Here is a 72,089-nt window from a genome sequence, read left to right as displayed (position 1 = left end):
GTGAGTGATATATTCAGTCCCCTCATTTGCATACCAACCAGGGTGTGAATATAACCGTTTTGTGAAATTAAGCGAAACCTGAAATGTCATAACTGTCTTATTTAACATCCGATTTTGATGAAATTTTCAGTTTTATTCTTGTTGGATTTTTCTCTTTTTATTCAAATCAACTTTTTGTTGAGGAGGACTTGCCCTTTAACTCAGGTTTAAGGACAGGATAAAGGTTTTGATAAAGATTTGCAGCTATCAGGAATTACCTAGTGGTGTTACAATTCCTGTGTAAAGTGAAATTATATTATGAAATACAACTGTGGTATATGTAACCCTCCACCACTACAAATTTATCAAAAAAACTTTCCTCGTTTCTAATGCTACATTCACGCCAACGAAATCAGCCAAAAATGATTAGTTATTTCAATTGAATAATTCATTGATTGTATTTATTATTTTCCATTTCCAATCAAACAAACAGAGTTTACAATGGAAGGCAAAAAATAAAATACAGACATTTATAAAGCCCATTGGAAAGCAAAGTTTGTTTGTGCGAGTTCCCTGCAATAAATAACCGTATTAAAATATAACTATTCGGATAGTAATGGACAAGGATCAACAGAATAAAAGAATACGAATGGGGCCAGTCTGTATAATACTCGGCGCTATGTGAAAACTATAAAATATATTATGCCCCTAGTATATAAAATTAGACTTGCTTTAGTTTTGCCAAATTGCACAAAGTAGATATGTTGGAAAAGACAGGACAGAAACGAATATAAAGCAACAACAAAATAGAAAAAAAAGCCATCGGTCGGTACGTGTTTCGTTGTCGTGACCGCAGTACAATTAGGTCGAAAATAATAAAAATCTTATATCCCTAAAAATGATAACAGGGTGTCTTTGTGAAAAAAAAGTAATATACAAAAGGTCGACGAGCTATTTCAGAATAGTGAAAATGGTATCGACAAAGTTGGCCCATCAACTCGCCATTTGCATTTGAATCATGGAATCACTTATTATTGCAAAGGAATGAAAGGCCAACGTTTTGAATCAGCTAAATCATTGAACATGTATTATTAATTTTAAGCGCATTATTCTTCACACATGACTGCAGTCTGTCTGAGTTTCTCAACATGTTTAAGACAACTTCAATATTGTTTTGTTGTTAGAAACTTTTAAAATGTAGAATAAATAAAAATTTAAAATGCTATACTTTTCATGCCTTGATTGCGTGTAAACTAAACCCCAAAGTCATAGGTATATATATTTTTCAACAATACATTTGGTATCAATATTGGTGTTTGATTTTAGAAAATTCAGATAACATAGATGTATGAATCAATTTTGATTAAATACTATATTAAGGGTGTTGGCAAGATAAAATCAAGTTTGATGTCTTTGTATATGGTATTTGCATCAAGATTGCATAAGAGGCTACGCATTAACATAGGCCTTATTATGTTAAAGCCTCTTATATAATATTTCAAATGTATTATTTGATCAACTGATTATGTTTGATGTTTTGACTTATTTGTGAAATGAAAATAAAATGCAGTTGATTAACGCTATTGAAATAAAGATACTCATCATACTCATTGTATTTGTATTGTCAAGATATTTTCCCTTTCTCTAGTGTTTGCTCTATCCAATTAAGCATCTAATTAGAATGATAGCTTGATGTGTAAACTACATGTTTAATTTCTTCCTTCCTTCCTCCCTTCCATCCTTCCTTCCTCCCTCCCTCCTTCCCTTCCTTCCTTCATCATTCCTCTTCTTCTTCTTCTTCTTCTTCTTCTTCTTCTTCCTCTCCTCCTTGTCTTCCTCCTTCTTATTAACATGATTAATGTTGCTGTTGTTGGTATTATCGTTATCATTATTTTTGTTATTATAATATTATTATTATGATTACTATTAGAATTATAATAATAATAATCATTATCATTAGCATTATTATTATCATTATCATTATTATCATCATTATTAATATTATTATAACATCATCATCGTCATTGTTTTTATTATGAATACCACCGTCAACATCATACTTAATTATAGAACATGTGGATTACCTAGAATAATCATGAAAACAAGGATAAATTCCGATTCTATACTATATTGATATTTTTTAAGAAGGCCGACAGGCCTTGACTAATACCTGTTGATGTCCTGTCCTCAGCATATCTTGGTCTCGATTTGTTGTCTTTCTTCTGCTGTGTGTTTTTGATCGAAAGACTAGCTTGGTTCGATGAGGTCAATGAACGTCGACACGAATCACCCATGGCATTATGTTGTGATACCAATCTAGGGTATACTCCATTCTGTAGAACACCTTCACATATACTAAACACTGGAGATAGTCTTGTGGCTATAATTGATGCAAGCATTTTCGGTGTAAATCCTCTAGATTCCTAGGAGTGAGGTTTTCTTCCCACAGATATGCTCACGAGGTCCTTATTTTGTCCTATAATGTAGAGTTTCCAAAATCGCGATAAGAATGGCAACTTAGTACTTTCTATAAGGAACAAATATTATGAGAGCATTTGAATCTAGTTGTCTGATAAAGTGAGAATATCCCTCTGCATGCTCTGATCTGGTTGTAATGTAAGAATGATAGTAGTGACTAAAGATCGTTCGCATGAGGAAACTCAAAAAGTATGGCAACAATATCAAAATACGCTATTTTCTCAGCTCTTTCATTTTGTGCGACCAACCAAGGATTTCCGGGCAGCCGAGGGGGGGGGGGGGGCAGCTTGAACTAAATAAAGAAAATGTCGCTCAATATGACTGAAATGTATGACCCGTAAAGTAATTATTTTTTACATCCCCACCCCGGGGGGGCCACTTCCATTCACGAGTGGATACCATGCGCGACCATGGGGTCTCGAAAAGCACCCTAAACACGTAATTTCCATATTCTGAAAATGCACCCCTTAACAAGTATTGGCGCGTGAAACCCTACCATTAACAAGTATTGGAAACAAAACGATACTCTTGGCAAATATTACCTGAAATGAACCCCTAAACAAGTACAGAAATGTTTTATTGTTACGGGTCCTTCGGTCGTCGGCTTTACCTTATTTGGTTTAGTACGACCCCACTTTCTACACCTCGCGCAAATCGGACTCTAAACCCGAAGTGTACTGTTGGGGCAAAATGGACATCCTTTATAAAAGTAAACATTTTAATTTTGTTTTATCATTCCCGCAAATTCGACCCTAAACACGTAATTTTCCTAGCGAAATACACACCCTTTTTTCATTATTTTTGTGTTTTTGACACCCTTATCACGTTACGTACGTAACGTGCCCTATCGTGAAAAGGACATCCTTTTTACGTGTTTTTTTGGTCGCGCATGGTATCCACTCGTCAATGTAAGTGGCCCCCCCGGGATCCCCACCCATGAGGTGCGCCAATTACTTGGTATGTATGAGGTTGCTAATGATAATTTGCTTATATATATAATGTTATGTATATATATATATATATATATATATATATATATATATATATACAGTCAAACCTGTATTAGTGGCCACCTGTCTATAGTGGCCACCTGCCTATTAATAGTGACCACTAAAAATGATTCACATGAAGGAAGATTGCGTGTGTGAGAACCTGTCTATAGCAGCCACATTTTGTGTTTCCCTTGATTGGTCACTATAGACAGGTTTCACTGTGTATATATATATATATATATAAGGCAAAATACAAGGTGAATAAAACAACCGTAGAGAGAAAAGTTAGATCAAATTAGTATCAAATCAGTGTATATATAGGCCTATATATATATACACTGAGTGCTGATTTTCTAGTTCAAAATTAAACTAGAAAATCAGCACTCGCATAGTGCAGTCACTATACAAGCACTGTAAGTGCTGAATTAGCACTTCATTTTTTACAGTATATATGATATATATATAATACTTTGTTTTGTTTTACTTATGAAAAAAATCACATATTGTACATGCCTCAATTTGTATTGTTTGTATAAGTTTTATTTGCAAATCTCATTGCAATTATTTTTTACCACTTTACTCTATTCTGTTGAAAATGAAACAAAACAAATTGAATTGAGTTTAAAAAAAAAAAGATAAAAAAAAGAATTGGTTGTTTATTGATAATTCATACGGGGGGGGGGGGAGCTTGACGTAATAGACGATAACAGTTTACAGTATTTGTACATGTACCACTCATAACATTATTAATATTATATATAATATTTATACATAACTCCCAGCCAACTATTGTACACGCGTCAAAAATTTGGTTGGTGCCACCAATATGGCAATCTTGGTAATGATGAACTTAAACAACATCGCTCACAAAATCGTGAAAACAGGTTTTCAAAAACATATCGATAAACACATGTCTCCGTATGTTTATGTGCATTCTGGTTATATTGTACCCATTTATCAAATATTACCCGAATAAAACATGACCCTGATCAAATAATTTAAGCAGACAGGGGCATACCACGCTCGACAGGAAGGACCATTTCACAAAACAAAAGAGGTAAAGGGAACCGCCAGTTCCAAAATTAACCGCGAAAAATAAACATGATGACATGCAAAACAATGTTCTCATTGATAAAGGCATGAGTTACAAGTTTTTATTTCTAGTTATCATCCCCATGTTATTGGTTTGACAGAAGTTTAACCAAAAAATTCTCGTTATAGTCTATCTATTTGGCTGAAATTCAGCTAGATGGTTATGAAGTTTTCTACAACCTACAAGAAAATGGACGTGGAGTATGTTTGTATATATCTTGTTCTTTAAAACCCGAGTTATTTACTGGTTTGTCTGTGCATGGTTTTCAGCAGGCTGTGTTTGCTCAAATTCTTTTCTCTGGAAGCACCAAACTTCTAGTCGGTTAAGTTTATCGCAGTCCAAATAGTAATGACCTTGAGAATGAACAACTCTGTTCTACTTTACGTGGGATTGGTTCAAGTGGATTTAAAGATGTTTTGATTTTTGGAGATTTTAATTATCATGAGATTGATTGGAAGTCTGAAACATGTCTCCCTGGTGTAGAACACCCAGCCTTTAAATTTCTTGAAAACACAAGGGATGCTTTCCTTGTACAGCATCAACAACAACCAACTAGACACAGACAAGGCCAGCGCTCTAACATCTTAGACTTGGTTTTTACTTGCAGTGAGGATGACATTTCTGAAATTAAAACAACTGCAGGCATAGGAAAAAGTGATAATTGCACTCTAATTTTTTATATGAAGATTAAGGGATCTATCTCTTCCGTCAGAGACAGCAAGTACCTGTTTAACAAAGCGGACTTTGGAACTATGAGTGATAAGCTACATGATGTACATTGGGAAGCTGAGTTTGCAGACAAGTCTGTTGAGGAATCTTGGCTCTTTTTCAAGCAGAAATTACGTGATGCTGTCGATATATATACCCCAAAGATTGACTCAAAGAGGCGTCAACGAAACAAACCTTGGATGGATGCAAATACCCTTGACCTTGTGCAGGAGAAGCACAGAAAGTATAGGAAACTGCGTGATATGCTAAAGGGTGTTAATCGTACAAGATACAATGGACGGGAAATTGATGCACAGCGCCAATGTTATACGCCTGTTCAAGTAATCAGGTCAGATGGGCATGTAGAAAAGTTGTTCATACTTTTGAGGGACGTATTGCATCTGGATCTAAAGAATGCCATAAAGATTTTTGGTCCTATGTAAAATCCAAGACCACTGTCCGGGAGTCAGTTGCCAACATTGTCAAACCTGATGGGAGTACTACTACTTCAAACAAGGAAAAGACGTTTTGCAGGATGTTTTCACATAAGTTTTTACTCATGAGAATCTGAATGACATGCCAGCTCCCCCTGTGGGTGATTTTATTGCTCCGTTTGATGACATAGAGATATCCTCCAATGATGTATTCAATCTTCTGTGTAAACTACAAACAAGTAAAGCCCCTGGACCAGACCAAATCCATCCACGTGTACTCGAGGAATTAGCTGGTGTACTTTGCTTACCTATTTCCATTCTGTTTCAGAAAAGTGTAGGACAAGGAGTTTTGCCTGAAGATTGGAAGAGTGCTAATGTGACCACAGTATTTAAAAAGGGTAGCAAATCAGAAGGTAAAAACTACAGGCCTGTAAGTCTGACATGTGTTATTTGTAAGTTACTTGAAAGCTTGGTAAGGACACAACTTATTCGTCATCTCCAGGAGAATGACATTCTCTCTGTTCATCAGCATGGTTTTATTGCTGGACGTTCTTGTACTACACAGTTTTTAGAAGTCCTGGATGAGTGGACCCGCATTTTGGATGATAGCGGTAGTGTAGATGTAGTGTTCATGGATTTTATGAAAGCCTTTGACACTGTTCCCCATCACCGACTTCTTAGTAAACTACAAGCTCTTGGAGTCAAAGGTAAAATGCATGCATGGATTACTGACTTTCTGCTTGGTAGACGTCAAAGGGTCGTTGTCAGTGGTCAACACTCCCACTAGTCAGAAGTTTGCACTGGAATAGCCAGGGCAGTGTTCTCGGCTCAATTTTGTTTTTAATGTATGCATTTATGTAAATGATCTCCCAGATTCAGTGCAGACTTCAGCCAAGCTGTTTGCTGACGATACTAAGTTGTATGTTCGTTCTGATGTTCCAGGGGCCACCAATAAATTGCAAGATGATTTGACTGAGCTTGAGGCATGGGCTGAGATGTGGCGGCAGCTACGTTTTCACCCAGATGAATGTACTGTTTTGAAGACTGGAGTATCATATGACCAAAGGTTCGCAATCGGTTGTTCTACGTGAATGTGAGATTGAGAGAGATTTAGGAGTTCAGGTAGACTCACGTCTTTCTCTCAAGGAGCACATTTCTAAAGTGGTGTCAAAGTCTAATAGACTGCTTGGTATTATAAGAAAAACTTTTGTACATTTGGATAAGACCTATATTAAGCTTTTGTTTAAGGGTATTATTCGCCCAATCTGAGAGTATGGCCAGGCTGCGTGGTCACCGTATAAGCTGGGTGAGCAGAGGCGGTTAGAGAAGTGCCCAACGTATAGCTACTAAATTTATCCAAGGTATTAAGCATCTATCATTCTCTGAACGTTTTCGCCTCCTAAAATTGCAATCACTCAGTCACAGACGTAAAAGAGGTGACATGGTTGACGTGTACAAATATCTGCATGGTTACTATGATACAAGTTCTGAGCTTTTCTGTCTGAGCAATGGTGGTAAAACACGTGGTCATTCCTTAAAGCTAGAGAAAAGATATTCACGTCTTGATGTGCGCAAGTTTTTCTTTGCTAACCGAGTGATAGATGTGTGGAACAGTCTCCTAGAACATGTAGAAGATGTAGTTACTGCTTGTTCAGTGATTGCATTTAAGAATAGACTAGATAAGCATTGGGAGAAGATTGCCTATGATTTTGAGTGATTTTAGATTATCGTGTGTTCTCACGGAATATTTTGCTGTCTACTTCTCCCTGCCACTTCTCCCTGCCAACATAAGTAGCGGATCTAATTTTGTCTGAACATGGATCCTATACTAGATCCATGGTCTGAAGGAGAGTAGCAATAGACATTCTACTTTGAACGATGAACAGACTTAGTCCTACAACATCGTTGGAGTAAACTAAACTAAACTAAACTTATTTCTTAGGAGGATCCATGGGGCACCCCCCCCCCCCGTGGCGCAAAAGAAATAACAAGGGGGGAAAGAAAGAAAGAACAAAGGAGAGGAGAAAAAAGGAAGGTGAAAAAGAAGAGGAGGAAGACGAGTGAATATAATAAGGTGGGAGGAAGACTTGGAAAATGAAAAAAAATCTTTCATGTCACTAAAAAAAAAATCGCTCGCGATTCGCGCTCGGTTTGCCTATTCGATAAGATCAATTTTTCGCTCAATAGGCTGTCATGGAGCTTAAAATATCAAGTTTTTGAAGTTATACAAAACATACATGGGACATTGAGATTTCATTATGTTTTTTATTTACAAATTGATTTTAAGGAAAAGTGCTCTTTAAAATGTTTCGTTTTATGGTCTGAATATAATTTAAAAAATCAGATCGCGCTGCTCGAACGTATTTGATTTGTGGAGTATACTTATCTTTGTGTATTCCATAAATATTCCTTTTTAGGTCTGATTGTCAAAACTTTTAAGCTAGCATTGTGCGCTCGTAATTTCTATTAATGAGATAATGTATAATTCTCCATGAATTTAAAATCCCCTTTCCATGACAGTTTATTTTGTTTTAATTGACTCGGGCTTTGGGCTTGCATTCATAATTGTTTAAAATACATTAACCCATGCATCCTGTCCATGATTGCAAAGGCGCCTAAATATGATTACATAACATGAGCGCGAAGCAATGTTTGTAATCATCAAAAATGTAAGTATTGCGAGCTGAAATTTGTGCTTTACTGGCATGATCGAAAGCTTACGAAAAGGGACCTATCTAAGACTGTTTGAAACTTCAAATGCCCATGAAGACGATACATACTTCAAAATTCAAATAATGCGTTCGTGAAGCGTGAGCTTAAAATTTTGATCCACCGATCTGAAAAGCGTTCAAGCACTATTTCAACGACTATGTAGGAAAAAATGTAAAAAGGATAGGAACGCCCTTGACAAATGATGCGAACGCAGAGCGCGAGCTGATCTGTTATTATTGTTTTTGTTTTTTTACTTATGAACAGAACATTTTAAGGATATTTTGTCATCATATGAAAAGGGTGACAATCTCCCTATTCCTCTACCGAAACGAGAGCTGAAACTAATTGTTGATATTCAGATCTAATGATTTAGACCTATTAGATTTGTTGATACTAATACCTAAAAAATTTTACATTTTAAGCACTTTTGTAATCATGAATGGGATGCATGGGTTATTGTATTTGAGATATGATTATCTTGTCAAGAATAAAGGTAAGAAGTATCTACCCGGCTTCAAAGAAACCGACAAAATCAGCTTTGAGCGGCCGATATCAGCTCAGGGAAATGTGCATCGAAATATTCATTCAGCCCCCCCCCCCACCCCCCCCCCCCCCCTCTTGACAAAAGCTGGATTCGCCCCTGAACTTGACTAGCTAAATATGAATTAAAAAAGGTTCACAAGTTCCAAAATAGGCGAAAGTTTTTTTTTTTATTTAATAATATAATAATACGTTTGCTTATATAGCGCATATCTCTACCCATGTGCGTCTCTATGCGCTTAATAGAAAAATAGACAAAGAAGAGAGAGGATTAAAGCTATTATGTAGACTGTCTCAATCACCGCTTAAAGTATACATCCAAATAAAATTCACGAAAGTGATGATTATAGACAAATTATATATGAATGGACAGGTCTTGTCTTTTTATACACAAATATGTCACTAAAAAGTCTTATTGATGTCGTGGAAATGCAAGAAATGAAATTATTAGAGACCCTTCTCAGCCCCCCAGCCGCCCCCAGACAGACAATCACGCGATCAAAAACAGTCGAGAATAATGACGTCACATGATCGACTCACTCGGCTCTCTGTGCAAGCCAGCAGTACACTGATAGCTGATTCACCTTCCTGGTCTCTATTTTTCTTCGAATTTACCGTTTTCTTCATGTATTGTGATATCCGAATTCTGTTTTCGACAACTTCAGACTATAAGGGAACCAGAACTGTGTTATTTTGCCCGTTTTTTTTTTATTGAATTGTGAACTGGAAAGATCGCTTTTGTCCACTCGACAGTCTTCGTTGTGTTGCTCTACTAACTATTGAAAAACTCCAAGCTGCACGGTCCCATTCACTTGCTCCCGATGCATGTTGCAGGTTACGCTGTTTGATCCAGTCAAAAGTCAAGGTAAGCATGTTTGGAAACTGTACTTGTTCTGACGATGCATTCAGGTCAGATGACAGATACAGATCTGATATAAGTTTAGAATCATGCATTTTGGCATAACTACTATTAAAATTAAAAAGTCTTTATTTTAGAAATAATGTTTTTGCACAATTCCAGCAGATTTTTTCTTCAGATTTCTAAAACTGGTCAGGACTCAGGCAGGCGATTAAATTATTTAGGAGCACTGGTATGGACCATGGCTGAAAATCTGCTGTTTCAGAGGAATGTTTAAGTTTTATTATACACAGAATTATATCACCATGATGCCGATGTCATAAAGCCAGACAAATATTCAGCAGTGATTACCCTGATTCCTGGCCAAAATCACTCACACGTATTGCGAGGTTAGTATTAGTCAAAGACCTTATAATATATTACTAGACCGAAAGCTGCGTGCGCGTTCAGCACAAAACAAATGAGATTAGGCTCCGCCTACCGCGATCATTTGAAGACAAAAATAAGCCCTCATTGACATTCATGAGCATGAAGATATTCATAATCCGGCCTTTTCATTGGCTAAGAGCGTCATTAATACGCGATTTCCCCGATTCTTTGTCATCGATACTAGTGGTATCGTGTTACAGAATTAATTATTCATTTGACCTCATTACGTCATCTAATTTATTCATTCTGAAACTTTTCTTTCCACACACATAATGGACCTACGAACACTCCGGTGAGTACGTATAAATGGATACAACCACATGAATTCAGTGGACTGTTTACACATTTCACACTGTATTTTGTGATCTTAGGTTATTTCTTTAACAAATTAGAGAGTTTGCTATCATTCTTCTGTTAAAGGAAAGCACAATTTGGTCTTTGAAGTTGAAGTTAGATTGTCATCGTCGCCCAGTGCAGCCTGTATCATGTATGTTGCTTGCAGTGTTGTGGTTATGCCGTTATGCCGCTGTGTTAACCACATGTATGATGTATTTTGTACGGGCTCCTAGCCGGCTGGGAATCGAGATATAATCGGGCTGGTGTGGTTCACCTCCAACAAGGACCAACCCACGATTGATTAAAACAAGAAGAATTAGGCTTTTTTTTTGGACACCGTAACGTTAGATCTAGAGGGAGATCTGCATCTATCTTCAGTAGATCGAGACTCAGTCAGGAATAAACTGTGAAGCGGAGTGTACGTGGATGAAGATACGCCTGCCGTGGCATTGTGTCAATCCTCAGTCCTCACTTTGTCTTTGACTTTGTTTCAGATATCAAATTTATTTTGCATAAGTTCAGGCTTCTGCATTTAGCCCCCACCCATTTTAACTCTTGTTATTTATAAATATAGCTAGACTCGGTCTTAGAAATAACATGCTGCTCTGCATGTTTGTCTTATCATCAATATGACCTAGATCTTCTTAATCCTAGGCCCTACTACTACTTTATATCTAGGCTAGGCTACTTTACTATTATTTATTCATCGATGCTATCAAGAGCTAGGCCTACCTAATTCAAATCTAGTCTAACTTATACTTTCCCAACCCTCGACACTTACCCCCAGGGCTTATGATCTAGGTCTGTAATTTAGGCGTAGATCTAGGTCTGGGCCTAAACGACTCCATTTACATACATGTACGAGTATGACTGTCTGTGGACCAGGACTAGATCTAGATCTACTCTCGGTCAATAATGGCAATGAAGTCTTAGCCAGGAATAAAAGTCAGAGTCAGACATCACAAATTTATAAACCGATATAGGGTCTAGATCTCGGTTTAGAACCGATCGAAGCTTTACTTTCTAGGTCTAGATAGATCGAGAGTCCATCGTTAGTCTAGATGTAACCCAGAGAGCTGCTACGATTTTTAACAAAAATGGCCGATCGAGATGGGGTAGAAGGAGAGAACTTTTCGTTTTTTTGAGGTTCCAGACTGTGCCCAGATGTCAGGAATCTGCCACTCGTTAGACCTTCATCCATATAATCGTGGTAATTGTATACTTTCTGTTTTCACAATTCATTTGGAGAAATATTTAGACCATAAATCACCCTAGTCCGGTGACAATGGTAAAATACACGGTAAGCTTCTGGGCTCCCGCCCGCTGCGCGGGCGGGAGCTCTCTGGGTTAGTCTAGATGTAGACCTAATTTAGATACGGTACATGAACGCTGTCGCACAGCACTGAGTCTCGTTGGACTAGATCTATACTTTCTTACAAATAGATCTAGGCCTATACCTAGTGCATGGGATTATGAAATTATTTTAAAATAAAATGAAATAAGATTCGGAAATAAAAAGATCCAGATATTTTTTTTTTGGGGGGGGGGGCAGACATGTGAAAAAATTTTGAGAAACCTAAAATTCAGAAAGCGAGGGCAAGAAGCGACCAATATTATTACCTAGGGCCGTTTTGTGCATTTTCTAAAGTAAAATTGAAGGATGTCATGCAATTCTCTTTTTGATGAAGGTTTTCACATTTCAGCTCTTAACCAAACCCCTCCCCCTATACATACGGCCATGAAAAAGATCACTTCTTATTATTGTTCTCTCTTTTCTTTCACAAACAGGTTGAGTTTGAAGAACAAGAAAAACAGTAGAGGTCTACCTATATGGTTCAAGATGATGATCATAAGTGCATGCATCATTTTGCAGATTCTCATCCAGGTATAAAACTTAAACTAACCCATACAAAATTACAGATACATTACATGCATTGAATGTTAACAACGTTTACATTAAATAAAAATAATCCGAGCCACAAAGAGGTAAGATCTGTAATGAATATACACTTCTTAAATATACAGGCTCTAGAGTCTAATATAGAACCAATACTAAAATTTATGTACCTTGGGCAAATTTATAAAATAAGGTCATGTCCTTGATCTACTAGTATTTAAATGGCCTTTTTATTTCCTATTTGTTTATAAACAAAACAATATTTATTTTTCATATTTTACAAAATTCATTTTATTCATTCTTTAGTGTGATATTCATATTTCATATTTGTAGATTTACGATTTTTAAAAAATCTTGTTATTTTACATTTTGTCCAATAGAATGATGCAGTTTTACAATTTCCATGGAGGTGATTGATGATGATAAATAATTGGTGAAGTAGGCCTAATAGAACAGCGACTAGACCACAAAGAGAAATACAACCTACAGCAGTTATATGAGTGAGTTAATTAGTGAATATTTTTAATAATGGAGGTTGTTCACATTTTTTGGGCAACAAATAGACCTGCCTTTGAAAAACCCATTTCAATTTAGTTTTTAGATTATCATTATAGTTAGTGTCGTTTTTAATCACAGATCAAATATTCTGTGCAACAAAACATATCAACTGTAATTCTGACTATTTATATAATTTACATATGTTGATTCATATATTCATATTTATGAGAAATCTCTGACATTTTTCATAGAGTACATGTAGTTATAATGGAGAGTGGTATGTAAACTGCATAGAACAGGTCTAAGTGATATGCTTTATAGAAGTACAAGTTTATAATTAGTAGAAGTAAGATTTCCTGTTTTGTGTTGAAGAAACATATATATGTATAGTCTCACTTTTCTTAAAACATTTATATTTTATAAATCACGACAATTTTAATTTAAATTCATTGATTTTTTTCTTTCTCTATTTTTTAAATCTGCAGGACTGGTGTAACAGATGTTTTCATTCAAGAAATCCAACAATTCAACATTGAAGAGTCTGACTTAGGAACCACTTGATGAAGATCGAAAAGGTTGTTTTTTTCCAAGTCCAATTTTTCAACAACAAAAAACTAAATTATTATCACAACCCCAAATTCATGACGTATGAAATTTCTTGTTGATTTTCATTCAAACTGGTTGCAAAAGAGAAACTATTAACATACAAATAGGAGCGGTGGAGTGAAGTTGAAAGTGGGGGGGGGGGGCATAGGGAAAATGCTGTATTACGTGAAATTTTTAAGAAGTTGCAAGCTAAGCATAATTTTGACATTTTTAAAAAGAAAATCTAAAATATTCAGAATGATATATTTCACCCTTTTATTTCCTTTCTCTTTTTTTTTTTTTTGGGGGGGGGGCAAGAGTCCTTCAAGCCCCCCCCCCCCCCTCCATCTGTACGAAACTGCTTATATACCCCCACTCATGAATTATTCAACTTAATGCACAAAGGATTTCCTTCATAAGTATATTATCGAAATGAGAATATTGTTTTCTTGTTTCAAAGGGCAATCGTCATGGTGACCATAAAACGGGTCCTTCTCAGGTAAAAGGGGCAAAGAACAAGTTCTTTAGGAGCACTTTTCTTGGGTAAAAGGGGGCAGTGATTCGAGAAAGGGCACTTACAAGAAGGCGAGGGCGCACTCTTTAACACATGAAACGGGCCCTCAGATGAAAGGGCACAGAACACGTTCCGGGGGGGGGGCATTTTTGGGTTAAAAAATTGCATACAAGGAAGAGCACTTGGTAACACCTAAAACAGGTTCTCGTCAGGTGAAAGGGACACAGAACACGTTCGTGAGGGGGCATTTTTCTTGCATAAAAAGGCACTTTTCAGTGCTTCAAGAAGTAGGGGGAACTGTGCCCCCCCCCTCCCCAGGATCGCTGCCCCAGCATACAAAAAAAAATTATTTTGGTTCAAAGTTATTAACATACGCTTAAGAAAAAGGTAAAGCTTAATCCTCTGATAATGTGATATTTTTTTATGGCTAATTAATAAAATTCACCACTAACCAGAGAATTCCTTAATGTCTTTCATTCGTGTTCATATAGTATTTGTACAGAGCTAAAATTAAAGGAATTTGGAATTGGCAAAATTCAAAATGAGATGAAGATCGAGAGAGGGAAAGAGTGACGAGAAGTGGGTTGAAAAGAGATGAGAAAGAAATGGAGGGGCACATATGAAGAGATAATTAAGAGGGGGGTGGTAAGAGAGCTAGAATGTGGGAAGTAGGAACAAAAGGGGTGGAAGAGAAATAAGACGAGATTTATGGAAACCAGGAGACAGATAACAAGTGGGAAAAGAAGAAGGAAATATATGAAGAGTTTAGTTGCAAAAGGGGTTAGGGCCACTTCCGAGAAAAACCATGTTTTTATTCTCACTTATTGCAATATTCTTATAAGAAACTAAATTGTCATGATGTACTACTCTATCATGTGAACATAAAATTGGGTATAAAAGAAATCTACCTGTCTTCAATATTTTTCTATACACTTAAAAAAATATCATTGTGTACCTAACCCCTTTTGCAAGTAAATTGAAGTGAATCCAATCTCTTTTGATTAAAAAAGTGATTTTTTTTTTGGCCACTTCCATTCACGTTTTCATTTGAATTTCAAATTTTCTTTGGTATCATCAGAGTGACTGAAAATTTAGAGGTTTAGAGACAGAAAACGATAAATATATGAAAAATGGACCTAACCCCTTTTGACAAATGAGTTCTTCAGAAGAGTTTAGTTGCAAAAGGGGTTAGGTCCACTCCAAGAAAATATATATTTTTTAATTCTCCCATATTGCAATATTCTTATGCGAAACTGAATTTTCATGATACCCTACCATGAGAACATAAAATTTGGTATAAAAGAAATCTACTTGTCTTCATATTTTTTAAGATATCATTTTCCAAAAAAAGTCTGTGTGGACCTAACCCCTTTTGCAACTAAGCTGAAATGGACCTAACTCCTTTTGAAAAAAAAAGGTGATTTTTCTTTGCCATATTAGTTCACTTTTTAATTGGAATTTCAACTATGGTATCATCTTATATAGCTACTAAAAATCTTTACATTGAGACATAAAAATCAAGTTTGATGAGAAATGGACCTAACCCCTTTTGAAAATGAGCTCTACATAATTATGTAGGAGAAATGCGGCACAAAAGAATTTTGAGTGGGAAAATGATTAAATGAAAAAAAAACCAGTAAGAAATGCTGGAGAATAAAGGGGACAGGAAACGTATTAAACATGATAAATTGGGGCCCGTTTCATCATGAGTTACAAGTATGGTAACTACGATGGTATAACCAACCAATCATAATCAAGGTTACCACGGTAATCACAATAATAGCAATGTTTAAATAGCTGTAATTCATTATGAAACGGACGCCAGATGAAGAAAGAACGCACGGGGATCCATGAAGATTTTTTTTTTTTTTTTGCTTCTCGAAATTTGTTTCTAACAAGAAATGTACTCTTTAAGTGGTGACAGTTATTTTTTTCAGTAACCATAGTCTCAACCAGTGAAAATTACCATCAAATTGTAATAACCATGTTTTGCCCCGCCCCCCCCCCCCCAAAAAAAAAAAAAAAAAACTTATGGGTCAGTACAACAGCCCCCTTTGATCTTTCCGTGGCCTCTGCCGGCTATAATTTATTAGAGTCGAAATTCTTTACATTTGTTAAAAACTAAGATTGATGTATATTTTAACATGTGACAATTTAGGGGTGGCAAAAGCACTAGAGACCTCTTTATCTATATAATCACGACTTCATCTACTCTTTTCATCTTCCCTTTTAGAATTAGCAAAGGCCTATAAGACGCAATACAAACAATGTTTTGTTTTTAAGTGATATCGCTTGTGATATCGATACTTTATAGAGCGCAACGTATCGTCTCAGATTTGCGCTTGCTTGATTCGCTGAATCCTTCGCGTCACGAGCGCGTAACAAAATGAATACATTAATGAATTTGCCAAGTTGACCTTTGTCATTGCGCTGATGTGCGTATTGTCTAATACACGTACAAAACCACAGTTGACGAGGGAGCATCGTACGAAATTAATATTAATGAGGGCTTATTTTAGCTTCTAATGGATTAAACAAAATGGCGGTAGCTTCGGGGGCTTGGTATTAGTATACTAACCTCGCACCACGAACCGCGTTTGGCAGTGGATTTCTAACTACATGTAGTGGGTCGCGCGTACTGGGATCTCACTTCTTGGGTCCACAACACACGACTTCTATTGCTTGAATTTTCTGAGCGCGGCGGCATGTAATGAACCCTTGGGTGGGCCAAAATTAGAGTCTGGTGTTTCTTTCTGATTAGAGTGTTGCTGCATATATGTATGCGTAATGCCTTCAACAATGAAGATAAATGCAATCTTTGTAATGACACAGAGACTCAGAGAGCACCGTACCTCAAGTGATGTTCGTGTAGTCTCCACTTCACTACTGCTACAGCCTACACTACGCTACACACCTACCCGGGTAGATGTGGCGAACATGTACGGTAGTGTAGCGGTAGTGAAGCGATAGTGAAGTGGAGTGGGGCCTACACAAACATCACTTGAGGTAGAGCACCAGTGTTCTGAGTGGAACTTTTCAGGTGTCTAAACCTACTATCATTTGTTGTTGACCGGGAATTACATGCCACCGCACATCATCAATCATCACGATAATTGAATTCATACTTTGATTTGATTATTTAAACTATTTCTTTTTTTCTCTCTTCTACACACAGATCTGCACACTTGCTGACTCTGGTGACTTCTGGTCTCTGCTTGCTACCTCAATCTGGGAGATTCCATCATGTCCTTTTACTATGATTTGGATATAGCCATTTTTTTCTTCACTCTTTCCAGGACCTACGATTTGCAAGTTGTGGACTGATAATGATACAAAAGAAAAATTTTCTTTATCAATCTTGGAAACAATTTTGAGCACAGTTTTGGAGAGAACTAAGAAATTTGACTTGGACAGGAATACAGCTTGTCAAAAATAATAACACACAATTTAAAACGAAAGAACAATTTTAATGTTACTAGGGCATTTTGCGAGAAATTTTATACTCAATCACACGTCCCAAATCAAGGGTAAGTCCTTTGATTAAACATGTAGTTGAATTGCGATTGCAACTCGACCTTATTACGCTTGAATTTGAATTTAAGACTTACGCTTGATTTGCAATTGAACATAAGTTTCTTGCAGTGCCCCATAATTATGTTTTGTTATCAGATATTTAACGTGCTGATTTTTCTCGAAAGGTATAATATATTTGTCCTTTTAAACGGTATTTGAATATGGGTACGCCTTTTATTTGTTTTCCACAATATTTATTGCATGTATGAACAGAAGTGAAATATTTATTGTGAAGCACTGTGAAATGTTGTGTGCTGTTGTGTGATGGTTCATCATTTTTGTTATAAGACTGAAAGCCTGGTGGATGTGAGGAAGTGGCCTGGATGAAAGAAAAGTGAACATGTGTCCAATTACTGATTTGCATATTCTAAGACAATTTTGTTTCTGGATAAATTTTGCTATGCATTCCCTACATTAAGAGTAAAGGAGAAGTCCACGGAATCAAAAAATCATTTGAATTTAAAGAAAAATAACAAGATATTGCAGGAAATTTCATAAAAACTTTGATTCAAATTTATATAATTACTATTTTAACAGTTCCGTAAATATAACCTATTGTGATCAGATGAAGAGTTTCCTATCGTCAAATCTGCAAAGAATAAAAAACAAAATGCCACAAAAAATAGAAACGAATGTGATGTGAGTGACAACTCTAATTTGCATATCATTGTTTTGTGTATATGACTGTTTTGAGTAAAAACAACAAGGGAAATTACTCTATTCAAATAATTTTTAGTTGATGTGGACTTGACTTTTAACTCTACCCCTCCCACCCCAAATAAGAGTAGAAATACTCTAATCAAGAACTTGAAAATCAAAAGCAGCAATTAAGAAGCAAGATTTGATAAATACAGGTCTGAATAGAATTTCACAAGAAAATAAAAAGAGAAAAAAAGATGGGTAGGGACGGGGAAGGAATAAAAAAAAAATACCCAGAAAAAAAAATTCCGAGTTTCGAAGTCCAGGGTCCTCGCACATGACAAAACAATGGACAACGCATTTGGCCACAGACCATTGCCCTATCGGAAAGGCATTTTTAAGATATATGAAATAAAGTCCGCTCGCCGCTGTTGCCTAATAATGCTTCGGCAATTCAATTGCAATTTCAGTCATTTCGCGATGGATATTGCCGTGTTTTTTTTGTGGTTCCTGACTTTGCTACTTAATGAAATTTCATAATTTTTGTTCAGTCATAAAGAAGAATGTCTATGCTTTATATTGATTATAATATTAATGTGACGCAGGTGTGATTTCTACGTGAAAATATGCTTTGTTTATTCACATATATTTCTTGAAAAAAAAAATTTCTAAGCTAAATATCGGTTACCAAAATACGTTAAATGTGCACTTTTTTCACTGTTCAGTAAATTCAAACTTTTATCTATATAACAAGACCAATCTTAAGAGGAATAAACAATTCTAAGAGCAAAAAACGCTGATTGGAAAGATCGTCTCCAATGGGCTGCTGTCAGCTCAGCTGCTCACTGCTCATTGTGTGACGTCACTCAGCTGGAGCTCGCAAGAGGACCGGTGGAAGGCAGAAATATGGCATGAAAATAAATCATTTTTGAGAGCTGATTTCTGCAAACTCTGATCACTATTTTGAAAAGTGAAGTTATATATCTGAATAGCTAGTAATACTTCCCCTTTACAATGATGACCACATAAAGTCATTATAAAATACTTTTGATTCTTCGGGTGTATACTTTAAACAAATACGTTTTAAGGCGACTTTTGAATGCAGAGTATGTAGATGCCTCCTTAATGGAAGAAGGGATCGTATTCCAAAGTTTAGGGGCCGCATGACAAAATGACCTCTCCCCATAGAACTTGGTCTGGACAACTGGACACTTAAGAAAATATCTCTGTGAAGATCTCAGATTACGTGAAGGGACATATCTTATTAATTTCTCACTGATATATTCTGCGGCCAAGGAATTAAGACATTGATAGGTAAGTAACTTACAGTAGCTTAAATTTTATACGTGATTTGATCGGAAGCCAGTGTAACTGTTTCAGGACAGGCAGGGCCGTAGCCAGAAGCATTTTGTTGGGGGGGTGTACCAGCTAATTTTGCCAACTAAATTTGGCGTGACAGCGCCAACGTGAGCACAGGGGGAGTCTGATGGGGGATGTGCCCCCCCCCTACAATAATCACATGCTAAAAGATTTTGAATTTTTAGAATTGAATTAGTGGCATTTGGTGAATACTTTAAGGTAAATTATACAAAGATATACAAAGATATTTGCACTTTAAAAATAAACATTTTGGATCAAAATAGAAAGGCTAGTGTGCCGTAGTTGCTAACTTGCAGTATAATGATATACCCTATGCATTAATAATATCAAAATCAAAGATTTTTTAATTTTTAATTGACCTTCTGTGCAAGATGTCTCAACTAAAATTTCAAGAGTGCTACTGCTAACAGTGGCGTACCGTGGGTCACGGCATTGGGGGGGGGGGGCACCAGCAAAAATTTAGAGTCATTAAGTGGGCGCGCGAAGCGCGCTCAATTGCCAGGTATACTGACCTGATAGGGACATTTTAAGGACTGTGCCATTAAAAGGATATGTATCTTAGTGATCAAATAATGCGAGCGCGAAGCGCGAGCTGAAAATTTTTGATATTCAGTCCTAAAAAGGGACATAATAAGCAAAGTTTTGTAATCATGATACGTACCTGTCTTACAAAACAAACAATGCGAGCGCGAAGCGCGAGCTGACATTTTTTGTATAACTTAACCCTAAAAAGGGACATTTTCAGGACTATCTTTTGGAATTTATGAAGTGCGTACGTATCTCATCATAGTCATCTAATGCGAGCGCCAAGCGTTTGCTGATTTTGTTAGAATTACACTGGCACATGAAGCACTTTTCGTGGTCATTGTAATCATGAACATGATACGTATTTCACTAATGAAATATTGCGGGCGAGAAGCGCGAGCTGACAATTTTTGAAATTCAGACCTGAAGAGGGGCATTCTATGGCTTGTTTGTAGGAATTTACTATTTCACTAATTAAGTGATGCGAGCGCGAAGCGCGAGCTGAAAATTTGTTATAATTAGATCAGAAAAAGGGACATTTTAAGGACTGTCTTTAGGAATTCGTGCACTGCAAAAACGCCGGTGTTGATTTAACACCAGCCCGGTATCTATATCGGTCCACACCAATGCGAACGTAAGCACAGACTAGAAATGTTTTATTAAGGCCTTAAAAGGGGGCAATCACTTTAAGTATATAGTCATGAAAAAAGCATATGTCACTACATAAAACAATGATAACTTGAAGTGCAAGGAGATAGTTTATTGCATAAATGGGCTTAAAATACAACAGGACTATATATCTCATTAGTCAGACAATGCGAGCACCAGGAATGATGCAACCCCAATCTGCCCCCATCCCCACCCTAAGCACCTTCTGACACCATAAATTAAAAAAAAAGTTTAGTTAAAAATAACTTAGAACATTTTTGTGTTTTTTGCCAACTGCAAAGTTACCAGTTTTTTTAAGTCATGTGTTCTGTTCTTTTCAGATCTGAAACGGGGCAGTACTTGTACATCACTTTGCTGACTGCTAGAGCGTATAGTGTTCTGCCACTTTAATAGGCCCACTTTATAATTTGCCAACTATACTTTGGCTTTGATTATTCAACTTAAACCTTGGAAATTCATCCCACCCAATATTTATGTAGCTAGTCTTGCCTCTAATTTTACAAAACTAATGTGTTTGTTAAATCGTCAATAATTGTGGTATAATTTGCAAACTAACAAGCTTGTTCATATTGGGGGAGGACCGGGGGCTTACTTTGTGCGTTATTATAGCTCCATCTGTTTTGTACTTAGTATTTTGCTGACTAGTAGGGCTCTAAGCCTGGCTTCATGGACTTGGATTTGCCAATTGGTTGTCTTTACTCTAAAAGTCGTAACCTTCTTCGAAGTTAGTACCCCTATTTTTCTTTCCTTTTCTTTTTTTCTTTCTTTTTTTCTTTCTTTCTTTCTTTCTTTCTTTCTTTCTTTCTTTCTTTCTTTCTTTCTTTCTTTCTTTCTTTCTTTCTTTCTTTCTTTCTTTCTTTCTTTCTTTCTTTCTTTCTTTCTTTCTTTCTTTCTTTCTTTCTTTCTTTCTTCTTTCTCTCTCTCTTTCTTTCTTTCTTTTTCTCCCCTATCCTCCATTTTGCCAACTGGTACATGATTTTGCCGACTGCCACGAATGTTGGGGGGGTGTCACACCCCCCCATACCCCCCCTCTAGCTACGGCCCTGAGGACAGGGGTTATTTGAGAATACTTCTTAGTTCGGGTTATCAATCTTGCAGCAGAGTTCTGTATTACTTGGAGCTTAGATAGCTGAGTATCAGCCATGTTACAAAGCAAACTATTACAATATTTGTAGGGTATTTATTTTCCAAGGGGGTCGCAAGAACCCTGGGACCCCTTAGTTATGACCGTGTGAATACTTTGCATAGACATACCCTTTTCTTGTTTTGGTTTCTTGCTTCAAACAACGTGTATACCCGAAATCTCATCAGGGACGTAACAGGGGTCGGCGGCCAGAGGGGGTGAGGGGGGCGGGCAAGAGCCAAAAGTTTCCCGGTCATATCATAGTATTAACATGCAGGCAGTTAATGTATCATAGTATTAACAGGCAGTTAATTAACATGAGGGAAAATTGTTTAGGGGTTAGGTATGGCATATCAGGCCTTATCTTTTTCAAAAAGTTGCGAGTCAGGCGAGCGAGCAAACATTTAGACAATTTTAGTACAAAAATCAAATTTTGTGATAGATCTTTACATATTATTCCGAAAATGATATCATATTTCAACCTTTTCTTCTTCTTTTTTTCTTGGTTTGTACGCCACTATGAACAGGTTTTTTTTTTTCATTGTGAGCGAGCATTAGGAAGAAGCATTGCGGCAGTAGCGTGATGAGTTAAAAAAAAAGAGGGGCACAGTATGGCACGTGTGGCAATATGTTATTTGATTTAAGTCCCGATCGAGCGAAGCGAGCGAGAAAACAAATCACATTTTCATGAGAGTCTAACTTTGAAATAAATTTTGACATGATATTCAGAAAATAGCATAATTTCTTACACTTTTCCTTTGCTCTTCTTTCCTCTTTTTTTTAATTATTGTTGGTTATAAAAATTTGAGGGGCCATGGCTCAAACCCTTCCATCTGTACGCCAGTGCTGTATGGGTAGAATCCGGTGGCAGAGCCCCCGGAACCCCTTGATATTGAAGCCATTTTAAATCTTAATAATAATACTAATATACAGTTTTTGTATAGCGCATATCACATTATGAATAATGTCTCTTCGCGCTTCCAAAGGACTCATATTATTACCCCAGCTGTAGCTTGGCAGCCGTAAATACTAAGATTACAGCACACACGCATTTCAAGGAATAAATTCCTGCCAGGTACCCATTCACCTCACCTGGGTTGAGTGCAGCACAATGTGGATGAAGTTCTTGCTGAAGGAAATTACGCCATGGCTGGAATTCGAACCCACGACCCTCTGTTTCAAAGTCAGAAGACTAATCCACTGGGCCACAACGCTCCACTTCTTATAGATGGCCGCTATATTTAATCAAATCATAGGTATATACACAAGCAGTGGCGTAACTACGGGGGGGCATGGGGGGCACGTGCCCCCCCCCCCCCCCCCCCCAATCGGCTGGCCAAAAAAAAAAAAAAAAAAAACGGGGAAGAGGAGAAAAAGAGGGAGAAAGGAAGAGAAACGTAGTGGGAATGAAGAAATTATTGTTCATCATAATGTTATTTTATAATAATGTTATGTTATAATACATAAGAAACATGTTTTCATAACTTTATTTTGCTCAGGCCTAGATGTCTTCATTGTTCCCGGTACTCGCATTGTCTGTTTAACGTTTTTAAGTCAATATACACCATATATATTTCCTCGCACTTCGACTTATTATTGTTTTATGTAGTGAGTAGTGACATATGGTTCTTTTTCATGACTACTTAAAGCGATTGCCCCATTTTAAGGGGTTAATATAAAACATTTCCTGTCCGTGCTTACGTTCGCACTAGTAGATTGGTGAGATATGTCTGCTCTTCATGAATTCCTAAAAATCGGTCCTTAAAATGTCCCTTTTTCTGATCTGAATATCAAAAATTTTCAGCTCGCGCTTCGCGCTCGCATCATTTGCTTAGTGAAATACGTATCGTATGGTCTTAGTGAATTCTTACAAACAGGCCTTAGAATGCTTCTCTTCAGGTCTGAATATCCTAGATTTTCAACTCGCGCTTCGCGCTCGCAATATTTCATGAGTGAGATGCGTATTATCATGATTACAATGACTACAAAAAGTGCTTCATGATGTAGCAAAATCAGCAAGCGCTTTGCACTCGCATTAGATGACTATGGTGAGATATGTATACTCTTAATGGATTCCTAAAATATAGTCCTTAACATGTCCTTGTTTGGGGTCAATATTTAAAAAGATTTCAGCTCGCACTTCGCGCTTGCATTGTTTGTTGAGCGAGACAGGTATGTATCATGATTACAAAAATTTGCTTATAATGTCCTTTTTTGGTCTGCATATAAAAAATGTTCAGCTCGCGCTTCGCGCTCGCATTATTTGAGCAGTGAGATACATATCCGTTTAATGGCACTGTCCTTAAAATGTCCCTATTAGGTCAGTATACCTGGCAACTGAGCGCGCTTCGCGCGCTCACTAAGTGACTCAAAAATTTTGCTGGTGCCCCCCCCCCAATGCCGTGACTCACGGTACGCCACTGTACACAAGACATTAATTCCACGTAGTTGCGTAGTAAACCATATATTTCGTGGGAACACATCATAGCAAATGTGGGGAAATTTGTAAAATGTCTCCAGAGAGCAAAGCGAGCCAGAAAAAAATAAGGCCATTTGAAATGAAGTTTTAATTATGTGGTAGATTTTATTAATATATTAAGCAAATATTGACTATTTTATAAGTGCATGCCATACCCCTTGGTTGTAGAACCAAATGCAAGAAGGGTCCACACAGGGGCCAGTTATAGAGCCCTTTGAAGGTTACAGATGAAGAGCCATTAAAGGTCAAGTCCACCCCAGAATAATGTTGATTTGAATAAATAGAAGAAAAAAAATCATTATGCTGAAAATTTCATCAAAATCGGATGTAAAATAAGAAAGTTATGACATTTCGCCTATTTTTCACAAAACAGTGATATGCACAACTCAGTGACATGCAAATGAGACAGTCAATGATGTCCCTCACTCACTATTTCTTTTGTTTTTTATTGTTTGAATTATACAAGATTTCATTTTTTACAGATTTGTCTATAAGTACCAAATTGACTGAACCATATAGTATTAAACAACGCTAATTGCACATGTTCAGGGAGGAATTGATCGTTGTTTCACACGACAACAGGGAGAAAATTTGAATATTTCATATTTCACATAATAAAATACAAAATAAATAGTGAGTGAGTGATGTCATCAGTCTCCTCATTTGCATACCGACAAGGATGTTGAATATAACTGTTTTGTGAAATTAAGCGAAACCTTAAAATGTCGTATCTTTCTTATTTTACATCCGATTTTGATGAAATTTTCAGTGTTATGCTTGTTGGATTTTTCTCCTTTTATTCGAATCAACTTTTCGTTGGGGTGGACTTGTCCTTTTACTGCACGGGGTATTGGGATGAACCGTATAGGTTGACACACACTGGTTATTTGTTGTGACATCACATCACCATTTTAAACGACCAGAGACATATTAGTTTGAATTTCATAATTTTAGGAAAGCATGCATGATATGATAACTATACATAATTGACAATGCCCAAACTAAAATTGATTCAAAGATTAAATATATAATGATTACAATTATAAGACGAGAGCTATGACTGTCTGATATAGTGCAATTATATTATCCCTTTTTTTTGCCTTAAAATAATACAAAAAAACATGGTTTGGTTAATTTGTTTATAACTGCCTTTATATGTGGAAGAGCAGGTTAGTAATGATAAAGTTTAAAGAAAGAAGAGAGAATAGGTAGAAAGAAAGACTAAAGGAAAGAATCAAGATTAGAAGCGATAGCAGGGGGAGGTGAATAAATATACACATAACACAAAAACGTTTTTTTTTTATTATTAATTTAATTGCTTTACATCATGGTTCAATCTACCTCACTCATTATGTATATAGATAAACAACCACATTTACAAACTGTTGACTACTGCAAGAAATAAGATGGAGTACTCAATGCCATCAGAAAACATAAAGAACATGACAAGGTTTCAGTAAATACTTTTCATCCACAACTCTTTTTTATTTTGATTGGCTGAAAAGCGTTGTTGCATATGACGGGGTTTTCTGGTACTCATTATATATGCTGGAAAGTGTACTCGAGGACAAACTGTTTGTCAAGATTCAATAATGTAAAATGCCTTTTAAAACTAAAATGCGTAGCAACCTAATGTTTACATTTCAAAATGTGAGTATTCGTCTATTTAGTCTTATTTATAATGTTATAATGCAAGTTTATAGTAATGTATTGTATTTATTTAATCACGGTAAAACTTACATTCAGTCATAACAGACTGCTTTTCAGCAAGTCCGTGAACATTAAAAAACATGTAAAAGTGAGTATGACCTGACCTTCAGATATTTGTGATATATTCAAATCAATTGACCTAAATTAATTTTGTTTAAGATAGATTACTTCTACATCAATCGCAGGGCCGGAACCGGGGGGGGGGGGGGTCCCTGGGTTCCGTGGAACCCTGCCGTTTGCTAACAGAAAGAGGAAATTCATTCATTTTAGCTTGGACATGTTGGATGGAGAGTTCCAGGGTTTCCAATGACCCCCGCCCCGAAAATTAATGTTAATTGAGTTTTCTTGGTATTTGGTAAGAATGTGTATGGGGAAAAGGATCACTTTTTACAATTCAGAACCCCCCCCCCCAAGAATTCCTGGCTACAGCCCTGACGGGCTACGCTAACATGATTGCATGATTGTGAATAATCTCAAGATAAACCGAATCTTGCACGAGCGCTTCATCTAGTTCATGTCATCGAAGATGGCGCTCTTCTAAACTGCAAACTAAACTTCAAACTGCTCTTCTAAACTGCTCCCTTCGGGAGCTTACGTATCTGTTAGATCGTATCTCTGTGACTGCAAAATAATCGTCATTAGGTCTCGATGTGTCACATAATAATTTCTTTAACGAGGTGCACAAACGATAATTAAAGGGTAATCTAACTCAAAACCTTTGTTTGGAGGGGAAAAAACTCAAGACAAGTTGATAGGTGAAAGTTTGAATAATGTCGGCCAAACAATAAGAAAGTTATAAATATTTTAGAAGTTGTAAAAATTGGTGATCCTTGGCCGCATACTAGTATGTGATGTCATAATGTAAGAAAAGGACTACACTTCCATGCACTCCAATACATAAAATGGCTAAAATTTCATTTTTTTAAGTTTTACTTCATATTATTTTTTTTTCACGAGGATACCAAACAATATACTATCTGGGTTATCTTTTGATTACTGCCCCAGGTGAATGAGTACTAAGGAGAAAACAAAAATCCCTTAAAGTTAAGTACATGGCCTATGGGAAAGTTGTCCTTGTCCCTTGTCATAATTCAATTACACAGTTGCCAATTTGAAACCTACATAGTCTTAGGGATCTCAATTTTAAAGCAGCCATAACTTTCTTATTGCTTGTCCGATTTCTTTAAAACTTTCACCATTCTCTTGTATTTATTTTTTCTAACACAACATTTATGACCAAGGCTGGATTCCCCTTTAACAGACTGGTTTCGCCCGATTGTCCCTTTTTTCTCTCGTTATTATAGTTACACATAAATATACAAGGAAACTATTTCAATGAGATGTATAAGTAATGTGGGTATTGTATATACACAATAAATAAACACTTCATGTATTAAGCTAAGAAGTGACAGATTTATTTACATTTTGTCAACTTTACAAAACTCAACTTAACGTATTTGTTTTTTGTTTCACTAGTTCATTAAGTAGTCACGTCATATCGAAAATTAAATAGAGACAGAGAGCTATTTAACAACCTTATATTACATATCTATTTTGCATATAAATATCATGCGTGTGCCTGCATTTATACTTATAACATCTCGTGCAGATACCTATAACATCTGATTTATCACAGAAAAGGCAAACATTGTTTTAGCTCGTCGATACTGAAACTCTGAAAAAAAATCTGACGAAGTCGATTTAACACCGGCATCGATTTCTTTAACGATATGTGTTAACCCTGATACTAAACATTGCTTTCTTTTGTTGGGGGGGGGGTCCTTTTCATTGACATAATACCCAAGGGCCCTCAGCCCTTTGCACAAAAAAACAAGTTCAAGTTGTAAGGTTAAGTTTATTGGATAAAGGTCAAGACCAGCATTTTCAGTCTAAAAGTCTTTTTTATGTATAACAATCTGAAGCAATATTAACGAATGTTATGACATTTCGAAGTTTCGCGTAATTTCACCATGTTCGCAGATCATTTTTTTTTCGCATGATTGTATACGATTTTGAATATGAATATAATGCCATTTCACAAAAAGTATAAGATTAAGATTTAATTCAGAGTAGCATGTCACGAAGCTGTTCTTGAGTAACGAATAATTTACGCATGATTTTTGGCGTTATTCTTGACCTCAATTTGTTACCCGATTCGCCCTGTTTAAACAAAGAGGGAGATGATTTTCCATAACCTTTATCAACATTTGATAAATTATTAAGTTTTAAATGATTTTTAGCTGATTAGAGTAAAAACAGTTAATAATTCGGTTTGGCAGCCAGGAGGTCATCAGCCGTACTACCAATGCGTGACTGTTGAACAGCAAATATGAGATACAACCAAGAACCCTAAGTGGATTCATCTATCATTATTAAAATCATAATAATTACAGCTGTAAATATTTATATCATACCATGGCTGTATTGATGTGTATGAATAATAACAATTAAGAAAATAAACGCTTGACAAACGAAGACATTATCCTCTATCATTATCGGGCAAGTTATATAAATAATGGAAATTGTGAAAGCCTATTCGGGAAGGAGAAGTTTGAAATTACTTTCTTTCTGGTCGGCTCGTCCAAAGCTACCTCCCGCACTGCTACTCGTATCAGTCCAATCAGAACATGTTGACATTGAACAACTCGTATTTGTATCACTTAAACATTGTGGACTAAAGCAACGATCACGTCTAAACATCAACTCAACCTGATCATGACGCTCATCTGAGTCAGCCTCGTCATCAACACCTGCGTCATCATCGTCGCATTCGTTCACTCGATCACCGTTCTCGATATACCCGCTAGTATCGTTATTGTTATCGTGTATTACATCATGTTCAAGGTCATCATCGAGATCTACTGTGTGATCACTAATTTCAGGTATACCTGCATCATTGTCTAGTGGGATTCTATCGATGCCGCTCGCACGCGACGTGTTCAACGACGTATACGACGTCGCTGATTTAAGCGACGACGAAGAGTTGTCTGATCTCGTTTGTCTCGAAGAGGTTGTCGGCGAATCTATTACATTCAGGCTAAGCATTGATAATCGCAATCTTGCTGGTGACGTCACAATACTACCGGGTTCGAGGCTGCTCGGATCAGCTTGGTATGCCAGAGCGGTCATAATTTTGTGATCCGGAACCGAACCGGTAGGTTTAACCGTCTGCATGAGTGTTGTTGCCGGAATCAGATGAAACGAAATGCTGTCTACAAATGGGGTCATGACGTCACGGAGCGTTGAGGTGGGATGTTTTTCTATGTATGCACGACTCCAGGCGAGTGCAGCTTGGAATTTGATGAGTTCATCTGCCTGAAGCTCATCACGTGATAAAATAAGTCTGGCCACGTGACTTGGTAGTGCTGTAAAGGCAGGTAGTCTTAAGACCGACTCTGCGTTTATGTCCACAAACTCGAGTGCCTATAGAGGATGATGAAAATGAAATAAAAAATGAGTGAATGGTCATACGGAATATTTAGTATTGAAATTAAGTAAAAACTGGGGAAATAGCGTTAATTAGCGCAGGATAACTCGACTGTCGTCCCTCATAAAGATGCCCATGTCTTCTCCTCGTAATCATGCCAATATATATTGTACTTTCATATGACCCTACATTATTTTAGGCCTACCATTGTGACTATCATTCTCATGTTGCAAACTATTTCTATGACCTATATGTAGACAATATGGTATATTCGATTACACTTTGACTCATTATCGAATCTAGTCGACGCTTTGTAAAAAAAAAAAAAACATATTTCGGGATAGAATAGGATGAAATACACGCACAAGACCACAACCCATATCTTGATGGGAATCGGTTAATTGGGGGTGAGATATGTACCGTGTTTACACGCTGCACCTGCTCGCAAGTCTGCACAGCGAGCCGGTGCAGACATGCCTTTGTATGCGTGTAAACGCGATTAACTTGCCCCGGCTTGTGGGTCAGACACGGCAATTTTGCTCTGCCAAAATAGTAGGATCAGACCCGCAAGCCGGTGCAGACACGGCAATCTTTCTCCGTGTAATTCTCCGTGTAAACATGCAAAAAGTCTAGTCTACCCCGGCAATTAGTGCGCGATTCATGACGTAAATTTTATCATCTGGTGCCCGTTCCATAAAGGACTTCCAACTGTTGTAACTTTGACATTATGGCAACTACCATGGTAACCTTGATTCTGATTGGCTGCTGAGCCCTGTTACCATGGTAGTTGCCATTATGGCAAAGTTACAACAGTTGCAAGTCCTTTGTGAAACGGGCCCCTGATCTTTGTTTTTGCCCCGCGAGCCGAGTCTGATCCTCTAGCTTGGGCAGCGTGTAAACGCGTCGCATGATAATCCGCGAGCCGAGTCTCGCCGGCTTTCGGGTCTGTACCGCGAACTGGGGCAGTGTGTAAACACGGTACATGCGGTAATAGCACATAGCATTTGGAACCAGACCAATAATACATCGACTTCAATCGGGCCTTGTTATGCATTCTTAGGGGTCATGTCTTGGACCCCATTGGCTAATTCCCACCAAATTTAGGCTGTGGAGGTATCGAAATATGGTATCAAAAATGCTGACATGCAAAATTAGAAAATTGATGACTTCACACTTCGGTGCACTATAAGCACACACTATATAAAATCAAGGAGATATCTCCTTGATAAAATCAACACTAACCTTTTGTACTAGCGATTTGGTAGATTTATACTGAATGTATCTCTCAGCAGAACGCAGTAGTAAACACACGGTGTCGATGTTAACACAGTTCTGAAGATAAGTCATACATGCTCGTCTTAATTCGTCAAGACCATAATGATCAGATGCATTCATCAAACCTATAAGAAAAAAGAAACCAAACAACATAAGCAATATCAAATAAAGAATACACAAAACAGTATTTGGTATTTGGAGAAATTGTTCCGGATTTTCATCTATTTGTCTATTAAGTCTTTACTTGAATTTGCTGTAGTGAACCCAAATAAAAACATTAGAAGAGTGGTCATTACAGAATGTTGTGGCATTGTCACATGACTTCTAAAATGAATATAGTTTTATTTCAAACAAGAACAAAATGCGAGATGCTGATGATACTATTACATCATCTGAATAAATGATCACGAGCAGCTCTTCCGTGGATAGGTAGAGGGATAAGACATCAACAAAACACGATTACAAGACTTACAGACAATGCATAATTTGTAGATCTTATTTCCTGCAAAGAAAGCCTTTAGAATCTTCGCTTGGCAAGGATAAGACTTGCGGACAATATGAAGTTTTCACAACACTAAGCAGACGCTTTCTGGAACGTAGATAATCTATTGTCAAAAGCCCTTCATGACAAAGCAGCCTTTGTCGAAAATCGGTGAATCAAAACAGCATTGTCGTCCTGTACTCTGTAAAACTACATTCTGTATTTGCATATTTTTTGTCATCTCCGAATCTGCTGCCCCGGTTCACCAATTTTCGAGAATGAACTCGAATCGGTTCATAGTGATCAGACAGACATTTTCAATAGATTTCATGTTTTAGAATCTGTCCCCGCTGCAACTGCGAAAAAACGCTATTGTTAAACAAGAAGGGGATCCCAAACCAGGGGATGTGGCTAAGCATCAAAGATAGGGAATACAATGGCACGATGTCGTAGCTTTCTCAATTTTCGTCCAATAAAATGGGTTTTAAGTGGAATGCTTGTTTGATTTGTGTATATATGTCATTAAAACCAACTTTCCGTTCGGGCGGACTTGACTTTTAAGCAGGGCTCGTTGACTTACCTAGCACAATCTTAGGTTTGAGAGTAACGCAGCCAGTATGGCAGTATTGGATTAGTTGACGAAACACGGGCGGATCAAACTCTTCAATTGTAATCGTTCTCGGACAACTGATGGCGCTATAATCTTCTCCCAGGTCAATACTACTTCTCCGTATCATCTGCGATACTTTCTTCCCGAGTTTGTCTGTTGCCGATACATTCTTCTTACGTGGAGTCCCTCGGGCTGCTGAATACAGCAACTTGTGGAATATTCTGCGAATATGAAATTCAAAGTAACCATGATTTTCCATCTTAATTTCCATCTTAATTTAATTTCTATTGAAAAATAGTATACTTATTTAAAACCTACAATGTGTTGCCAAAATTGTCTAAGTGTTTTTTTTTTCACAACATATGTATCATTATTTTCTTTTTTTGCAACGTATACAAATATTTATGATTATATATGGTATACAATTCATGTATGTACAATTGATGGAAGTGAAATAAATAAATTTGAATTTGAATTTGAATGATGATAATGCAACTAGAAATTACAGCTTCATATTAAAGAAACAAAAAGTGTTATTAGTAATTTTGCATAGATATAATCTTTCAAAAGTTCCACCAAAATCAAAGTACACGTATTCTTATCAACTAGAAAGCTGGTAAGAGTCATACTAAATATAAAAGTATCCATAATGTCCTTCATAGGCATCATGATTATCATTCACAATTTTACCAAAATGTCATTAATTAATCACATAGAGACGTATTCCATGGATACATTAAAAAATACATAAATAATCCTAGTTAACATTCAACTTTATTTCAAATTCCAAGACAATGCTAGAGTCACAGCAATCATGCCAAGGAGACGGTATGATGTGACATAAGTGGTTGTGATTTTTTACCTGCTCCTTGCAGCCAAAATAGCCCGCACTGCGCAGATAGGTTCTCTCGACTCTCCAACAAGGAAGGTTACGTCACAAAGTTCGGGCATGTGCGACAGGTATCGGAGATCTTCGGCCACGCCTAATTTATTCTCGAAAACCCACGAATTTCCCCGATATCCTTTGACAATATTTGGATCGTCCATTTCGACTCTAGGGGAGTCCTCCGGTGTTGAGGTGGGGGTCATTGATTTGCTTTCCTCCGGATAGTTCTCACACCCTTCCTCGATATCTATGGTATAGTTGTCTGTGGAGGATATACATAGAAAATAATAATATTAAGGCTGAAATGAAACCTTTGAATGAAACATTTTTTTCTCAGTCCGATAAATTAAATCTTTTTATGTCTCAACTATCTTCTGATGATGTGAAAATCAGTCTGCCTGTGCATGCGCAAAAATGATCGACCCTGCGTCCCCAATCATTTCACAACATGTGATAAGTGTATTAAGGTTTTGGGGACCGTTCAATGCAGATGCATTCATTGTTCGAATCATTGTCGAACAATAAGCCCTCACTGCAACTTCCTGAGTAAATCTCTGTTATTGTTGTTATTTTTCTTTTTAGCTAGAAATCAGATTTGATTTTTTTTGTTTTCTATTTATTCATTTTTCTTCTGCATAATAATGGTATTGGTAAAAAAATATATAAACAAGAATTTTTGACAATAAGTCAAAATGTTTACATACATGGACATAAAATCACCTACGAAAGGCGGAGTGTCATTGTCAGAAATTGCTTACCTGAAAATATGACAAAGCAAAGCATATATTAAATATATATTCATATTGAATGCGCAGAATGTATGACATGTTGGTATGACACGGGACTTTATCATCATCGACCATCACCATAATCATCATTATCCATCGTTATCATAATTTTTTTCATCACAATCATCATCCTCGTCGTCGTCGTCATCATTACAATAATTGTCCAACTATTCTAATACAATTTTAATACGATAAATATAAATTACATTTAGATATGTTCTACCGGAGAAGGCGAATGATGTTCCTAGCGCATGTTCATTAAATACTTGTTGCTTAGTAACATCTAACTTGAATTGAATCACAGCTTTCACTACACGCTATTCACTCAATTCTTTCATCTCATTGAGAACTGCAGACACGACAAATAAATGCAATCTATCCACAAACGTCACAAAACAATGGCATTGTTTTCTATAGACGGGACTGTGAAAGTCCACTTACATACCACCTTAGACGATTTAGACATCAAATTGTGTACACAACTGAGGTACGTCTGATTCAGTGTGTTTACTTAAGCTCTTTCTCTAGGTTCTCTCTTATGAGTCTAGATGATTTTAAGTGGTTTAATTCCAGCCCTTGTATTAATGGAGTAACGAGTCTGGAAGATGATAAAAATGCCATGATACATCCTTGTAAATCATAGCGTGTGGTTCGCGTGATATTTGTTAATCAAGTGATCGTGAATTATTATGCACCTGTCTATTTCATGTAGTTTTATTTTCAAAGTATAGGAATATGAAATTTATATAAGAATATATTGATACATGTTCACTGGGTTCTTCCTACTGTAAAGTTAATGTATCCCCTCCCTCTTTTTTTCCATCTCTCTCTCTCTCTTTCATTTCCTCCAATCTCTGCCTCCTTCCCCTCTCTTTTCTTTACACTCACTGTCTGCCTTTCACTCTCACACACTCTTTCTTGTCCCTCTCCTCATCTCTGTGTCATTATTTCAATCTTCCTCAAAACTTCTAAAATTGAGCGCACAGCGAGTTCGATTCAAATGTCGAGGGTCTCGGAAACACAAACGATTTCATAAGGACGTGACATTTTTACCAGGGTTTTCTGATTCAGCAAAGACGATTTCTGAATTCCACTTTGTGATTTATTGAATGGATATATCTTTATTCATAACATGTCCATCTTACTGTCATATGTTCTATTGACGAAACAAAGCATTGTCACTCGCCATTATTTCAAATAACGATCGAGTTGTTTTGATGTTCAGATCAATGAAAGTATGTTTATTTTTCGAAGATGTTCTATCAAACACTATCCTTGCCTATGGCGTTTTGAGTGGGCTATCCAATGTATTGTCATAAAATTAATCTTGTCTTATGAGTTACCAGACGTGTAACCGACCACACCTCCCTAACACCCTCCAGATCTTGACAGGTGCCGCAGAATTGTGGTGGCCGAGAGGCGTCTGTTTACTGGGTCATATAAAACACAGTCCATGACATGATTATTTGCTGCTCAAACATGGAGAACGGGATGGGAGGTTAAAAAAACGATAGGTTTTATTTCTAGCGAAAGTTAAAAACAATAATACAGCAAACTTGGCAACTGATTCATAATGTATACACAAATCCCTCATGTTTATGAAGCATTCCCCTATTCCTTATGATATGTTCACCAGACAGAAAGAATAAACTTGCTGAAACCAAGAGAATACATTTGTTCAGATGACAAGATATTTGTACTTATAACGTAACTCTTTTAATCATATAAACCATTACCTATCCATTTGATAAAATGTATTAAGTAGTGAGATGATTGTCAACGAGAGCAATAACTATCTAATACCCCCTTTTCATGTTACGCTTAATATATTGACACCTGTAAGGAAACGTTTCCATGAAGATTAATGCACTGTATTTGCTACACTATATTCGCTTTCAGCATCCATCTAATATGATGAGAACAAAATTGAATAAACAGGAATACAAACTATTCAAAAATTAATAATCGGAAAATGTATATGTTCTCGGGAAGTGTCCAATAAGGAACATTGGACAACGCCATCTTTATTACTTAAATATGCCTATCAGAATATATAGGATTTTTTTCACTGGAATTGACAGCAATGGATTATCATTCCAATAATGAATCAATCCCAGTTATCATGAACTAAAATTCTTACAGTACCATGTAAAACGAAAAAGGGTCCTTCGTCCTATTTGAGTCAACTATGGTTATTTCTTGAACAGTAACATTACCTTTTGGTCACCATCATTGGGCGAAGATAGATCCCATATCAGTTTGAAATGATTCTTCACTCACAATGGGAAACAATTATGAAAAAGAGAGACGTGCAAACAGTTACAAAGCACTTCTTCAATCCATGGTGAAAAATCGTTTGAATCCTTATTTTTCCAGGTGATAATAATACCAGACATATATCATTGTCTTTGATGAAAATTAAGTCACTCCAATAATGAGTATCCACCGACTATTGGGTTATGATGATAGGTAGATGAGGTATGGTATGTGATTGTAGCAGCAGGCTTTGAGGAAATGATCGATCCGTAAGGAATGTTTGACTGAAGTGGTAATAGAATAAATACTTCCCAGTTGACAAGGATACAGATTGGACAAATTAATTATTTATTCTAGACTTACACCCATGTTAATCATTAAGAATAATGTTCCCCTTTTTTTACTTTACACAAAACACAATAATTAATGTAATAACACTATGGATGAGTCAGTAAACGCTAGCTTTGTATAATTATGTAGATCGATAAGGGGACACCCACGATATCTGAATTTATTTCAGTATGGCAAAAAGAAGCTGCTGAAAACTGCTTATCTAATAAAAGAGAGCCAATGGAGTAAATTAGAAAGTCAAAAGGGGCCTAAGCTTTCGATCCTAGCAGAATCTTCGTCGGAGGCAAAATCAGTAGCAGTATTATCAGCATGATCAGTATGGATAAAATGATAACAATCTGTTTATTTTGTGTATTGTTTTTTTGTGTTTAATCATATATTCTGCTTCAATCATTTTGAACAATTCAAGTGACCCAGATCTTTTTTTTTTATTCTAGTACAATATTAATTATTGACATTTCCTGCAAATCGCATTTTCATAAACACATAAGATAAAATCAGTTTTATAACATGAAATCATGACCGAGTATATAAAGTAAAAATAAATTTTCTTGATTTAAGAGTATATGACACGTAACAAAATAAGAAATGAAGTTAGAAATTTTGAATTCGGACAAGATTTTTTTCATATACATATACTGTATATAGGAACAGTGAAAGCATCATTTTAGAGGTTGTCGGTTGTACTTCCTTAAAAGTTTTGAAATGTATTTCGAGGAGAACTCGAAAACAGGGCGAGTGCGATAAAACACATTACGTGCAACTTAAAGATTCGTGAAAAAAGGGACTTGGTAAGGAGTAACAAAATATAAGACGACATAAAAACCACTTGAGAAAACGATTTTCTGTGAAGACACGATGTCCGTATATCGAAAAAAAATCCAAGGATCTGTCATTTAATCGAATAAAAAGGACAGATTACCGAACATGATGTTTGGTTCATTTTAGAACTCAGTAATGGTCGGATAATATCTCAAGCAAAAAAAATCTTGATTCCGCTCAAGACATGCGTACATAATTATTAGGCCTATAGGCTACTTCTTTCATATGAAGACAGGCATACAAACTCACGTGACAACAAAATCTGGTATAAATTACCTAATCGTATTTCACACTGTAACCATAGAAATATTGGGGGCATCTTCCTGATTTAAGGGAAAGAAACATTTCAAAAGACCCAGAGCCTGGCTTAGTTAGGACTTAGGATAGATTAAAATTGGACTCAAATTTTATGACCTGAAACTAAACATTTAAAATAGGGGGAGGCTATCGCATTTTTTTGTGAGATGTAGCCCTATTAATGTTAGGTTTTCAAGAAAGTTGTGTTTTAACTGGCATGTTAAGATTTATGTCATGAAAAAAGCTTTTGATTCACTATATTCATCATATTTAACCCATACTTACTAGGTCTATAACATACCATAATAAAGATAATGTTAGTTATATATGGTATATTGTTTATCAGTTTATTCGTAGATACTTCTTGCTTGTCGACGCTCGACAGCAGTCAAGCCTTGTGTGTTTATTGTGGGGGCGTCGTGGTCTGGTGGTTAAGACTCTTGTCTTTCAATCTGAGGGACGTGGGTTCGATTCCAAGCCATGACGTGTTTGTGCTGCATTCAACCCAGGTGAAGTAAATGGGTACAGGCAGGAAGTAATTCCTCAAAAAGTGCTGCAGTGCGCACCGAAATCGGTAGACTAGCTTAGCCGGGGTAATATAGGAGCTTCTTGAGCACCTAGAAAGGTGGATGCGTGTGCTATACAAATTCTATATAATTTTTATTATTATTATTTATCATAAAGAATATTAGGGAGTGGGACTCTGTGTCACAGACAATACGTAAGGTAATGAATAATCAATGATTGATTTATCTTGAATATTCTAGTAATTATTGCAAATGTTGAATTATTATTCATACATTGTACGCGCTATGTTACTTCTTGTTTTTAGCGCCTCTAAATATCCATTATTATTATTATTATCATTAATATTATTATTATTATTATATGTGCTAATAAATAATGTAATAGCTCACGATCGTTCTTTGATCTTAAAACATAACAGAGTTTTTGCACTGTGACGCTGAACGGATTTAAGAATACAGTTAATGTATTGAAAATACCCGTCATATGACATCTGAGTTAACTTTGTCGAAAATTAGTGAATCGGAAAAGCAGTTCCGTCCCGAGTTTCGCAGCTAACAAAAAATATATTTTGAAAAATGTCGTTCCTCCAGAATCCAGGGCGGAACTGTTGATTTGAATCACCATTTTGCGACAAAGACTGCTTGGATGCTCTTCGTTATGAATGACATACAACAATACATTTTCTATGTTCTTGAAAGCGTTTTGCGTCACTATGCTAAAACCTCCTGCCAGTTTCGCGGTAACAAAGTTCACAAGGCAACGTAACTAACTGCCTTCCGGTGAGCACTGAGTTGACGGCATGCTTTGTTTACGCGTTGAATACATTCTATATCTGTACAAAAGAAGAATTTAACGGGGTGTGAAGGTTTCATCTATCTTTAAACTAGTTTGGACAAAGGGATCCAGTGTAACAATGCAAACGTAAAACCCGTAATATTGATTGAAGTCCTTTGTCAAGTTCCCTCTGGAGGGATTAAACTCAATGCAAAGGAAGGGGTCGAGAGATGCCCAACGGGTATATAAGGAGCTTTTAGCTTGACACCAATGACCCCGCCATCATCGCTCGCTTAGATGGCGCCTGTAAGTGATAGAAATAAAAAATTTCTATAAATTAATCTGTCTTGAAATATTTCTAATGTTATATTTCTGTTTCTCATGATCTGATAAGAGCAAAGCAATTTCAAATAATCGCACACTGGCAAAAGCAATTGACCTACATACACTGCAATAATCTTTACTCAACTGAATATAACTCAATATATCTTAATTGATATTTTTGTCAAGCAAAGAATAAAAGAGAAAGTAAGGAAAGACGACAGAAGACTTCTAAAAAGGTTGAGTCGTAAACTTTACAGAACCCACATATTATTTCGAGGACGAGCAAACAATGACGTCAGTCTGGGGTCCTCTTTGCCCACCCCTGTGTTTCACATCTTAAAATCTATTTTGTATCGAGAAAGTAATCGTCTTTCAAACAATTGAAATTTTAAATTAATGACCACTTGATACTTTCTTACCATTTCCATTAGCATTAACTCCTTTCAATACTTTGACAACCACTTTGCTATCTTGAAGAGTAATTTAACCCTTCGTACGTTATACGAAATTGGACGGGTAATATAATATAATTCAATTAAATTCTTTATTCCATTTCCATAAAACATAATACAAAGTAATATAAATCAGATACAATTTTACAGATGGACATTCTTACTTCGTAAAAAACAGCATAAAATAGAAATTAGTATAAAAAGGTAACCCGAATGAATTAAATGATGAAGGTAAAGAAATGTTGAAGAAACATGATTATAGGGCAATAACTGAATTCTGACAATAGTGATTATGTAATTTCCAATCCAAATGTAGTATGAAATTTTGATTTCAATTTATTCTACTTTTAAAATGAAGATAATGCGAAGATGAAAATAAGAATCCTCCAATGGGCATGATTACCATTAGAATTGATATATGGGAAGATTTTATTTGAAGGATATGATTTGGTATATTAGGCAATAAAAAAATCAATTTGCTGCTTCTGAAAGAATGATAAAAACTGACCGTGTATCGAAAAAACATTACAGAGTCTTATGAGAAAGAAATAAAACGACTCAGCGAGAACAATCCTATTTTATGCTGACTACGGCCATTGACGGCTATGTTTCCATCTTTAAGCTTCATCGAGTACACTTACTGATGAATGTCAATCTTTGGAGATTAAATTAGCAAGAATGTTAATCAATTATTCTAATTGGGATAAGCAGTTGTCGATAATCCGTTCTAGCACTTTCCTATTATGCGCTAAACCCAGAAGATTGTTGACGACCAGGCTTTAGAGATAATTAGAGCAGTGTTTTTTTTTTCATAAGACAAAATGACACTGTCCGATGACATGTTAATAATGACGGCTCCGTTTCGAAAACACTGAACACAAAGAAGACAAGAACATCAATAGATTAGACTTGATCAATAATATTTCTTGCATTATCATATTTCTCACCTCAAAAACACTATGTCAATTACGCATACACCTGACTTCCTCCAACCAGACAACACCTAGAACAAAATCTACTCTGCCACTTCCGCCATTTAGGCAAATCATAGCCTACTTTTTAAGTTTCTGAGAACAGACAAACTAATAAGGAGGTTCTAAGAATAATACATTTTATTTCGAAATACAAAAAAAAATAAAATAAAGAATGAAATTCACCAGATGAAAGCAGCTTCCAATTCGGAAATGCCGACTTAACTTGTTAACCAATCCCTTTAGTGTAATGTTTTAGACAGGTCGTTCCCTCATAATTACTTTCTGATGACAGGACCTCTAGAATGGGTCAGATAAACCACTTAAAAATGATAAAAGAACACATATCTCAAGATTGGATTTTTCAAAGGGATTACAACTAATTACCGTTGTTCATTCATTCCTTTCCACTTTACTGTATTGATCAAATTGATTCCAATAGATAGAGTAATAAAGAACTGAATCTAGAAAGGGAAGGGAAGAGAGAGAGAAAAAAAAATAACAGAACTGGATAATAATAGACCCTGATCAATAAAATGATAGAAATTTCGCCCTCGGTGGTGAAATGGAAGAACAACAATAGTACCGATAATTTTGCTACAAATAAAATACATGTTCAAAGGGTCGCGATCAAATGGTTGAATTGTACCGTTTCTATTCCATCCAATCCAATTCATTTCATACATCATTAAATTGTACATTCAAGGGTAATATTGCAGGAACAGGAGGGCAGCAAAAATTAATACTTGAAAATAAGAAGTCTCCGGATTATACAATTAACATATCAGATACAGACACATTAAATTGAAAAAGGAAAACGGAATACATACCACCACCATCATCATCACACACAAGCACACCCAAACATGCACCTATCCTTATATAGCAAGCAGTGACAATTATTATTAACAAACCTGACTTTGCATGAATTCAAAGTGGAAAAATAAAATCTTCATTCAAGCTCCATTCATACTTGGATGAAATACAGGGGTTATGCGCAAAAAAAACATGCAGTGAAACTTACAAATGGCGACATAATAAAAACTGAAAATGAATGATATACTACATAACATCTACAGTCATCAGAGGTATAGTTACAATAATTTAAATAATCGGTCTAAACTATGTCGGATCAGTAGGTCCATGGTCGGATTGTGTCTGTACATCTGTCTGTCAATATTAGAGACAGAGCAGCGTTCTGAGCTAAAAGGCTAATGCACTACCCCCAAATTATACTCAGGTTTGTTGCTAGGTCAGTGAGTAGATCATGATTATTAGGAACAGTGAACCCCCTCCCCCTCACACACACACACACCAATAGGTATTCAACAACGCTCGGACCAAAAATCGGCCCCGAAACGAACTTATATTCCGGGTTATTTTTACCCCTCTCCTCTAATAAAAAGGTCTATGAAGAAGAAATTCACGTTATCATGGTTAAAGAGTAATTGGTAATGGCGCTCATTACTTTTATGTTCATATTTTCATGGAGGACCTAGCACTTTAATAATTGTTGCTACTAAATAACACACCATGGTGTCCATCAAAGCACGTTTAAATCGCTATTATTACCCCCACCTTTTTTCCTAATTGCCCATTTATATGTACTTCCATTTCGATTACAGCAGGTGTTTTCCAGACTATTATACTATTTTTAAGAAGCAATCAAGGAAGGATCTTCTTTTGCACCGACAAATTCATAGAAATGGTATGGCATCGATCTTTTTATTGCATTAAAGTATCGCGTACAATAGGGAGAGATTGACTGTTACTTTAACCGGTATCAAGGCAGGTGCTTCGTTTAAAAAGCATGATTCTCAGATTGTAGATCTACAAAAAGAGGTTTTCCATGCAGTTTGACATCGATTTAGTTAATGGATAGAAAGTTTACCAATGGAATATTTCCCAGGTTACGTTACAACCGTTGATATATTCCTTAATAATCTCCTGCAATCTCGATTACAGGGGAAGTTCATTCTGTCAAAATGTTTATTATTTTGAGAAAAATCCATCAAAGATTTTATAGACTATTACAATTTCAATTTCGATTGTTTACGATATATAGGAGCAGTTTCCCATGTATCGTCAGTTGAAAAGAAAAATCAATGAAAATGTAATTTTCTCAGAAAAATAAAATGGGTTTTATTGCATCTGCTCCTGAGTAAAGAATAAAAAAATAATTAATGAATTCTATTCAAACATAACATATGGAGCAGCTGCTCGTATATGACGTCATAAATAAATAGTCAAAGTTCAGCAAATTTTTCGTCAAGTATGAACTTCCAGTTAGGCCCAAAATACGTTACAATCATCGTCCCAACCATATTGATGTCTTTCTAATCAATGTTTCTTGTTCATAAGAAAAACAAATTCAACGAATAAATGCATTGGATGCAAGTCACTCTGAATTACGAATTCTAACTATATTTTTCAAATCTTAGCGCAAAATCAGTTTAACTTCTAATATATCGCAGGGGTAAAATTAATTATCATATTAAATAGATATGAAAAAGGCCTTCCAGTAATTTTGCAGGATAAGTTGATAGTGATTGGTTACAACAACAAATGAGATGTTGAAGAAATAAGAACACTTTCATCAAAATAAACTAAGGAATTTATTAAAATTGTCTTCTTATCTATTAACATGATGGAGAAATTGTTAAAATCAACAATAGTATAACCTCGATCACGTTGGATGGGCTATAGAATATCATTAAACACAGTTAGATAAACTGGGTGGAATTTATTCATATATCAGTGGGTTATAATGACATTACTTGTGATATTGAAAGGTAGACATGATAACAATCAGATAACGAGCATTTAATCGGGACACTTGATTAGATACAAAGATGGATTATAAGATCTGAGCTAGATTTGTACTTTGAATTGGATTCCAAAACTGAAAATGTGGAGTTAGAGACTTTAAACACCAAGTTAATTTATTTCATTGATCTATTCAATCAGCTTGAAATAATAAAAAAATCAAGAAATGTTCGTTTTCATCACTCTAAGAGTTCAGATTCCCCCCACCCCTCAGAAAAAAATAACAATTTGTACAGTAGTAATTATAACCGTTGTTGATTTTGAGAGTTCACATAAATGCTAGCACATTAAACGTAAAACAGACAAGTTCGATGACAAACAATTTAAGATTCGATAAGTAAACGATCAGTAAATAAGCAAAGTGAAGCAAATAACTTTTATGAAGGAACAAACACGAAACACTTGACTGGTTTCAGACCTACTACAGGATAAAGATTAAAGGCATGCTTAAAGGGATGGTCCGGGCTGAAAATATTTATATCTCAATACATAGAGTAGAATTCACTGAGCAAAATGCCGAAAATTTCATCAAAATCGGATAACAAATAATAAAGTTATTGAGGTTTAAAGTTTAGCAATATTTCGTGAAAACAGTCGTCATGAATATTCATTAGGTGGGCTGATGATGTCACATCTCCACTTTCCGTTTTCTTATGTTATTACATAAAATCATTATTTTTTCATTATTTCATACTTGTGTGAATAATATGTCTCGCTTATAATGAAATAAGTGGCAGCAATAAATATCTAAAGCACTATTCAGTTGTCAATCCAATTTTTCTAGTTCTTGGAGGAAAAAAATTGAATAAACCTAATTTCATATAATAAAATACAAAAGAACAAGTGGAGATGTGACATCATCAGTCCACCTAATGAATATTTATGACGACACTTTTCACAAAATATTGCTAAACTTTAAAATTCAATAACTTTGTAATTTGTTATCCGATTTTGATGAAATTTTCGGCGTTTTGCTCAGTGAATTCTACTCTATTTATTAAGCTATACATATTTTCAGCCCGGACCATCCCTTTAAGGGGGAAATGAGTTCGATTTATCCTATTGAGTGGAGAACAATGAATAGTAATGGTGGTAGTGATCGCATGGACAGCTATTGTCCGTATAAAATTTCTCACAACGAACATGTTTAACATGATTGAATGACACAATACTTTATGACACTGGCAGATTGCCACTGTCATTTTTAATCGTTTTCGTGTAAAATCAAAATAAAAAATGTTAGAATTGCACGCATTAAACCCGCATTTCTGATTCGTTAATATCTAGTTTAGTCTTGTCATGATTGTCGATCACCCTTTTCTACGCGTTTTAAACTTGACAAAAATTGGACACACACAATGAGAGCTTCTGCAATAAAAAAAAAAGTTTATATCATTTTTGTTCAGCAACAGTGCAAAGGCAAATCTATCTTTGTTCATGGAATAACGATAATTCCATAGAATGATAATAACAGTATATAGGTATACAAATTGAATGTAAAATATACAAATGAAGAATTAAGTGAACAGATGAATAAATATACCTATTATTATTAAAAATGAAAATGAAAATTCGAATACATAAAATTATAATAATTAGAATGAACAAATGAAAATTATGATAATTCTCCTTATAACAGTAAATTTAAGCCAAAACTACGAAACAAACCACATGTATACGTTTGAAGCATGTATAAACGATGACAACGACAAATTTTTCGATGAAATTTTTTGATTCCTAAGTCCAAAACTCACTCTTGGTACTTAATGCGTACTTTTAAATTGTCTTAAGCTGTTAAGATTCTTTTTACTTTGGAGACACTCACTTTAAGTAACACTTCTATCTACGGGACAATACACAGTTTTAGAAATATAATATTGTCAAATTCCTTTATCTTGGAGAAATTACAAGGTGCTGTCTTACCTCGAAAAGCAAGTTTGGTCTTGGGTTTTGAAAGAAGTTTCCTTGTAGTTTTCGTAAACATTGCACCAACATCAGCCAAGTGAGTTTTAAAAAAGGTGATTATAGGTAGATCAATGAGATAGCACTGTCATCATGGTTGTGCGTCGATAATGTTCCTCAGAAGTTGGGTTATTAAATATCAATCATGCTGATTGGAGATTCCAAAATGTTGAAGGACAGAATATTAAAATCGAAGGATAATCTTAAAACTGATCACGAATCATGCTTTAATCATCACAAAATAGCAAGGAACTTCGTTGCTCAGTTGTGTATGACTGTTTGTGGTAGATATGAAGCAACTTTCCTCCTACCATGCCTACTAAGATGTATCCGCCACGATATACAATCCTCACTGAGTATGCTCTGTGTTTGACACCGCAAACATTTCGGTTTCATCCCTGAAACTCTGTTTCCATCATTGCAGAGGAGATCCGCGCATGCGTACAATGACATGGGAGTAACTGTCACTTGCAATACAAAAGATGTTACCCCATTCATAAAAGCATTGTTTGGTGATGTTCTTCAATAGGGTCCCACAATGTAAAAATATTGATCTGGGTGATTGGTGGTAGGCATACGTCAATGGGACATCGGACATCAAAAGATTGTGCCACTTACGTATTGTTCTCACTTCATGTCAGATTGAAGATTTTTTTCTTCTTCTTTCTCAATCTTCTCATTTTGTTTCCTCTCATGAGCCGAGGTTTATGGTATACAGACTATTGACCGATCTAAGTCATTGCATTGTTTCCAATAGCAGGTATACTATCGGTTTTCTGGAGTTCCTCACGATTGGCTGTCCCATATTTGTAAATCTTTCACTTAATACTTATTTCATAACTATAACTCATTCTCTTTTTGTCTTTCTGTCACCTCTTCCAATACCCCCTCTTTCCGTTCCTATCTACGAACGTGTGTTTTTTGTTTTCTTGTTGTTCTGTATTTGTTTGTTTTTAATCAAATAACTGCGCAATTCTGATACCAATGACAAGCCTTCTATCATAAGATTCGTCCCCTCTTTCCCTTCTTGGAAGAAAACTATAAATCTTTGCATGTAAAACCTTGAATAAACCAAATACTTCCCCCAAAAAATAAGAGATTCAAAACTTGTGAAGAACCTCTTAGAATTCTATCTCAGAAACTTGAGCACAAAACAAGTATGCACGTGTACACTTGGTACCGTCTATTTTGCCTCCTTGGCCCTCGATTTTCTTACAAGAGTTCCGTCGCCTTTTGTGTGAGGGAAGTATTCCAATTCACAGTTTCGCCCCCGTACAATAGAGTAAAATAATCCACAGTCCCAACAATCTATTTACCAAGTCTATTCATACCCTTTTACATACCAGCCAGGGATTGAAGAAAAGTGAGAAGTTAATTCTGGCAACCACGATTGTGTTGAATGGGAACAAACTGTTAATTATAGAGTCATCAAACGATTCTTGGTTGCATGGTTATGTAGTTAAACAATGACACAGACTATGTATGGGATGTTGTAGAGAAATGTTAACATACTGCGAGAACATTCGAAAGTTTTATCCATGTTATCAGTAGGTCTGTACGTTCCTCCGAAAGAGCATACAATACTTTTGTATTTCACAATCCCTTTCAAATTATGCCTACTACCAATTTAGTGATTGAAACTGGAAAAGAAAAGGACATCATTTTCTGTTCTCCCTTTTCTCTCCAAACACTAATTTCTCCTTCTCATTCTCTCATTTTCTTTCCTTTTCCATTCTCTACAATATTATGTATATCGATCTCGATGGTTATCTGTATATATTATAAATATCTCATACCATGGACCTATTGTCCATGCTCATACTAATCTTGTATATTTCTATCTTGTTTCCAGGTTTAACTCTTTATACATTTTTTTAAACATTTTTACTTAATCAAGATTGAACTTTACAATGTTATTACAATAACTGACTTAATAAGACTATAAAATCAAGATAGCATATGAGCCATACGGTTATTTAACTTGACCTATGTTTCAATGTAATATTGAATCATGATTGACGATATATTTTGTTTTCGTATGTTTTCTCCATATGACTCTCTTCATCCTCCTTCGCCACCCCCACCCCCCCCCCCTCTCTCTCTCTCTCCCTCTCTCATATACACATGCTCTCTTTCTCCCCTGCATGCTTAACCCTTTTTTCTATTATTTATGTCATGAGATATTTACTAAAATTAGACCTAAGTTTTGATGAAATACTGTTGTTATATTTTTGCTTATATTTGCTTACGTTCCTCAAATTGATTTTTTTTTTGCACTACTTTGTATTTTTGTTCCGAACAAAACAGTAATGTTCTAATAAATAAATGCATTAATTCATCCATTATAAACTAATCAGTGTTTTGAGATGACCACATCTTTGGGTTTTAAAACACACCATGGAATCAAACCATTATACCAACAAAGACTACATAAAGGGCACATATGGATGTTGAATTAACACTTTGAAGTTTAATTTTCATTGGTGTAAACTGTCCAGTGATTGGCTATCTCTGGTGATATAATCTTAACACCATGGTATTCAGTGTACCATCGCCACACTGATTTTCCAAAGAATGTGGCAATGATCTATAAAGAAATACGAACGGAAATTGGATACATTTTCCGACGTTTCTTAAAGGAAACCTCACGGAAATGTAGTCAAAACTTTAGAATGTGCATGCTAACATGGATAACATGAATTGAAATAATCTCATCGAGCTAATCTCATCGACTACAGATGCAGTTTCATTTTGCACCCAAAATCACATCTAATTCATCACATGTATGCCTGATGTGAGCAATGTTAATCTTACCGTGAACAATCATGACAATTGTGATTTACATCTGGGTTTACAGTTGGATGAGGTTAAAAATAATCCAGTGTAAGATATGACAATATCTGCGAAAAAAAATTTGTTTCCCTTTTATACGTCAAAAACTTTCAGCAGACGAACTTGACAAATGAGTTCTTAGAGTCTGAAAATAATGAAATCACTGAAACAAAAACAATCATGTACATATCAAAGGTTGATGATTTTCAATTTCTTTCTCATCGCTCCATCTCGTCTTTTTCTCTTCCTGATACTCTGACTCGCCTTCTTACCCCTTCTCTTAGAACTTATCTTCCTTCTATTCTTCCTCCTTCTATCTTCTTCTTCTTTCTCCTTCCCCTCTTCTTCTTTTTTCTGTTCTGTTCTTGTTTTCTTATTTTTCTTCTCATTCTTCGTCTCTGTCTTCTCCTTCTTCTCCTTTCCTACTTTAATTGTTCGTTTCCTTTTTCGATGTATTCTTTGTGTATATAATACTATGAACAATAAACAGTTAATTAAATCATTTTCAGCTCAGTGAATCCTGAACTTGTACTTCCTTTCAAACCAATCCAAAATCATTATCCCATTGAACTGCGTCGTGATGAACAATACAATCACTTCAAACACCCTCCAGGTATATACTACAACACTTACATCAACGAACCCGACTCAGACCAATCAAAGCTGTAATACGTCGATAACCAGTGAAATATTATCGGTCGGTTTGGAATCGATTGCTCTTGTGTGACTGTAGAAAACAGGAAGCAAAGTAAAGCCTTCCAGAAATGAGACAACGTGATGTGGAATATCATTCATCCTCGAATGACGGAGAATCGTTCCTTCTTACATCTAATACCGTAAACGTGTATTAACATGTATTTACGTTTCATTAGAAGTCATCTGGCTTCGGGTGAAAGAAGACAGCACGTCGTCTGGTCAGTCACGAGTACGATGGATTATCATGAAAGCAAGGATTATCTTCAGTAGAAGTAAAACCACTGAGCTTCCAAGACGATGTTGTTGAGTGCCAACAAACATTGCCTTCTCATAGAGATTAAAAAGCCACTCCTGCAGTTCACAAAAACAAAATGTTTGCTAGTTCGCAAGTCAGTCTGTGTGCCTTGAGCGTTAATCCCACCCAAGAATCTATTTTCCTCAAAATTAGATTTAGCTGAAAACGACTCGCCATCTTCATCCTAAAGCGGACAACAAAGAAAAGGAAAACTTTTCACAGAAACGTACTTCTGGGTGGAAATGATTACAAGCCCAATATTTGCTACACCTAAAGACCACTGGGTTCCTAGATTTATTGGTTTAAAACAATGCATTTTAAAGGGATGGTCCGGGCTGAAAATATTTATACCTAAAAAAATAGAGTAAAATTCACAGAGCAAAATGCTGAAAGTTTCATCAAAATCGGATAACAAATAACGAAGTTATTGAATTTAAGTTTATCAATATTTTTTTGTTATTTTGGGGGGATTGTGTGCACATCATCATGAATATTCATTAGATGTGCTGATGGTGTCACATCCCCACTTTCCTTTTTCTTATGTTATTACATGAAATCATAAATGTTTCATTATTTCATACATGCATGCGTAAATAATGCATGTAATGTGTCTCCATTATGATGAAATAAGTTGCAGCAATAAATAACTAATGCACTTAATCAGTTGTCAATCCAATTGTTTTAGTTCTTGGTATATTTTTTTGAATAAACCTAATTTCATATAATAAAATACAAACGAACAAGTGGGGATATGACATCATCAGACCACCTAATGAATATTCATAAAGACTGTTTCACCGGAATAATGCAATTTTTTAAAATTCAATAAGTTTATTATTTGTTATCCGATTTTGATCAAATATTTCAGCATTTCTGAATTTTACTCTATTTATTGACATATAAATATCTTCAGCCTGGACCATCCCTTTAAGCTATGAGGATAATCATTTTGGGGGGTCATCACGGTTGATGTCCTCATGGGAGGTTGACCAAGGGGGTATTGTATCAGAAGAGTGGCGATTATCTAGAAGATGTTTTTAAGGGGTAAGTATCAAGATACATGTATATAGGGCTACGCTAGAACCTCTCCTCTTCATCTCACATTCTTTATTTTGATCATCATAATTACTTTTGATAATTTTTCTATATCTTTTGCAAAATCTCATTAACAAGAACAAGCGTAATTGTGATCTACATTTCCTCTTAAAAACCGAAAAATGACTTCGATTTAATCACAAATGACTTCCACATGCTGTCTAGACCATGGGTGGTGAAGAGATTTGCGCTTAAAGGGGTACTCAAGGCTGAAAATAGTATGATTTGAACAGATTAAGAAAAAAATCAGACAAACAAAACACTGAAGAAGTGATCAAAATCAGACAAGGAAAAGCAAAATTTTGACATTTGACAGATTTGCAATATTCTGGTGAAACAGTTCGAGGCATGCCTTCATGAATATTCAATGAGCAAACCGATGATGTCATATCCCCACTTGTTCTTTTGTATTTGATAATAAGAAATTGGGTTTATTCATTTTGTTTTCGTCAAGAACCAAAAATATTGGAATAACAACTGATTAAGTGCATTAGATATTTATTGCTGCAACTTATTTCATTACAAGGGAGACGTATCGTTCACACATGCATGACAAAATGGAAAATAACATACATATGTGAGATTATCAGCCAATCTAATGAATATTCATGACGATGTGCATATACATGTTTTTACAATATATTGCTAAACTTTAAAATTCCATAACTCTGCCATTTGTTATCAGATTTCGATGAAACTTTTGGCATTTTGCTCTATGAATTTTACTCTATTTTTTTAGATATAACTATTTTCAGCCCGGAGCATCCCTTTAATAGACAAACTGAACGCTTTTTTAAAGAACAAGTCCATCCCAACGAAAAGTTGATTTGATTAAAAAGAGAAAAATCCAACAGGCATAACACTAAAATTCATCAAAATCGGATGTAAAATAAGAAAGTTATGACATATTTAAGTTTCGCTTAATTTCACAAAACAGTTATATGCGTATCCCGGTGGTATGCAATGAGGTAACTGATGAAATCACTCACTCACTATTTCTTTTGTATTTTATTGTATGATATATTCAAATTTTCTCCTCATTGTCCATTGAAACAAAGTTTCATTTCTCCCTGAACATGTGGAATTACCATCGTTTGACATTTTATGGTTAGATCAAGTTGGTTCTCATTGTCAAATCTGTAAAAATTGAAATATTGTATAATTCAAACAATAAAAAACAAAATAAATAGTGAGTGAGAGACATCATTGATTCTCTCATTTGCATGTGACTAAATTGTGCATATAACTATTGTGTGAAAAATAAGCGAAACTTTAAAATGTCATAACTTTCTTATTTTACATCAAATTTTAATGAAATTTTCACCATTATGCTTGTCTGATTTTTCTCTATTGATTGAAATAAACATTTCTCTAAGGTGGACTTTACCTTTAACAACTTGTTGAATGACATCGTCAGCGAAAGTAATAAGAGAGAGGATTTATAACATATCATGGTCAATGGTCACATCAGACAAAAAGAAGTAAATCTCTTTGGCGACTTCTTAAACATCAACCTATCTAAACATACCAGACAGTCAGATATCGATCAAAGTAATCGATAGCAAGCCAACCACAAATGGGGGAGGTACTTGGAACCCAAGAAAGACTTTACTAACAGTTATATAAAGGTAACCTTGTAAAATGCAATCTAGGTAACAAACCCCTCTTTAAAATGGAGATGATAAAAAATTGTCTTTATCTCGTCAAATCGTCAATCTTTTCTTTGTTATTATGGTTATATTTAGCAGATCATAGTTATGATAGTAGTATCTCTTACACATCACGCTACTTGGCTGCTTATTAAAACACATTTATACAAACACATATAACGTAAATGTGAGGGCCATCAGTCAACTCGATAATAAAATATAGGGAACATGAAAATGGAAACCTTTGCTGTCCAATTTTTGTTAGAAAATCTCTGAACATTGAAAATTTTCTTCTTAAAAGCGCGTGAAGGTTTTTTTAATAAGATATACACGGAGATGTGCAGATAGACGTTCAAGAAGATTAAATGTATGCATAACATGTATTGATCATTTTAAACTTAGATAGCAAAAATTCATCCTATAAACATGATAAACAGAGTTTTCATCAGGTATCCCGCACAGAGAAAGCAGCGGTCTCTGATCAGACCCCCGACCCGTATATTCACATCCAGAAACTTTTAAACAATAATTGTTTAGACTTAAAAAAAAATGTTTGACATTTCTAAACAACCTGTTTGAAACTTTAAAAAAAAACCTGTTAAAACTGTAAACAAGAGTTGTAGAGCGACGGGCTTAAACAACGTGCTTCAAGGTCAAGTCGATCCCAGCAAAATGTTGACTTGAATAAATGGAGAAAATTCAAACTAGCAAAACATTGAAAATTTCATCAAGATTGGATGTAAAATAATAAAGTTATGGCATTTTAAAGTTTCGCTTATTTTTACAAAACAGTGATATGCACAACTCAGTGACATGCAAATGAGACAGTCGATGATGTCCATCACTCACTATGTCTTTTGTTTTTTATTGTTTGAATTACACAATATTTCATTTTTTACAGATTTGACCATAAGGACCAACTTGACTGAACCATATAGTATTAAACAATGCTAATTCCACATGTTCAGGGAGGAATTAATCAGTTTCACTTGATAATATGGAGAAAATTTGAATATTTCATATTTCATATAATAAAATACAAAAGAAATAGTGAGTGGATGACGTCATCAGTCTCCTTATTTGACCAGGATGTGCATATAACAGTTTTGTGAAATTAAGCAAAACTTTAAAATGTCATAACTTTCTTCTTTTACATCCGATTTTGATGAAATTTTCAGTGTTATATGCTTGTTGGATTTTTCTCTTTTTATTCACATCAACTTTTTGTTGAGGTGGACTTGTCCTTTAAAAGCTCTTAAACAGCGTTTTTACAATGTGTCATTGGTTACATCTTGGCTTGTGGGTCCAGAAAGACGCCAAAATAGTTTAGTATGGATTATCAACAAACCCAATTAATTTGACTATCCGTGCTATTCGGGCACTGGAGATCGATCTTTCCCTCATTTTAGTGCCAGACATCATGATCACCCTACTGAGTCGGATACTCACGTAAACCCGTAAAACAAGTCGATATTTTCAATCCTTATAAACTTAGCCTAGGGCAATATGACGTGGGTTGTTCTCAGAACACAGCGGCCCCTGGATTACTTATCCTTTATTATATATTTTCTTTTCATATCTCTCCGAATTTTATATTCTCGGTGTTGTCTTGTCAATCCGATAAAAAAAAACTAAAGGTTCTAAATAATAAGTATTTCTTTTGTGCAAAATATATACAGATAAGCATAGTCATGATATATGCTATAATGGTGTCTGGACCTCGTCTCACAAAAATAGACTTATCTAAAACTCTAATAACAGTATTAATACATTTGTATTTGATACGAGTCCTTCCGGGAAATTAAGGCCACATTTTTACAACCTTTTTTTAAAGAAAGCTTTCTTGTAAAACAAATCAATGCAACGGGGCAAATGAGAGACATTCCGGTGTCTTATTTGATATTTTTAAGGGAGTATATGCTAAAGTGATGTACATTTTAAAACGGATACTAAACAAGTTGCATTGACATGATTGAAAAGTACATTTTCAAAGTATTTTCAAAGTACATCTGAAAATACATGATAATTCTCTGAATATGGTAAAATCGTTTAAAATGTTAGTACTACTTTGGTTCTAAAAACCCCATAAAGGTCAAAACCATTTATGGAAAATATCCCCAGTTTGCCCTATAACGTAATACAGCATTTCTAATAAATATCGCCATTTGGAATAAACAAAAACATTTATATTGTGTGATATGTGTGTTGTAAGTAAAGAGTCCCTTTCAATGTGGAATACAATATTATGAACAATTATAGACAGAGCTCTAGAGTAATAGCGGGGTATCATAATGTCTGAAGTGAGCCACAATTAGACATAAATATCTTATCAGAACACAATGACAACAAGGTTCATGAACCATGACTCCATTTCATTGTGACGTTAATGAAACTGACCTGCAAAGCTTCAATATCTTAAAGCATTTGAATCATAACTTTTCATATAAGCATTCATTAAATTCAGCGAGCAAACATATCTGTGATTACATCTATAGTGGTTGATTGTTATCAGATCTCTCTACTGATCAGATTAGATCAATATAAAGATAAAATATTTGTAAATATTCCTCTGCTACTTGATCACCTCAGATACTACACATTGTAGAATATAAAGTTATGTATCCATGGTAACAGAGGAAACATCGCTACGCTTGATTTCTATCTATGCACCAGACCATCATAGTTTGCGACAAAGGAAGCTTCAAATATGATACCAAAAATAAATTCAGCTTTATGAACGTGTCTTTTGTGACCATGTTTGATTATCATATTATTATTGTTTATTTCCATTTGGTCCAATGCCAATTCATCCAATTGCCAACTCGTCTACTATCATTTAGTCTACACTCAGTTCGTCCAATATCCACATGGTCTAATTGCCATTTCGTCCACTCACTATTTCGTCTAATAACCAGTTGGTCCAATAGCTTTTTAGTCCCTATACCATTTGGTCCAATTAGACACAGCGTTAATTAAGCGAAATAAATGAAAACGAATATTAGACCAACTGGTTATGAGACGAAATTGTCATAGACGAACTGGTGATTACATGCTCGATTATCTGAGATGAATTCTCTAGCATGCACTTGCCAAAAGCATGGACCTACTACCACTCAATATGTCCATGCTAAAAGAAAGTCGATATAGTTTTTTGTACTTTGAATTCGAGCTGAATTTCTTCTTTGAGTTCTAAATCGCTGGAGACACACTTCAAGTTTTTTTTTTTTTCATTTGGTGAAATACACGGAATAGATACTAGAATTCCCAAATAGTTGTTAAAATGGCTTACCGTTTGCACTCCTCTCTCTTCGTCTCATTCTCCATGTGTCCCTGTAACCAGGCATATCTTAATACTCGTTATTTCAATCATACGATCAACATTCCAAAGAAAATAAGTCAATGACGAAAACTTCATCTCACGAAGCAGGTCAACGCAGTTAACTGAATCATTATCTTCCCAATGTGTTTCGATTATATTGCATTGGCAAATGTCAGTTTCTATTGCTCTCTACCAAATACCTAATATCGGCCTTTCCCTTTTCTGATATCGATTTTGAAAATGAATACCATTGCAGGTAGCTCGTCTTGTATTGTATCGCCACCAAAACAATTTACTCTCCCCCAATCACCTGACAATGAGCGTAAGACCATTTAAAATGAGAATGAATTTCTGCCTTCTAAACCGATTAAAAATCAATATTGATGGCAATGCGCTGTTCGTTATATGGGGTATGTGGATGGAAGGGAGTGCGGGGTTAATGCAGGGAGAGAGATGGAAAGATAAAGAGGGGAGGGGTAGTTGGAGGGGGAGATAGAAATTGTGGGGAACATGGGGAAAATGAGGGGGGAGAGGGGGGCGAGGCCGGAAGATAAATACATAAGGGGAGATATACACATGCGTATTGATTTAGATCGTTTGCAAATTAGGAGAAATGCCATTGCTTGGAAACAGAAAATGCAAATTACTACCATGGTTGAAGATTCAAATCAGCAGGCTCAATGTCTATAAACAATTATTTCCTCGAAGTGATCTTACAAAATAATCGTCATAGGCTATAGGCCTACATACAAAACGTTACACAAGTATATGGATAGATATATATAGTCCGGAGTTTGGACAACCGAACAATACCTTATCATGGGGCTCTGCAGCGCCAAGGAGGGATTCGAATCACAAGCCCTTTAATCAACAACCTGGTTACATTCCGCAAAATGCATCTCAGCTAATCGATATTGAAGTGATTCAAGTATAAGGAATTGTGAGAGAAAAGATGACTGAGGCCACATGATGTTAATAGTCAAGGATCTATCGATTACGTCACTGACAGTTTTGGGAAAGTGGGTCAACGATTCGGAGAATATGTTTCAGAATTTGTTTTGAACCACAAGCATTTCAGTAAACCATGTAGGTCCATGCCGAGTAAACCAAGTAGTTATAACTTGCAAAGCAAATCATTTTTAATCAGACAGAGAGATGTTTGACAGTCTCTAGCTCTGGATTGGTCCATATTTGCCAATAGGCCTATAGGGCCTTGCACACGATATACAAATAAAACATACCCTTTTCAAAACTAGGTTTAACTTTGCTCCTTTAATATGTTTATTTTGATATTATGAAGTTTGTAGACCAACTTAATGGAATCTGCTTGAACAGTTTAAAGATGCTACTCTGCTCCTACTTTGCACCTTAAGCTGCAACGTTTTACCCCTGAAAATAAGCAAAGTTGTACCTTTAACTATTGAAGTGGGACATCTGTTAGTGTTAATGTACAAATTTGAATCTATTTATCTGAGAGAGTAAGCACACCAATTACACTTTCATGTCTGTAAATATATATATATCTATGTGTAAAGTTATACATGTACAACAGCTTTGGCAACTCTTTTATTAAAATATTGTAAAGAAATATTGTAAAGAAACAATGGTCGCCCAAGCCACTAACCCGTCTCTGTGGTCTAGTGGTTAAGGCACCGGCGTTCAAAGCTGGGGGCCCGGGTTCGATTCCCGGCAGAGACATTTTTTAGGCATCACCAATTTTTCCAAATGGGTAGATAGCTCTGGGGAACCGCCTACCATTGTTCTCTTCATCTATTTCTTTACAATATATATATATATATATATGTATATAATGACAGGGGGTCCGTCAAACAAAGGATCGAAGCAGATTTATTCTGCTAAATGACGGAAGACAGATGACTCAGTTTAATAGTGCATATTTCTTACAAGAATCTAAGTCATATATTGCCATAAACATGATAATAATAATAATGATAATAATAATAATGATAATAATAATAATGATAATAATAATAATATAGGGTATTTATATTGCGCACATATCCACCTTGTTAGGTGCTCAAGGCGCTCCTATATTACCCGGCTAAGCTAGGCGTTCATAGCGCACACAGCTTTTTAAGGAATTATTTCCTACCGGTACCGATTTACCTCACCTGGGTTGAGTGCAGCACACTGTGGATCAGTTTATTGCTGAAGGAAATTACGCCATGGCTGGGATTCGAACCCACGACCCTCTGTTTCAAAGTCCGAAGACTAATCCACTGGGCCACAACAAAGGTATGATAGCAAGGGCTGATATTCAGTCTACATATTGATCATACAACAATATAGCTCTCCAGAAAATTATTTCGGAATTTTTGTCTCCCCCTCTCCATCACTTAAAATTTCACCCAACGATAATGTTGCTAGGGCTATGTAAACATTAAACTTTTGGCCAATCACATGCGCGGTTATACCCATGATCACCCAATCAGCATTGCTGTTTTACAAGAACAATTGACTGTAGATGTTTGGGATACAGAGTCCAATCCCGTGATTCCACAAGATCACCATCAACTCACTCCGTCGAGACCTTGCATAAACCTAGGGTTTGGTTCAAGTAGGCTTTGGATGACGTGTTGAATAGGGATACCTGGCGCTTGGTCTATCGATCTATCCCTATGGGCGGTCTAGTGGTTTATCGAAATATTTACTCTTCCTCTTCATGGTCAGGTGGTTTCGAGATGTAGAGCTGACGCAAGACTGAAGACAGGGAATCCACAATCCAACAAAAGACAAGACAGGACATATTTTCAATGAATTTGATATTCCTGCTTCGCCAAAATTAAAGATGGAATCTTCCAATCAAACAGTGTCAAACGCACCCTGTTTTTTGTTTTTCTTAGACCATGTAGACTGTATGTTCACATAGGCCTTGTCTATAAGTGCTCGTATAACAAATCAAGTTGTCTGAAATTTCAACAGATTATTAATTCGCTTTATTTTGCAACAAGACAAATCACATCTCACAAAGTGATGCAAAACTTGGCTGGTTCATTCCAATTGATGGACCATGTTTTCACGGGCAGTCAACATATGAATGACAGTCTGACCTTCCTCCTACCAAGATGCTCCTACCTCCTATCAGGAATATCTTGGTCGGGCATGTCGGGGGTAGGTCGCAGTAACTCTGTCCCGATGGGCACTACTCTGACCCTGCCTCGGACTGGATTTCCTCCGACCCTTCTTCCGACTTTTGGGTCGTGATATATAAAATGATATTTTGAATTCTAATTAATGCATCTGCAGTTTTACTCCGACCATATAGGAACCCACGTCTGAACGAGCCTTGAAATTGATTTTATCTCTTTAAAAAATGGTTAGTTTAAGGGTATGCCCATTATGATCCTGCTTTGAAAAATGATTTCCCCTTTAATTTTATAGACTAATAAAAGAAAATATCAATACAATTTAATGAGAATTCTTGTAATCTATGTATAATTGTCGTGGCCAATATCCATAGATCAAGTTCTTCAAGCTATGCTGCCCTCTGTTTACTCGGTGAACGATTAAGTTGGCCAAATTCTATGATAAATCCACATCACTACGTAATAAATTCGATTCAACACCGTCAAGTTTTACACAAACTTCGACAGTATATTCATGTGTACATACGGTATGGATCCTTTGTAAAGCAGACCAAATTAGCTTCAACCGACATAACCAAGTCTTTTGAAAGAAAAGGTCAATAAATAAATAAAAGTAAGATAAAAATAAAAGTATTAGTTTGAATGTTTTCATTCGCATTGGAAAATTTGGCACATTTAGTTGAAGTAGGCCTAAGCAGCGGCATTCAAGCTGAGATTGGAGAAAATACCTCGATCGACGCCGACTCTCTAAATATTTTGAAAGGAGAATTTCCTTGAACAGAGCAAAAACAGAAAAGAATAGTCCTATTAACTGATTAAGATCCTGATAAACAATACGAAACAAAACAAAACAAGCTTAAAATGTACCTTTTATGGTTATGTTCTAAAGAACTATAATCGTAAGTATATATACGGTATATGTGCATGAAATGAATGAAATAAGGGGCCGGGTCACGGTCCGTAACATAAGTTTAAATAGATAATTATTCTAGTTCATTAATCTAAAGAGACTATTAAGACCCGTAAGAAGCTAGGGCTGGTAAGAAAAAACATTTCAAATAAGGCAATCATTATGCAATCATCATGAGTGATTTGATACGGTTTGGGAACGCGGTTAACCGGACAGTGTTGTCCTGGAAAGCATTATTATGCCTCGATCGTTGTCTACAATAGTCACCCCCGCGAAACATCATCTAATGGTAACTACCACGGTAACGCTGATCAACAGCCAATCAAAATAAAGGATTCAATGGAACCTACCATTGGATGGAAAAGTTACCATTAAAAATGGTAACTTTTATGCAACGGGGCCCAGATCTATTACTAGTAAGTTTGTTTACAATGACCTCCCACTGACCGGCTGGTTTCGTGAGTATAGCATATATCATTCCTATAATGGTAATGATAACAACAATAATGATAAAACAGTCAATTTAAATACAGCGTATATCACATAACGTAACTTATAACCAAGATAACTCTGTCTCCATGCGCTTAAAATGAAAGAAAAGATGTGTTCCTGAGTTCACGTTGTTGAATGAGTTACAATTTGAACATCAGTTTTCATGGGAGTAAATTGTTGAGAGAAAAAAACACGGATGTTTCATTAGCCGTTCGTTATTTTACTTACGAATGGAATTTATTATATGCCAAGTCACCTACAAAAAAGATATAGGTCCATTATAATAGTCACCACTTGTGCCTAAAGTCACCTTTAACGTACGAAAAGTTTTAAGAAACTTCCACCTAGTATTTACAAATAAGGCGATCTAGCCATTTGATCTAAAACACTTCTAGGCCTGTGATATTAAAAAGGAAAAAGCAATTATAAATGTATAACATTGATTATTGCATGCATGAGACATCATAAACAAGAAGGAGGGGGCTTAAGATATACCAAGAACTCCCTGGATATACCAAGAAACTCTTTGTATTGTACTGTTGTACCCAAAGAACTATTTTGCTTACCCATTAGAGGAGAGAATGACAGACTTTCAAGGTGTCAAAAGTGACGGCAATTTAATTCATCGGATGACCTCCCATGACAATGATACAAATCATATAGATATACTTCTTCTCAATATGAATGAAGATGGTGCACAAAATACAAGCGCTCTTAAATGCGACTTCTAGCAAAACTTTTTTTTTTTAATCCAAAATGGCCAAACCTTCGAACTCTGATGTATTACTTTTGCACTAACGCTAGAGAGCCGCAGTCAAAATGGAAATCACTTTCACAAGAACGGGTAAAACTAACTGGATAAGCCTTTTTTAAGGATTTATAAGTCCATGATATTTGTTGAAATTCCATCTATAAACACATGTAGAATACTGCAAATAGTTTGTGAGAGAAAATAAGCAGATTAATCAAAATCCTAGCTAGAAAGGCAAAGTTGATTTGGAAAGCGTTGATCGGATAAATCTTTCAAATCGTGAATTTTCGTCTTAACAGTCCTAAGCGTAGTATTTGCAGAAATACAAACGGAGATAGGATTAGATAGAATAATTACGTAAAATCTAAGTAAATGATTTGTCATAAGCTCCAACCTTGTGCAAAAGAACAACTCTTAAGGCGATACAGGATTTAAGAAAACAAAGATCTTGCGCTCGTGGATATATCAGGACTTAAAGTTTATTTCTTCAAATATGTCTGATTCTGCATTCTATGGAGATTTAAAAAGATACTATGAAGACGGAAAGGAACATATATAAACGATAAGACTCCGATATAATTTTAATTTCAAGAACGACAGTTTCAAGAGATGCAGAATGTTACAGGCCTATACTAATACACGATGTCGTGATACATTGTGCTTGGCTTGTCGCTGTATCATACAGGTCCATGCATGATCATGGGGAGAATTTCATGTAACAGTCAGTTTTCTATACTGACTGCTTGATATGGTTTATTTCCAATTCGTCTAATTCCGATTCGTCCATTTGCCAACTCGTCTACTGTTTGGTCTACCATCGGTTCGTCCACTATTCACATGGTCAAATTGCCAATTCGTCCACTCACCATTTGGTATAATAACCAGTTGGTCCAATAGCCATTAAGTCCATACACCATTTGGTCTAGTTGGACTTCGTTTTAATTTTTCAAAATGAATGAAAATGAAATGGATATTAGACCAACTCGTTATGAGACGGAATGGTCATAGACGAAATGGTGATTAGATGAAGTGATGATTGGACCAAATGGTTATTGGCCCAAATGGTTATTAGATGAAATGTTGATGGACGGAATGGCAATAGACTAAATGAAAGTATACCATGTGGTGAGTGGGCGAGTTGGCAGTAGACGAATTTGGCATTTAACCTTCGATGTACGCTACTGAAATCCTCATTTCTGACTGGCTATGAACAAATGAAACCGATTTTTTTTCATGAAAGATGCTCCTAATTAGCATACAATCAACTCATTATCGATTCAGAGGTCACCTTTCAACTATTCATGGGTAGCGAACTGCTAGAGAAGGGGAGGGGTCCGAGAAGCATATCCTCTGTAATTATTGACGTATTGTAGATCGGCTTTTATGGGAGAGTATACACACTAAAAAATAAAGGTGCAATTTAAATCCTGAATAAAAGACTGGTGGGTGTCATCTTGCACCATAAGTTGAGTAAGGTGCAAAATTTTAGATCATCCCTATAGCACCAAGAAATGCTCGTGCAACTTTTTACATTTTAAGGTGTATAATACTTGACTCAAGAGAGGTTCAAATATGCACATTTATTACAATGGTTCATAATCATCGCACCCCATTAGGGTGTTTTATATTGTGCTACTCGTACCCTTCATGTGCATAATTACAATTTTGAGCACCCTACATACCAACCACTATGGTTCAAATATGAACCCTTTCTTGCCTCACTCCTTGGCCCCCACTCGATCCTCTCTCAATTGAACATCAATCAAGCAAGAAACACCAATCCGGGACACCAATGTAATTTACATTAAACATGTTCAATCAATATGCTTAGTGGCTATACAGATTTTAACCTACTATGTTCTTAGCTATATTAATCTAATCGACAAATTTGACAACATTTATTCATACAGTGTATCATGATCAGGATGATAACAATGGTTAATAAAGATGAAAGAATCCCGAAGAAATGGCAACATTTTAACAGAGGTAATACTCACAGCTTCGGCTTCGCTTCATCTTGATTAGCTGGCTTTTTTTAAGTGTATTCATGAGATTGATGCATTATTATTATACTGAGATACCAATTTAAGGGCTTTCGTCAGAGGTGGATTAATCGTCAAGGCTTGATAATAAAACAATGCTAATCAGAACGTTCAATACTTTCTAAATCGATCAACATGGAGACGATTCTATGATAGAATGAGAGCTGTGTCGAAGTGTGAAGGAGCTTAGATCTTGGATACCTGGCCACTATATAATCTCTCCAACTAACATACCAGGGTGAACCTCCCTTAGCCCCAGGCAAAAATGTAATTCCTCCCTAGCAAATAAATACAATGGCTGTGATATACCGCCTACGGCACTGAGATCCACTGTAAGAGACATCGATTTTAGGGTATACCATACAACTTCATTATACCCGTCTTCTTCTTGTCTCAACGGACCTTATTCTTGACAAATATATATAACCGAAATTGTGATAGTAATAGACTAAAATAAAAATGGGTTAAAAATGGATGTATGTTATTATTGAGAACGGGAAAGAATGGAGAGGGAGAAATGCGGGTTCAAATTTCTATGGCGTTATAAACTTACAATGTAGAGGGGGTATAATGGAAGGGAAGTCCCATTTTAATGTATTTCTCTCCTCTAGTAATCGTCACTATGGTCCTCATTGTCCTGCGTGTCCACATTATTCACTTAGGCCATACACTGTTAAAAAAAAAACTGATTTTACAGAAAAAAAGAAGATTAGGCAGAAAGCAATTACAGAATCATTCTGTGAATTCATAAAACATGAATTTTCTGCAATTTAACAGAACAGGTCTGTTTAAAAATGGGAAAAGGGTGTTTATTTAAGGAAATTTGTAAGGTTCCATACACCAAATACCAATTTTCTGTAATTTTACATGATATAATGTAAGATTACGCAATCTGGTAAGATTACAGGTGTTCTCGAGACTCTGCTGCAGGAACAGTGTAGTCTAACTCTGTTTATTAAATTACGAGAATCCAAAAATTTCAGAATTGTATTTACACTATGTTTTCCTATCTTTACTTGGCTCTTTCGTCATGTTTTGATGATGAAGAGAACTAATTTCATATTCCCAGTCAATCAGTCATTTATATTTTGAATGATTTCAGTGCCCCACGAGCTGACAAATCGAACTTGTATTGTTAGATATACCTGTTACAATTGGCAATAGTCTACATCTTTAGACCAGGGTTTAAAATCAAACCCAAGCTCAGAATAGTGCTTATGAGTAATGACGTCATTGATCTGACATATACCCCTATATATTCCCTATATCTTCTAAATCAATCATTCATTGATAGCAATGCCAACTATTCGAAACAAGATTTAACCATGGTAGTAGCTCTATGATTTAACAATTAAGGTGTATCCTAACATAGAATACTGGTGTACTATCAGGTGTATGGTGGGGGTAATTGGAAGTCACCCCCCCCCCCCTCCGAAAAACATAGTTAACCAAACAATTCCCATGATAAAAGGCAATATAAAGGTTGTGGGATAGGGATTGGTTCCCTTTGCAAACTATAATTATGGAGTCGCTCGGGACAATTCAGAAATGTTGATATCTAACTCGCATCTCGTAAGTCCACTTTCCGTCCTTCGAGTCAACATGAAGAGAATGTAATACTTGTTTAGACTTTCTTTATCTCCAGAACACTATTATCGATTGCTTGTATCGAATGTAGCAATACTTGCCCCTCGAATGATTTATTGATTTATATCAATGAATCATTCCCGAGAGAATGTCTCGAGATTAATAATTGATAAGGAAGGAAGTCGGTAAACAAGATGAACGTCTCTGCTAAGAATCACTTCTTTTCATTGACAAAGGATTCTTCTCTCACCATATTTCATCCTTCTTCAACCTTGGTATTTTGTTATTTTGTGTTGTGCGATTTATTGATTTTACGGATATTTATCTCGAGGCTAACCATCATCAATATGAAAGAAATAATCTTCATTCTTTTTGCCGTTTTCAAATCGACATAGGAGCCATGTATCATTATTTATAGATCCTGGAGTGGAGCCCCCAACCATAGGTGACCCGCCAATGTCTCTTTCCTTTGGAAGTTTGGCTCCTGATAATATACTCATTTAAATGCCGAAGTTGCTCGCATGAGATGTCGCAATTTAAAACATGTTATTAGTTTTTGACCGTTTTCGCAAAATCTTCATTTTTTGTGTTAATCTCTACAATTTTTGTGATTTCATGAAAACAAATTGCCGTATGGGTTAACTTATTCTTTGGCACTTAAGCCGTATACCATCCTGAGCTAAACTGGAATAAGATATATAACAAAATGACCAATCTAAAAATGAGTAATCAAAATCGATTTTAAAATGCATGAAATAAAAATAGGGTATTTTTGTTTGGTAGAGTTTCTTCAAATATTCCTAAGTGAACACAAAAAAAAGATAAAAACATACCTTAGTCATCTTGAATCTCATACAATCTGGATTACTGCATGGATCGGTCGATTATTTTAGTTAAGAGTTTTAGAAACAGATTTAAACTGTTAACATTTGTTCAAAATTTCAAACTTTCCATGCATAAGATTTTTATCTTTTACATTATACATTAACGTACGTCAAATTTGTACTATCTTTAAAAGCATAGATATTCAAAATGAATATTATTTGTCAGTTAAATTCCAAAACCTTTCTTAAAAATGTTCACAACACCTCACCGATTCATAATGATCAATATACATGTATATGGGTCTTAAACCATTTTGTATAAATGCTAACGGGTCGGTTCTTAACATGCTGTACTACAAGACGTGGCGAAATTTACCTTGTGTTTGCTTTTATTTCACCCAATTAGCATGCATTTTCCTGTTGGGTAAGTCGTTCTTTTAGAAAATAGAGAAAGGGTATACTATAATTTACCTTCGAGGTCGGTGATTTTGACATCTGATTTGGTCCAACCGTGGACGATCCGTGGCTTATGCATTGTAGAAACTTTATACGGACACGTCCATATACAAGTTCTAGGAGTTCTTGTGTAGCACAGGGGGGTAACCAGATTGATTGCTCTTCAGGTGTTCACACAGTGATGGTGTATTATGCGTCCAAATTTTAATGAAATAAATCCGACAACAATTTTTAAAAGACTTTCTAGTCTGTGCTGGTCAGGAATATAGTCCAAGCATGCAATAGGTATATGGTCCAATGAACGGGTAATACACATCAAATACAGGTCTCTTTCAGTTTCCAGCTGACTGCTTTAGAGATTCATCAGAACAATCCAAATACTAGTAGTATTGTTGGAGTCACATTAATTTCAATATCAAATACACGCTCTGATGAATGGATCCCAAGGCTCATTATCTTCACGCTCCGTTCAATTCCACGCGATGTTCCATTTTCAATTATTATCTCATTTTGATATAATCACCTCAAACAATGCAATCAACAAGGAATATGCGTGCAAGGGGGTAGAGCATAGTAATCATGTAGATATCAACTACTGATAAATACACAATCAATATATTTCCTATCGTTGCTATAATCGATATAACACAACACTCATACACTGGGTTATCTTACAGAAAGATGCGGTAATAAATTGGGTTACTCTCATCTATTTTGTAAAAGACACGCTTACATGGTTATATATAGGTTCAGCAAGACGTATATTGTCGTCATACAGCATGATTCGTGATGTCGTGTTAACCCGCTCTAGCACCGAATTGTCTGAATCACATATTTAATCTATGAAATGGTTGACACTACACTGATCTACAAGACTAAACACTTAATTTCCAACTACACCGCAAAAACTACAGTGTGAAAACAACGCCATTCGGTGTTCTTAGAGGGACACACACTTAAGTGTTATTCTAGAGTTTTAAAATCACAAAAAATGTGTTATAATAACACCATCGGGTGTTGAAGTAACCATGGTAACACCACGAATTCATTATCGGTATAAACTAACTTGCAGACATATGCATTCCGGCACGCAACAGGTCTACTTGTTGAATATTTTATGACAAATCTTTTCCAGTAGCGTTTAATCAAAATCTGTAAAATCCCTTTTTCTTGATATCTAAAATTAGTGAAAAAAAGGTTAACACTGAAGATCACCTCGATAATGTTTACCTGCTGCACCTTCTATCAATATAGTAAAGATGAAATGATCTTCTCATTGTGATGAAATGATCTTCTCATTCTGAGACAAAGGGAGGTAATATCCAGATAATACTGTTAAGATGCATTGTAGAGCATGATGTATCACTAAATCATATTGTTATCATTAAAAGAAAACTTGTTTTCTAAAATAATTGCAAACAGTTATTTAAAGAAAATCATCAAAGCTGACTATATAGAAGGCATCTAGCCTCCTTATCGCAAAGTGCAACAACTAAAGCCCCTTTCACAATTGACGTACGATCATTTGCGACATTTTGGTCGTGCGACAGGCTGCAACAGGCATCAATCGCTAGTCATCTCATAAGATCGCACAGAGGCTTTCACAGTTGCAACAGCTGTCGTACAACAAAACAACCAGTAAACCCCGTTGCACGAGTAAGTCGCATATACTCTTATTGTGCTCTTGCGATCACATGCGAGTGTTGCACGAGGGATTGCGAGTGGAACGGTCGCATACATGCGAATGAAACGGTAGTGCAATGTTGTAAGCCGTTGCGATCGGTCTTGCAACAGTCTTATGGCCCATATTATCATCGCAACCAGTCGCAAGACAGGTCTCTGTACATGTAGGTCGCTTGCACATGTGCAAGTGTTGTACGACCTCCAGTCAAGTAAATGCGACTACTTAGTTGTGCCACCTCTCGCACCAAGTCGTACAACGTTGAACAACACTCGCACGATGATCGCCCGACCGATGGTACGACCCCGGGTACGGCCTGATGCGAGTGAATCGATCGTATTTGATCGCGTTTGGATTTTGAACATGTTCAAAGTTCAGATGTGACCAGTCACGACCACCTCGAGTTCGTGCGACCGTCTACAACGACTGCGAGTGCTCGCAAGACACCAAGAGATCGATCGTGCAACACCAAGAAAAAACTGTTGCAGGCGGTCGTAAACTGGTCGGACGTCAATTGTGAAAGGGGCTGAACGGTCGCATACATGCGAAAGCAACGGTAGTGGAATGTTGTAAGCCGTAATTTCGATCGGTCTTGCAACAGTCTTATATTATCGCACCCAGTCGCAACACTGGTCTCTGTAGGTCTCCAGCACATGTGCAAGTGTTGTACGACCTCCAGTCGACTAAATGCGACTATACTTAGTTGTGCCACCTCTCGCACCAAGTCGTACAACGTTGAACAACACTCACACGATGATCGCCCGAACGATGGTACGACCTGTTGCGAGTGAATCAATCGTATTTGATCGCGTTTGGATTTTGAACATTTTCAAAGTTCAGATGCGACCAGTCACGATCACCTCCGACCACCTCGAGTTTGTGCGATCGTCTACAACGACTGCGAGTGCTCGCAAGACACCAAGGGATCGATCGTGCAACAACAAGAAAAAACTGTTGCAGGTGGTCGTAAACAGGTCGTACGTCAATTGTGAAAGGGGCTTAAGCGACGCAAATCATTCAAGATATTTTCAACACTTTTCTTTTAACAACATTAGACAAAAAAATATAAACAGAAGACAGTAAAGATCTTAGTTTTCACACTGATCATTATGATATCGAGAATTATCTAATTAATTTTCCCGATGTTTGGAAAATCATGGCTATATATGTATAAACGTTCCATATGAAATCGTCAGGATAACCCATCAGTATGGAAGACTATGCAATGTCATAGTAGGCCAAATTATTTCGATTATTGCAAACATTATGAATATAATAAGAACGTTGGAGTGACTTTTCATCACTGCCGATATGTCCACGAAGTGTTTATCAGGTCTTTCAAGATACCTGAGTTGGAAGTCATGGTCTCGTTTTACTCATGTGTGTGCTATTCTTTTTTCTTTTTTTGTTGTTGCTTTTTTTGCTTCGTTGAAAAGACAATTATACACTACTCCCCTATCCTCTCAATGAAAAGGGATTTTGTAAAGAGTGAGCATGGAGCTAACACAGAGAAATAACTCCATGGAGTTGGGTATAGGTATGTGTATTATTAGTTACAGTCACTGAGATTGTCATGCCTCAGACAGAGGAAAAATAACCAATGAAAGGTCTATCCATTCCACTTTTTTCATAAACACGTAAATAGTAGTGATATAAAATTGACCTTATGTGATGGTCTACAAAACTCGTCTATATGTGAATTGTGATAAAACAAGTATTTCCGTTTAAGGCAATGGAATATTCAGTTTATATTGACTGAAAGTTGTAAATATAATCATGGACCCATTACCTATATGTGATGGGTCCATGATTTCATGAATGAATGTGTAGAAAAGGAAAGGTCTTTATATCCTTTTGGAGAACCAAATTGCTGATAAGAATCTATGGAATCGTGCCTTATGAGTCAAAATGTTTTGTTTTAGAATTAAAAAACGATATTATCAATCCTTCATTAAAACTGAGTTTATGACAAAGCCTCTTGTGTCACAAATGAAATAACCAAAATTATACAAATACACACAAGATATTTTATATATCACTCTTTACAATAGATCATAACGATGAAAAAGGAAATAGATACCCTTGCTGTCAGCCAGATTATCATAATTGATTTTTATATGAGGATTATTGTATGAATCTTTATGTATGAAATTTCATGGTTTTGCTTGTTTTGAAACATAATATCATTCATGTCAGTGAGGTAATGTAACAAGATAGACTATAATGAATGTGATTATAGCAAGTATCATAACACGACAGGAATAAATGACCAATGAAAAGTCTATCCCTCGGCTTTTTTTTACATACACGTTAAACGGTAATGATACGAAATTGACCTGTATGCATGTGATGGTCTATAAAACTCATTGTGATTATAATGAGTATTTACTTTTAGGCTGTTTCTAATAATCACTTTATATTGACTGAAAGTTTTAAATATAACCATGGACCTGTTACATATTGTGATGGGCCCATGATTAAATAAATGTGTAGAGGAGGGTCTTTATATCCTTTTGGGGAACCACATTGCTGATAAAAATATAAGGAATCATGCTTTATGAACCAACAAGTTATTTTTCAGAATTGAAAAGGATATTATCAATCCCTCAATAAATCTTAGTTGATGACAAAACCTCTTGTATCACAAATGAAATAATCAAAATAATACAAATTCACCCAAGATGTTTTACACATCACTGTCTTTACAACAGATTAAAAACATGAAAAGAGGAAATAAATACCCTTGCTGTCAACCTGATAATGATAATTGATACTATATGATAACTGTTTTATGAATGTTATCGTTGTATGAAACCCTCATGGTTTTGCTGGTTTTGTAACATATTAATCTCCAGGTTAGTTTGGATTATGTAACCAGATAGAGTACTAGGACTGTGGTATTTCCTTTAAGGCAATGGAATATTCAGTTTATATTGACTGAAAGTTGGAAATATAATCATGGACCCATTACCTTTGTGTGACATGATTTCATGAATGAATGTGTAGAGGAGGAAGGGTATTTATCCTTTTGGAGGAACCACATTGCTGATAAGAATCTATGGAAGCATGCCTAATGTGTCAAAATGGTTTGTTTTAGAGTTGAAAACGATATTAATTGGATAATAAATAAAGTGTATAGAAACATTTTTTTCTTAAAAGCTCATCTGTACTGTAGGCAAAATAGTCTTAAGAATACTTGAGTTATTTTATAAATACTTGTAGCCTCCATACTCTTGTTGTATTCGAATCAATATTATTCCTAAAAGGAGGTGGTGTGCAGAAAACACCAAAAAGGCCGAAAGTCATAATTTTTATGTCTGTTTTTTAAACTGATATCAATCACATAAATTTACAAAATATGAGAGAATATGACCCTACATCAGAGAAAGAGGGGTAAACACTGAATTTAACTTTCGTACGATACAATGTTACTGTATCCATTATCTTACCACTCATTTCAAACAACAAAAACCATGTAAAATTTAGTTTAATGATGAGTCTGACTAAAACATGTATGATACAAATACATATACATTCGCACAATTTTCGAACTACGGCTATAAAATTAGGGGTCCGTTTCATGAGACTTGTTACAATGGCAAATTTAAAATAACAGTCATAAACTTCTGAAGTCCTTCAGTCGGATTGGCTTATAATAATTTGTTACAGAAATCTTGTATTTGTTATTGTGTCAGGTCTTTGAAAAACTGGCCGTAGGTTTACTTAATGAAATGAATCACTGGAGAATTTGCATTTAAAAGGGATTCCCCTCTTTATCTATAAACTTCATGAATAACCTTTTTTTTTTTTATATATAGTCCGAGATGGAAATAGATTATATTCCTTTTTGCAACCTTCGAGAATAAAGAAGAAATATAGGCCTTTATATTCTTTCCAATCTTAGGCCCTCTTAAAGGATAGAGTCTATAGGTAGTAGTGATCTTATATTTGGGGCTTTTCTTTTTTTTTTCGGATTCATTTCATAAACTGATCCGGAAATAGGGAGGTGGATTGGCTGCTCGCTGCTCGTCACTCGGCTCCATGCGTTGTAGGGCGTCCACCTGTCTGTGTGTTTTGTTGTGTGTAAGTGAGTTTGTCATGTTTTTGTCGTATTGTGTTTGTGTCGTTATTGTTTGTGTACAAAAAAAGAAATCTTCCGCAGGTGTTTCCTCTTTAGTATTATTCTCTTACTATGCGTATGACGCAGGGTAATGTCACTTTTATTTCCATGAACTGTCGCGGTCTAAGAGATAACCGCAAAAGGCAAGATGTTTTATTTTACTTGAAATCAAAGAAATATGATATTTGTTGTATTCAAGATACACATTTTGTTCCTGAAATAGAGAATGAAATCCGCAGGGAATGGGAAGGTAAATGTTTCTTTTCTTTTAACACATCCAACTCCAGAGGGGTAGCGATTCTTTTTAAGAAAACCCTCCCTGTTGATATAAATAGATTTAAAGTAGATAACATCGGTAATTTTGTCGTTTCAGATATGTTACTGTATGAACATAATATTACTCTCGTATCGTTGTATGGCCCGAATTTAGATAATCCAATATTTTTTTCAGAGATCCAACAAACCATAATAGACTTTGATAATCCACATACGGTAATTTGTGGAGACTGGAATTTAGTTCAAGATTGAACTACTTGCATGTAAATAACCCACGAGCAAAACAGCAAGTGGACAATATGAAAACCGATTTGGATTTATGCGACCCTTGGAGAGTTTGTTTCCCAGACAAAAGATATTATACATGGCGACAATCCACCCCCTTTAAACAGAGTAGATTAGACTTCTTTTTAATTTCTTCGGAACTCCTTTCACTTGTTCAGAAAGTTCGCATTTTTTCAGGTTATCGCACAGATCATTCTTTAGTTTGTCTAAGTCTCAACTTGAATAAGATAAAAAGAGGTCCTGGTTTTTGGAAATTCAACAATTCTCTATTGAAAAGTGATGAATTTGTTTCTAATATTAAAAAAGTAATAAAAGATACGACTATATTTTATGCGAGAGACGAAGTAAAATTTGATGAAAATGATCGAATAGTAGGTGATTGTGAATTCACTATAAACGATCAGTTATTTTTCGAAACTTTAATTATGATAATACGAGGAGAAGCAATATCACATGCCTCCTTTGTAAAAAAACAAAATATAAACAGAGA

General features: G+C 35.8%; 1 protein-coding gene and 2 long non-coding RNA genes across 6 annotated transcripts in view; 1 reads left to right on the top strand and 2 right to left on the bottom strand.

Annotated features, from left to right (window-relative positions):
* LOC135156415 (uncharacterized) overlaps positions 1-2,618 on the bottom strand; it is a 10,600-nt gene extending 7,982 nt beyond the window's left edge. The window contains exon 1 of the long non-coding RNA XR_010295552.1: positions 2,150-2,618. This is a non-coding gene — a long non-coding RNA (uncharacterized LOC135156415). The remainder of the gene's footprint in view (positions 1-2,149) is intronic.
* Positions 2,619-10,495: 7,877 nt separating this feature from the next.
* LOC135156287 (uncharacterized) lies at positions 10,496-13,639 on the top strand. 2 transcript variants are annotated; one of them, XR_010295388.1, is made up of 4 exons: positions 10,496-10,516; positions 12,349-12,445; positions 12,838-12,957; positions 13,441-13,639. It is a non-coding gene; the product is annotated as an uncharacterized LOC135156287 (long non-coding RNA). The 2 variants fall into 2 exon arrangements; XR_010295387.1 differs by lacking the exon at positions 10,496-10,516 and having other exon boundaries at positions 12,278-12,445.
* Positions 13,640-25,743: 12,104 nt separating this feature from the next.
* LOC129274880 (serine-enriched protein-like) lies at positions 25,744-62,584 on the bottom strand. 3 transcript variants are annotated; one of them, XM_064108436.1, is made up of 5 exons: positions 62,326-62,584; positions 32,808-33,093; positions 31,916-32,166; positions 30,822-30,979; positions 25,744-29,575 (listed from the first exon to the last, which is right to left on the bottom strand). In XM_064108436.1, the coding sequence occupies exons 1-5, from the start codon at positions 62,375-62,377 to the stop codon at positions 28,685-28,687; spliced, it is 1,638 nt and encodes a 545-aa protein (XP_063964506.1). In that variant the 5' UTR covers positions 62,378-62,584; the 3' UTR covers positions 25,744-28,684. The 3 variants fall into 3 exon arrangements, with proteins under 3 accessions (XP_063964506.1, XP_063964507.1, XP_063964508.1); XM_064108437.1 differs by lacking the exon at positions 62,326-62,584 and adding an exon at positions 48,648-48,927; XM_064108438.1 differs by lacking the exon at positions 62,326-62,584 and adding an exon at positions 35,836-36,153.
* Positions 62,585-72,089: the final 9,505 nt, after the last annotated feature.

This window comes from Lytechinus pictus, chromosome 13 (genome assembly GCF_037042905.1).
Source record: "Lytechinus pictus isolate F3 Inbred chromosome 13, Lp3.0, whole genome shotgun sequence".
Classification (NCBI taxonomy): domain Eukaryota; kingdom Metazoa; phylum Echinodermata; class Echinoidea; order Temnopleuroida; family Toxopneustidae; genus Lytechinus; species Lytechinus pictus.
The sequence above is the reverse complement of the archived record's forward strand: the minus strand, read 5'-3'. Positions and strand labels throughout refer to the sequence as shown.

Excerpts from the sequence above, each read along its gene's own strand:
- LOC129274880 (XM_064108436.1), bottom strand. The coding sequence starts at position 62,377 with ATGAATACACTTAAAAAAAGCCAGCTAATCAAGATGAAGCGAAGCCGA. Across the intron at positions 32,167-32,807 it reads ATTTTGGCTGCAAGGAGCAG|AATATTCCACAAGTTGCTGT; the intron begins GTAAAAAATCAC and ends TCATATTCGCAG. Across the intron at positions 30,980-31,915 it reads CAAACCTAAGATTGTGCTAG|GTTTGATGAATGCATCTGAT; the intron begins GTAAGTCAACGA and ends TTTTTCTTATAG.